The sequence below is a fragment of the Henckelia pumila genome, chromosome 2, assembly GCF_033568475.1.
Source record: "Henckelia pumila isolate YLH828 chromosome 2, ASM3356847v2, whole genome shotgun sequence".
NCBI lineage: Eukaryota > Viridiplantae > Streptophyta > Magnoliopsida > Lamiales > Gesneriaceae > Henckelia > Henckelia pumila.
In genome coordinates this window covers 141,734,272-141,795,219 of record NC_133121.1, presented here as the reverse complement: position 1 = coordinate 141,795,219, position 60,948 = coordinate 141,734,272, and the positions used below count along the sequence as shown (strand labels likewise).

General features: G+C 33.7%; 4 protein-coding genes and 1 long non-coding RNA gene across 12 annotated transcripts; 1 reads left to right on the top strand and 4 right to left on the bottom strand.

The window, feature by feature from the left end:
* The first annotated feature begins 251 nt into the window (after nt 1–251).
* LOC140879483 (V-type proton ATPase subunit E-like) lies at nt 252–3,091 on the top strand. Of its 2 annotated transcripts, XM_073283213.1 has the most exons (6): nt 271–577; nt 675–775; nt 1,202–1,382; nt 1,568–1,764; nt 1,851–1,950; nt 2,677–3,091. In XM_073283213.1, exons 1-6 carry the CDS (start codon nt 476–478, stop codon nt 2,710–2,712), a joined length of 717 nt encoding a protein of 238 aa, XP_073139314.1. In that variant the 5' UTR covers nt 271–475; the 3' UTR covers nt 2,713–3,091. The 2 variants fall into 2 exon arrangements, with proteins under 2 accessions (XP_073139313.1, XP_073139314.1); XM_073283212.1 differs by having other exon boundaries at nt 252–577; nt 1,851–3,091.
* A 4,947-nt stretch (nt 3,092–8,038) lies between these two features.
* On the bottom strand, nt 8,039–12,857 carry LOC140881251 (NAC domain-containing protein 89-like). 6 transcript variants are annotated; one of them, XM_073286412.1, is made up of 6 exons: nt 12,392–12,857; nt 11,998–12,251; nt 11,579–11,866; nt 10,534–11,488; nt 8,739–10,453; nt 8,039–8,529 (listed from the first exon to the last, which is right to left on the bottom strand). In XM_073286412.1, the coding sequence occupies exons 1-4, from the start codon at nt 12,606–12,608 to the stop codon at nt 10,991–10,993; spliced, it is 1,257 nt and encodes a 418-aa protein (XP_073142513.1). In that variant the 5' UTR covers nt 12,609–12,857; the 3' UTR covers nt 8,039–8,529; nt 8,739–10,453; nt 10,534–10,990. The 6 variants fall into 6 exon arrangements, with proteins under 6 accessions (XP_073142513.1, XP_073142514.1, XP_073142515.1 ...); XM_073286413.1 differs by having other exon boundaries at nt 8,039–8,411; XM_073286414.1 differs by having other exon boundaries at nt 8,039–8,900; nt 9,559–10,453.
* A 1,533-nt stretch (nt 12,858–14,390) lies between these two features.
* Nucleotides 14,391–23,589, bottom strand: LOC140881575 (methyl-CpG-binding domain-containing protein 6-like). 2 transcript variants are annotated; one of them, XM_073286996.1, is made up of 3 exons: nt 23,113–23,589; nt 14,958–15,071; nt 14,391–14,817 (listed from the first exon to the last, which is right to left on the bottom strand). In XM_073286996.1, exons 1-3 carry the CDS (start codon nt 23,500–23,502, stop codon nt 14,740–14,742), a joined length of 582 nt encoding a protein of 193 aa, XP_073143097.1. In that variant the 5' UTR covers nt 23,503–23,589; the 3' UTR covers nt 14,391–14,739. The 2 variants fall into 2 exon arrangements, with proteins under 2 accessions (XP_073143097.1, XP_073143098.1); XM_073286997.1 differs by having other exon boundaries at nt 14,391–14,814.
* A 12,939-nt stretch (nt 23,590–36,528) lies between these two features.
* Nucleotides 36,529–39,768, bottom strand: LOC140885392 (uncharacterized). Its single transcript, XR_012150923.1, has 4 exons — nt 39,069–39,768; nt 37,972–38,125; nt 36,946–37,050; nt 36,529–36,704 (listed from the first exon to the last, which is right to left on the bottom strand). It is a non-coding gene; the product is annotated as an uncharacterized lncRNA (long non-coding RNA).
* A 14,253-nt stretch (nt 39,769–54,021) lies between these two features.
* LOC140883050 (F-box protein At2g27310-like) lies at nt 54,022–55,313 on the bottom strand. The gene has a single exon (XM_073289349.1). It carries the CDS (start codon nt 55,247–55,249, stop codon nt 54,221–54,223), a length of 1,029 nt encoding a protein of 342 aa, XP_073145450.1. The 5' UTR covers nt 55,250–55,313; the 3' UTR covers nt 54,022–54,220.
* Between the last annotated feature and the right edge of the window lie 5,635 nt (nt 55,314–60,948).

Here is a 60,948-nt window from a genome sequence, read left to right as displayed (position 1 = left end):
GCTGAAGGGACTATCTAATGACGAATTTAACCTCAAAAATAAAGATATAAGATGTAAAAATTAATGGAAAATTTGGTGAAAATGTAAATTCACAAGTTAGCATTTTATATATATATAGATTTACGTGCATGTCTAAAATATTTTTTCCTTTTTTTGGCCTGTTCACAAATTTTTCATGAAAAAAATCAGAAAACTTGAAATTGATATTTCCGAATTCCGGCTGAGACTTGAGAGGCTAAAGATGCAAAGAGCTAACAAAAATTGGGTTAAGATTGATATTTTGGTTGCGAATTGTGGATAGATATTATGGATGATTTGGAAGGTGACATGGGGGGCGAGAATAGAGAGAGAGTGGCGTGATTCACATGCAATAATAATTGTCATAAAACTGTGAGAGGGTCCAGCTCAGACAAGGGGTGGTGCCACTCTTTTTTGTCTCAGAAGAGGAAGAGGAACAAACAGTACGGATCCGACAATGAACGACGCCGATGTATCCAAGCAGATCCAGCAGATGGTTCGATTCATCCGCCAAGAAGCCCAGGAGAAGGCCAACGAGATCTCTGTTTCCGCCGAAGAAGTAACATACATATATATATATATATATTTTACTTGGGTTTTGTTTTACTTAGCTCATTCTGTATGGTTTAGTGAAATCTTGTTGTTTCTTTGCGCAGGAATTCAACATCGGGAAGTTGCAGCTAGTTGAAGCGGAGAAGAAGAAGATAAGGCAAGAGTATGAGCGTAAAGAGAAACAAATTCAAGTCCGCAGGAAAATGTATTGTACAATATTCTTTTGTTTTTAAAAAGTGTCTTTTTTCAAGTTTCTGCATTACTTGTGAGGGTTGGAAAAATAATTTCCTTTTTCTAACTGATCAATTCCGTAGAGTTTGTTGATTGAGTGTGAATGTAGGATTTTGTTTTTTGTGGGTACTGAGTGCGCATTGTTGATCCCGAATCCTGTTCTTGAATTGATCATGTTGTTTTATTCTACATTGTTGCTTGGAAGATCTGGGACTGGATTGGAACGCTAGCTTGATCTTGAAATTAAGTTACCGATTTCGAAACGTAGAGTGACTTTGATTTGATTGATTTTTTTTAGGCTAATTCTTGTTTACACCTAATGGAGCTTAATTGGTGAATTTTGGTATCATACTGGATGTTTTGTTGTCTCATTTTAGTTCTGCGATGTTACGTGTTGCAGCGAATACTCGATGCAGCTGAATGCTTCCCGAATCAAGGTTCTTCAAGCTCAAGATGATTTGGTTAATGCAATGAAGGAGTCTGCATCAAAGGAATTGTTGCACGTGAGCCATCACCACCACCATCACCTTCTCCATCATCATCATAGCTATGAGCATCTCCTCAAGGATCTAATTGTTCAGGTTTGAAATGAGCCTAATTGTGGCAAAATCAAGGAACCGGATATCATTTCAATTTTTTGTGCATGAATTTCCTCTAAAAAATTTCCCGAGTCCATCCGAGAGGATATTGATATGTAACATTCATGATGTTGTAAGTGTAAGATGTCGATCCTCTAGTAATCCCTCTCTGTGTTTTTGCATTTCAGAGTCTATTGAGGCTGAAAGAGCCATCAGTGTTATTGCGCTGTCGCAAAGATCACGACTTACACTTGGTGGAATCTGTCTTGGATTCGGCGAAGGAGGAGTATGCTCACAAGGCGAAAGTTCATCCACCTGAGATCATAATCGACAGCGTCCACCTTCCACCTGCTCCGGCTCATGACAATGGGCACGGTCTATACTGGTATTAATGCAACTCTATCTACTGTTTAACATCTATTACTTACTGGTGGCTGCTGCTAACTTGTAATATGATGCTGTTCCATCTAGCTCCGGAGGTGTAGTTTTGGCTTCTAGAGATGGGAAAATCGTGTTTGAGAACACTCTCGATGCTAGGCTCGATGTTGTATTTCGTAAAAAACTGCCTGAGGTACTGTTCTGCTTATTCTATTCACTCCTTTTCCTTTCTACATGCTCCTTAAACTACTTGCTGAAGGGCACAAATGCAACCTATGAACTTGATCTTACATCGGGGATCTACTTTTCAATTCTTGTAAAGACATGTATAAATCACTCTTTTCCTTTCCATGGATGCTTGTTTCCTATCCACCGTTTCTTCCATCTCTCTTTTAAAGATCTCTGTTCATTGGAGTAATTCGTGTGAAATTAAAATCTAAAAGGAATGAAAATGTTTTAAAACTAGAAATATGTAAATATGTAATGAAAGAGATCATGAAGGGGTATTGACTGAAATCTTACTTTTATCGACATGATTCTTTCGTGGGATCTTGACATTCTCTTCCACCATGAAAAAGTCACTGCAAAGGTAAGTGTGTGTTCTGGAATTGTGGAAGGATTGAGTTCAAAGGACTTGTTTCTCGAGAATATATATATATATAGGCCTTACATGCAGATTTGTGTTTGAGCACTTCTTATACATGCAAAATTAACCTCTTGAATATACAATACATGCATCTTGGATAGCCAACAGGGATTCGTGGCTTTCCTCTTTGCTTTTGGTAATGTGATTTTGGATGAGGAAAAATAAAGTAAATGGAATGAGCTACTGTTACATGATGAGGAAATTCTTGAATGTGCGGTATTCAAATAACTGATTCGATACCCCTCAAGTAATGTAATTCGCGTATAATTGCAGATACGCAAGAGCCTGTTTGGTCGGATTGCTGCCTGATGATGCAAATCATGTATTTATGAATCGATGTCTGCGTGAATATTTCTTGTGAGATTTTGTAAAATATATCGTCTTTTGATGGCTTTCTTTCTGGATTGTTTCATGCTGTGCTCTTATACTATCGTCCTTTTATTCATTGAGTGCCTGCTGCCTATCATCAGTGAACTCACGACGGTTCTTAGTTGATCTGAGTGAGCAGAAAAAACGTCTCTCCGGTAATTTACCTTTGAATGTTGGTATTAATGTTGAGTTTCCCAGTTGTGCAATTGTTGTGTATGTTAACCTGAGATAATAAATCAGATTCAGTTGTGTTGCTCTTTTAAAAGATGTACGTCTAAATTTCGAAAATAAATGTACTTCTTATATAGTTATGTTACAATGCTTGTTTTTCCCCCATATATAATTTCTTTAGTTTGTTATTCTGTAGAAAATCAGTTATTTTACATTAATTGTAAATTAAATGCACAACAGCTACTGTATTATTTTACATTTTTGTCCTAAATTTTAGTTGTTTCAGAAAAAAAAAAAAAAAAAACATACGCACAAACTTCGGGTTTAACCCTATAAAATCACTCAAAAAATATGCACAACAAACAATATTGCTTAAATATACTGATTCCTTATTAATCATAAAGTTTCATGCTTACTTATCTACTCTTGTCCGAATCATGGCCATGCATCAGTTCTAACACACAAACTTTTTTCTCTTTTTGAGAATAAAAATCACATTCTAACATACAAAACTTGGCAATGCATGCAAAAACTGAAGGAAATTGAGCACATTGAAATATCTAATATTTTGTCAATACATCAGAGTAAACGAAAATAAACAAACCCAAAAGCTTAAAAAAAAAAAAACAAAAACAAAAACACCCTAGATTCACTCCTCTTCCTTCATCCCCTAAAAACAAAAACAAAAAAACCCCAAAAAACAAAAAGAAAAACAAAAACATAGAGATGAAAAATAAAGCCATTTTTTTTCGGGGAAAACGAAGACTAATTTGCAAATTTTGCATCGACACATTAGGAGGGCATATGAGGCATTTCACTTCTTGGATTTCCTGCTTCTATCCTCGTGCAGAAAATCCAGCAAAACAGTGCTCTTGCACTTGGGACACTTGGGATCTTCCTCCATCAGCATCACATACATGAGGCAACGAGGGCATCCCACCAGCATCATCGAGTTCGCCTCCGGGCTGGTCGAGTAACGGTGATTCTCACCCGTGCTGTTCTCCCATGACACACACGAACTTCGTGAGGACACGTCCGTCGAAGATATCGACCCATTAGGCGACACATCTTGTCTTATAAGATGATGATGATCCCTTGGTGGTGACAAGTGCAATTTCAGCTCCAGCTTAGGACTCTCAGCTCTGTAATTCATCCTGCTGATCTGCAAGTGCCCAACATTTAAAATGAAACCATCTTAAATCTATATATATTAAGCATCAAATACAGTAAGTTAAAACAAGAAAATGCAATATAGATTTTCACCTTTTAATAAAGCAACTAGATTTCAAGAAAGAGTTTGAAGCCGAGATATGCAAAATATCAGGCTTAGAATTAATGAATCTTGAAAAGGGTGCTGTTTTCTTTCTTTTCTTTCTGTTTCCTCTGATTTGGGTTCCATGGCTTCAATCAAGGTCAATATATATAGACCAAGAATTAGTGAGAGTCCCTTCATTTAATCCCGGAATTGATTACGGATACAACCAGAGCTGGAATAATTGTATAGTTGAATTGAATTGCAATAAAGAAGAGAAGGTGTGGTAGAAGAAAAGGTGCTGAAAAATTAAATAAACATATGGAATGATCACAAGAAGTTTGCTGGCAGAATCAAAATTTTTATTAGAAAACTTCAATAATATTGTACTAATTAGCTTCCCCATATTCATTGCTGACATATATAGTTGGTTAAGTCATTCATGTATGCAAACTTGCAATGGATCGGAGGAATTCAAATCCCAGTAATGGCCGTAACTGCCATCAGATTGGACATTAAAGCTAAGGCAACTAATGGGTAGTAATGAGGTAATAAAACTTTTGCTATTTTTAGGCTTAGATTACACTGCTATGCCAGACTCCCATTTATTGTATGTTGTTACAAACACATCCATATGTGTTACTACAATACTACGTCGCATATGTCTTAACTTGCAATGTATATATATATATATATATATATATATGGGATTTAAACATGATGATATATATCCAACTTCAGAGATAAGTAAACTGAACTCAATCGACCTGATTTGTTCTAATACCACCAGTGTAAATAGTTGTAACAAGTAACATTTTAAAGAAACATAATTAAAATTTAAACTTGCGATGAGTGTACATAAACATAATAATTATGGTGGAGCAGTACTGATTTTAAAAATAAGTGAAGGTCAATAATGAGTTTCTTGCAAACTCGTGGTCTCGAGGCCTAAAATTAAAATACCACCCCACCCTAGCTAGACAAGTTGCTAATAAAGGAAACTTATTAATTACATAATTAAAATTATTGCTTAGCTTAATTTGTTTCGAATATGAACAGCTTCCATGTAGTTATCAAGAGAGGAGAAAATACACATTTTTCCTGTCTTTTTTCTTTTCAAAATTCTTTATCTTTGCAATAATTAAATAGTGTTTGCAACCTTTAAAAATAAATGATTATGTATTTTTTTCTTAACAAATTTATGAAAATAATACATAATCATTTATTTTTATAGGTTACAATTGATACTATCCCTCCATTTTTCCACAAGACAGTAATTAAAAGTCAGTATAAATAAACCTCTTCATTAATAAAATATATTAATACGGTTGACACGAGAACTCGGTTCAACTAACCTTATTAATGCATTTTTCTAATTTTTTTTTAAAAAAAATCAAATTCCGTTTTTTTCAATAAAATACTGTATGTATGAGTTTTGTCTTTATAAAGTTTATTCATGATTTTACGGGTAATATAATAAGTGGACCACCTAATTGAATTCAGTATATTAAATTTAGTTATGTAAAACTATCTCCTGATGAGTTAATTTTTAGATTTTTGATTTAAAATGGGTACTAAAAAGATTATTTTTTATTTAAAAATATTATTTTTTTAATTTATAAAAAAATATATTATTTTTTATGAAAAATATGAGCACTCATCTCACCATAGACTTCATTACTCGTGAAATTTCATTGTGGGGTAGCTCACTCATTGATTGTTCCATATGTTTGTTTCTTCAGGAGACCACATCAACAACTGCCATGCTGCTCAAATATCCGAGAATCATACATTCATTTTATGAAAAAACATTCCACCAACTTGTGCAAGTTGTGACAATTAAAAAACTATATATGGTATATAAAAAATTAAGCAAAAAAAAAAAAAAAAACAAGTAAAAACTTCGTGAACATATATAATTAAAAAAACAAAAATGCATGTGCTCAATATCTCGATTAACAAGTTTTAATGTACTTCGAACGAAGTGACAAATCTCTTAAGGGATTCTTCGTTACGTTTGATCTTAACATCATAAATCAAAATTTAAATTTTAAACTATTTTCGTCTCATAGATATGGTTGTCTTTACTCGCGAGTATGGCTGTGATACCGAATTAAAATACCGACTTTTCGAGATATCGTACCGAATTTTTTTCGAAATATAAACATTTTTTTTGTATATTGAATTTTTTTTCGGTATCTATACGGTACCAATATGGATTTTTTCCATTACAACATTTCAGAACTTTGATATCGTTAATAGTATGAATTTTTTTTATGCCAATATTTTTTATACGGTATACCGAAAACCCACCCCTGTTCGCGAGCTCTGCTAGCCAGCTTAATCAAGTCCTCCTCAAATTGAGCTTGCCTCCAAGTATTAATTACTAACGCCATTTGGTCACCACTGTCGCAAAAATTAAAGGCACGTTTCCATAATTTCACACCTAGAGATATTTTAGCACAAGAATAGATACTTCACATTATCGATGGTTTAATTTAATTCGACAATACGTGGTCCATGGGCGGACCCATATAGGGTTTTTCATAATTTTTTTTTATTATATATTGTATTATTTATTTAATAAAATAAAATAAAATAAAATATTTATTAATTTTAATTCATATTTGTGTTATACATTGAAAAATAAAATTATTTAGGGACTTATCAAATAACATAATAAATTATTATGTATTGATGACACTATTTTAATTTTTTTGCTTATCATTTAATGATATAAATTATGCATTCGTGATTTTTTTTATGAATTGCAACGTTTAACATAGTTCGATTTTTATTTTTTCTTGAATTGCATTTTTTTGATATCTCACTTTTTTTAATGTATTTAGCTTGTATCTTTTTATTTTTAAAATTGTTAACACGTATATTGACAAAATGTACTAAATTTAATGTATACAAAATAAAGAAAACAAAGTGGTTACCTGACGAGCACCCGATGAAGCAACACGTGGCTCCGCTCTTAATTGCGCCCCACTCTTAATTGCGCCCCTAAAAAAATTTCCTGGATCCGCCCCTGGCGTGGTCCATACACTTTTAATGTATCTCACATATTCAAATCAATTTTTAAAATTTATCCATAAGATATCATCCTTATGTTGCCATTAACTGAAAGTTAGTTCGAGACTCGGTTGATAGCAACTACATGCATAATTAAGAACAATAAATTTCCATCTACTTTGAAATGCAACATTAATTGCATGGATATACGAAGCTGGCCTAATCTGATTTAAGGGCTTGCATTTCCTTTAGCATTATTTAGTGTAAATTTATATAATATCAATATATATATATATATATATATTTTAAGAAAAAGAAAAATCTTTGATTGGTGCACCATTAATACATCGTCCCTCTTCGGCAGTCAATACCCTTTCTTCTCTTTCAACGAAATGAATGCATCATATTCCATATAAAGGCAATATCAAAATCATAAAGAAATACATTTATTACACAATATCCATTTTAATTATTATTATGGAAAATAGCAACACTTTGCATTAAATACATGGGGCATGAATTGGGTGGTACCAAGCTAAAAAATTTCCTAAATTTATGAACAATATAAGTTTGGTTCCCCATAAGCATAAAGACGCACATCAAATATTGCAAAATCTCACCATTTAATCAACCACCATCAGTGGTCCCTAAAATACAACAAAACAATTTTATTTCGTTTCATTTATAATTAAGGCTCTAAGAAAACACAAATGAAGTATTAGTATTTCAAATACATTAATTTTCAGGTTCAGATATTCATTTGAATTTATTTAGATTCATGGAAAGAATTCTAAGAAATCAAATCTATTAAATCCACCAGAAAAAAGTTCACATTCTATATATGCACTATATTATAGACAACAATCAGAAAATGTTGAAGATTCTACTATGGTACTACCCTTTTCTTCCTATTTGCCAAAGCTCCCTTTGGAATACTAAAATTCTCCCAATTTGAGTACGAATTTGATTCGAATCATGTGAAACTAAAACGTAAAGAATTGATATTACTCAAAAACACCAGATATTACCCATCTCTCAAATTTCTAGTTTGCCTTCAGGTCGGCACGAATGTGCTGTTGTAATTCCTGACGGAGTAGGTCGGCGAGAATATAATACTCCGGCATCGTTGCAGCTCTTCTTTAAGATTCTGAATCAGCTCATTCAGCTTATTGATGTGCTTCTCCTGCATCACGATTATCTGCGCAAGTTGATGAATTCACGTAGCAGAAAAGATGTCAAAATTCTGGAATTCGAATCCATAAAACGAAAATGCTGGCCACTTGATGGTAAAGTTCCAACACAGTGATCCAAACAATCTGCATTTAACTGAACCATCTTATAAGACAAACAAAGAATCGAACTAAGCAACAAAAACAGCGTAACATCCCTGGCGAAATAGTACTTAAAGAACACCAGCATATAAATAAATTATAGACAGCGATATAAGTAATGCGATGCAAAGTTTTCCCATGGCCATGATGAGCACATTTTATACTAAAAAAGATCAAGAGGAGGCTATGTTTACCGACTCTTCCAAATCTGCCCCCACATTTGAAATTTGATGCTGCATCTGAAACTCGGTATGTCCGACTAATTTATGCTGCCACTTTATAAATTGTGATGTTACGAAGAGTATCAACAACAGTAAGAACATCATCATTGTCTTTCTCATCATTCTTATCTTCTTCTACAAAAACATAACAAGTAAATTAAGTCAGTGCAGAGCATTCAAATTTCTAAGTAAAAGTTCCCATCAAGCTAATTTCATGGTCTTGCCATTTGGAATGCCGATTGACATATAGTAACATTGAGTATACATGTTTCCCCAGCTAAGCAGAATTCAAGAACACAAAACACCGCGTTTTCTAACATAATCCATTCTCCGGTGCCGGCCCAGTGGGAGGCAAGGGCCCTGAACATAAGATCCTTCACGTGAAATTTTCTCTGTAATTTGTATCAAAATGTAAGTTTCACCTCCCATACCCAAAATCGGCCCGACCGTGTGATTTCTCGATCTGCCCTCTCCACTGTCTCGCAACATCAATGTCATTTCCAAAATGTTGCATTTCTTGACACTCACCACGCACGCAAGTAACTCACTACTTCAAAATTGAAAATGAAATCTGCAAACTAATTTAATATCCAATCCTGTGTTTCTTCTTATGTTCAGATACTTTAAACAAGAAAAGGATTGCTACTATTGAACATATAATTGAACTCAAGATTAGCCAAAAACGGATACTTAGCTGCAATTTAATACAGCCATTCATTTATTCAATATCCCCATATTTAGCAAGCGATAAGAGGGATTTTAGAAATACAAAGAAATAAAATACAAAAAAGACCTTACAAATCAGAGCTCGATTTTGATCAAACAGAAGCAGTGAGTAAACAGACGGATTCAAGAACTTGAAATCGTTTCCCGAATCGAAATGTAATTTGTATGATTGAATAGCCTGCCGATTATGGTGATTCTGAGATAGATTCTGCCACCGTTCTTTTGGAAGTGGAGAAACCAAAAAGAGAACAAGAACTGGAAGATTATCACTGAATCAGCTAAAAAAATTACGGGAAGCAGAATGAAAAAGTTGATCAAATTTCCGTTTTTTGTGTAGATTGTATAAAACCGTTGGTGCAATGCACAACCGTTGCCTTTCAGTTACAAGGAAAAAAAGGGGTTAATCCCAAAAACAAGAAGAATTTAATATATTAATTATTAATTAGTAATAATTTTAACATTTTGTTGTATGTGAGTTCAGATTTTACCAAGTCATATTTCAGTAAAAACTACAAGAAAACGTTAAAGTTGGCGAATGTGTTATAAAACACAAAATAATCAATGTATATATTTTAGAATGGACACAAAAATGTAAATTATGAAAAAAATGAATTTGAGCTAATTTTGTTGAGGATTAATTAAGAAATTAGTTATTCAAATCGGCGTGATTTCGAAAGTAATCACACCTAATAGCATGATCATCGCAAGAAATTACACTTGGATTCGGAGAGTAAGTGAGTAACCTCATTCCAACTCCCTGAGCTTCAAAAAATGGGAATAGCGGATAAGATTATAGAAGCATAACAAAACAAGAATTTGATATACAAAAGGCCAGGTACTTGGATTTGTCTCTCCGGCTGCATCTTCTGCTGTAAACGCCGCTTCAAGTTTGCGACAAAGTTGACCCTGCTCCTTGTCGACTCTCCAATGGCCATACGATTCATGCAATCTTACTTCCCAGCCTAGAGTTAATACATCATATAAGCAAGTCTTCTATAATTGGGAAACAGAATCACACATCGGATCATCGAATTATGCTTACCTTCTGGCAGAAGTTGCGGCCACTGCCCGCACTTGCAGAACATCGGTAGCTGAGTATATTGGATGCACTATACAACCAGTATAGTGCCCTCTAACAAAAGCAGCCACTAGCATTTTCATATGCTTTTCGGGAGAATGAGAATGATGCCACATACTATATACCATATAGCCTCAGGTATTTCAGAAAACTATGCAAGTGATCTTTGCTAATCCAAACAAAAAAGCGTAAACAGTGGTATGATGTACACAAGTTCATTTCATTATCAGCTCCAAAATACATCATACAAGTACACAAGCCCCACATTCAGCACCCTATTCTAATAATATCAGTATACCACATTCAATACATTAAATCATACATACCGAACTAATTTTCCACACCGCAAAACTAGAATCGTCGATTCCAAACTATTTATGAGTGGGATACTAACCATAACAGAAGATATTTACGATTCTTGTTATCTCCACCTGACAATCGGGAGATAACGATTCCAGTTGACATCTTCCCACTTTCGAAACTTGAAGATGTCCCTTACTAGCTTATAAGCTTTCCAAGAATCACCCTTTAAGAAGAAGGTTACCAGTAAGATTAGGATAAGCAGAAGGACAATAATAGGTGAAGTATAATTTGAAGCCGCAAAGTGATCCATTGAGTTCTCCGCTGCCTGCAGAGAACCCAAATTTGGCACACTGTCAATGGAAAGATTTTCTTTATCAGTCTTGTGATCATTATCAGACGGCGCACTCTGGTAAGTTTCCGATGCTTGTTTTCCATGTCTGAGCCGCCAACTCGCGGTGCCCTGAAGATTAGTGTTCTGATCTTGAGCTGGCTGCTTAGACTCCACATTAGACTCATGTTTTCCAGACGCTCGATTCTCGTTTAGTGATGAATAATCCAGTTCAATGATATCGTCTTTCATTATATCGGCATAACAATCCTCCTCCTCCGAGTAACCCTGTGAGCAAACACAGTAAACATAGCAATCACATCTACATTATCTTGACCAAATTTTAATGATACAAATGAATAAATAAGACAGATCAACCTGTTTGAGGCTCGACGAGCCAAATTCATTACTAACTTTCTCATCAGATTCATGACCAGTGTCAACCTGTTCCACAGAATTAGAGTTGTAGCTGTCACTGCACTCCTTCGAACAGCTCTCAGCCGCATCGGCTGCTCCATCGAGGATCGGAGGTCGTTCCTTATCAAGCATCTCATTTGTACTATTAGTAAGTGATGGCGATTCCCCTTGATTATTAAAATTCTTTCTCGAATTGTCGCCCACCTGAAATTCACTATTCTTTCGAAGGCGGCAAACAACCATATCATCCTGAAAAAACCATTACACATGGACACCGCTGATATATATTATGAACATAAAGAACCAACAGTACATTAAAACCAAAAACAGAGTAAAAAGTCGAGTTTTTTTAAGGAAGGTTTCGGCAGCAAACTGCGGACCTGAGATTTTTCAGCAGAACAATACTCGTGCATGATCCACTCTGTTCTCTGCCCTTTTGGTGCCCGGCCCATGTGGAAAACCAGAGTCCTCTTGGTCCCAATCAGATTCGAACCCGATTTCACGCTGCGTTCTCTACCTGTGGCCTTCCAGTATCCATTAGCAGTAGCCCTTTTGCTTTGAGATCCATTCGGATACTTCTTCCCCCGAGGAGAGAAAAAGAACCATTCGCTGTCCGATTGAATCACAGCTTGAGCTGATTTATTTCAATCCACAACTAATTACTCCAAGAAAACGCCCAAGAACAGTTGGAACTCCACAAAAACATAAAGCTTTCAACTTTGCACAGAATAATTATGACAAAAAAAAAAAAAAAAAACAGAAAACACATAAAACCTGGCAAATCCCAAGGCTCGTGTCTGCAAATATCGAGCTCGGGTATGACTTCTATGCCATCTTCAAACCCTTGAAGCTTCTTCTTGAGGTAATACTGTATCAATTCTTCGTCGGTCGGCGAAAACCTGAATCCCGGAAACATTGCAGAGGCCTCTGCTATCGAAATATCCATACCGTTTCTTGATAAAGGTGCTTTTCTTGAATTTTCTTCGCCCATATTTTCACGAAAAATACGTGGAAAGGAAGGACACCCTAGCTTCTCCTGAAAGATCCTGAATATAATTTTGATTTCCCCCAAGCAACTAGGGTTAGTGCTGTGTAAGAAAAGCACAGAATATGGCGTTGAGACACAGGAACAAGTTATCGTAACATCAGAAAAGCACGTGTCCTGAATTTTTTGAATGCTGCCTGTTTCTCCCTGTTTCCCATGCAGGAGATAGAGATATCTAGATAGATTAATAATTGTTCTAATAAGGGTTACCGTTTTGATCTCTTTACAAATAAGTCCTACATTTTTTTTTCTTATTTCTTAGATTTGTCGACTTAACAGGTTGCTCTTAATGATTTTTCTTTTTTTTTAAAAAAAAATTTATTCTTAATTGTAACTGTGAGTTATTACATTATTTATTTATAAGGGTTAATTATACATGACATTATGAAATCATCAAATTGTTAAAAACTTGTTATGACGGTTAATTTCTCATGTTTTCAAATTTCAAGTACATATATTTTTGAACACATGTACGGAGAAGTGTGTATGCTCAAAATTTGAAAACATAAAATATATGTACTCAAAATTTGAAAACACGAGTAATTAATAGATCATTCTCTTTTCATATTGAATTTTTAGCAATTTCGAATAAATTACTCTCACAAAAATATATACCAAAATACCAACCCCTCGAAAGCATGAGACTGAAATAGAGCAGTCAAAACGGGCCGACAGGGCGGGCCAACCCGCAACACACCAAAACCCGCAAGTTGGCGGGGCGGGGCGGGGCAGGACGGCCCATCATTTAGACGGGTTGGAAAATTATCAATCCAACTCATCTATTTGGCGGTGTGGGGCGGGCCGACCCGTCAATTTTTAGTTATATTTGGTGGTTTGGGGCGGGTTGGCCCGCATCCCATCACTTGGCGGTGCAGGACGGGTCGGTCCATCATTTAAGCAGGTGGGTCGGTCCATCATTTAAGCGTGTTGGAAATTTGTCAATCCAACCCGCCTATATAGTGGGTTGGGTTGGACCAATCCAGTGGGTCCAACTCACTTTGATAGCTCTAAGTTGAAGTGATACTATTTATATAGATTTTTAAAATTAGCTTATTATGTATTTATCTAAAATCAAATAAAAATTATGTTTTATCCCGAAAATATTATTATTTTGATATTTCTATTACACGATTCATTTGTTAAACGGGTTTTAATAATAATAAGCTTTTATGTTCAAAAATAATAATAATAATAATGATAAGCTTTTGTTTGATAAATCATTTTTCCGTCACACTTTACTGAAAATTAACTCATTTAGTACAATATTACTCGAATTAAATATCAGCGGACAATGTTGTGTCACATATCTTTAAAACACTTTCTTCCTCCTCCTAAATCCTAATGCAAAAAAGACATCGCATATTTAAATTTAATCTATAAAAAATATTAAATTTATATCTTTCAGTATAACCGACATTTCCGATTCAAATTTTATCATATCCCATAAATACTCTATTCAAACATTATGCTTTAATAATTCAATATTTTGTATTTTGAAATTCTAAAATACCTCATCAAGACATACACAATTTCCTAAATTTTGAAAAATAAATGCAAGCAAAAACCTACCAGGGACCGAAATTCTAGCAGCGTTACAGGTCTCCTTTGCCTTCATTTAGACAAATCGACTGAGAAATCAAATATTGAAAACAATCTATAGTTTTTCCCTGTACCGTGTGTGTTGTTTAGTGTTGTTTATCAAAAAACAATCTATAGCTTTCTGGGAAATATAAATTGTTCCTAAAATAGATCAGATATAATAAAAAAAATAGTTGAAAAAAGTGATGACTCCATATTTGGTCCTCACCACCTTTTTCTTTAACATCACACAAACAAACCAGAATGTCTAAAATATTCCACCACAAATCATCCCAACATACAATTGTATGATGTAACAGAGCTATCAGAAAGAAAGGTGTCCCCGACCAGTTGAAAGAGAGATTCCAAATAACAACAAAATGTAAGTAATAAATCTATCTGAGCTCTATGCAGAACATGCGAAAGCTCTGCCATCCATCGCTACAAGCTACAGGCCTCATCTCAATTTTCTGTTTGTGACTAGTAAGAGGTGAAAACGCTATGCTACTGCCTCAACCTTCTTGCGTTTCGAACTGGATTTGGGCTTTTTCTGACTCCCAGGGCTCTCTGAAGGCTGCTATAGTAATGGGAAAAATCATTTTCCGGAACAAAAAAAGAGGAAACATTACCACTAGTGTCATGGCAAACTGGGTGTTAGAATAGATATAAAGGCTGATTAACAGATACAAATGTACTACGAGAGAATATTTTACTGACCACAGCATCTGTTTCAGAGTTCGACTTTCCCTTTGGTTCACCTTCTGAAGCTAGAAAGCGGAGCACCTCATTCTTTGAACGCATCTTGCGTTTTCCAGATGGAGGAACATAATACTGTACAATTCAGATGTTTAGTATCTCAGGGGTAAGACAGAAGTTTGTTTAAATGCAATTACACAGCAGCACCTATAGAGCCACACAAACGAGAATAAAAACGAGGCAGAACCAATATTTGGATTATAAACAGCGTATTCACACTGAGTAAAAGGAGCACATTACATTTTGATTTCCATGTAACAACCGAAACAAAACATGAAGCCAACACCAATTAAAATCATTGAACCAGGTAGGTACGAACTAATCTCTACTTGTTTATTTCCCCTAGTGACTTGTAATATTACAGTTTCAAAGAAGGAACGGAAGTTCACACAGGCTGATACCATGTTGTTCTCTAATTCTATTTGCTTAGTTTCCTGATGCACTCCTGTATTCTTTAGCAAATCATATAAAGCTTGATTCCTAATTTGGTAGATTATAAATAAATGTATTTGAAATAAAGAACAGAATAACTTCACAAGTTTACTGATGCAAAATGATTCGTAGAACATCATCGATTTCACAATCACATAACTTGAACCATGCGATACCTAGAAAAATGTTGTTAGAAAATAACATACAAGCTATGATAACTGAATGCATGAAATTGCAGGTATACAGGCCACCTTTGTGTGAGTCAGCATGCACACTGAGAAGATGGTCAAAGTACAGTAATTACCAATTACACAATGAAGTTGCGTACTGTTTATTTTTCTCACTCTTTTTCATATATGTTAAGAACCAGCATTTCGGTCCTCCTTTGGCATCACATAGAGGTCAATAAGTGTTATGCGCTTCAAAAGTGGCACCATCAGGTAACTGTAGATACTAGGCGGCCAAGCAAAATGTTGCATCAGAATAACAGAATTTTTAGAGGTTGATGGGTAAGCTAACCAAAGCTAGAACAGAAGGAAAGTAAAGTTGTAAATTTACCCTTTCAATTTTTCATGGCCGTCCACGCCTATATGGAAGTTGAGGAAGCAGCAAACACAGGATAGGGTTAAGGTTAAGAGCAACAAAAGGTGTAGGGGGGAATCTTAATAGGATATGCGGTCTCAACTTCTGTTCCAGAAAAATAATACCTCAGGCTAGGGGCAAGTGAGCAATCACTTGGATCAATTGTTTTCCCAAAGATTGCATCACTTTTCGACTTTCTATTCTCTCTTTTTAGTAATATTAAGTGCAATATATATTTCTTTATCTATTCTGTTGATTTCTGCAATTAAAATAGGTAAAAGTCTGGAATTCGTGCTCGAGTTAATTTTGGGTCATAATAATGAGTCTAGGCACAAACACATTTAGCTTATTCTATCAAACTCACGAGCTTTTCAATCCAGCTCCAATTTTATTTCATTAGTATTTGAAATAATCGAACTTGAGCTCAACTCCAACATATCCAAATATATTTTCGAACCAAATTCAAACTCAGCAGTTTTGTTTCACAGATTGTGAGTTTATCATATTTATTTATTTTATGAATATACAACCAAACGAACTTGAGAAGTAGATCTAACGTTTGCTTAATATAGCTATTAGATCAATGAATAAGTTTGAATCAAGCAAAATGGAAATCAAATTCAAACTCTAAATCAAGCCAAACTCAAGCCCAAATAACTTGTTTCTCAAGCTTCAAGCTAGCCAAAAACAATTGAGATCGAGCTTGAAAAAAAAATCACAATATTTAGCTTTGATTCAAGTTGTTTGCACCCGTAGTCAGATATGCTGAATTCGACTAAAGGAAAAGCACAACCGACTGCCATTGAGAGTAATCTGAGACGCAAGCATCAATCCTAAATAGTTGTTATTGAGCCAGAGGGGAACCTCAAATCAACCAATCATACACAATAAAAAACTCAAGTGAGGGGAATATGCGACCCACCCTGTGAGGAACCTAATTACCAAGCTTTGAGGGGGCTGACCCAATTGGTTGGTTATCAAAGGCTGTATTTTGAGGTCAATGATACACCGACTCAAAGGTGAGAGCAAATACGCTCATCTACATCGAAAGAGCAACAATCTACTGGTGGGTTAAAAAACGAAAACCTAATTTTATTTAGGAAGGATTCATAGGAAGGCGTGGGAAATAAATTTAATTTAAGCAAGCATTTACACGCCAAAGAACCAAATGCATGTCCATGTCACTCGAGTGGGTGCTATACCACCATTGAAGCATTACGCATTGCCAATACGAGCATGTTTATGCACGATTCATAATCTTACACAACAATAAAAAATCACATTGGGAAAATAATAGTATTTATGAGGCACGGTATGACAGGTAAATGATAGACAATCTAAGGAAAACTAAATTTGGAAATTTTATACAAGCAATCCATAACTTTAGGCTTATATACTAATAAAAAATCACATTTATGGAAATAATTGTGTTTACGAGACGAGTTAAACGAACAACTAGTTGTGGTAAATTAAAATTTGCAAATTTGGAGACATGCAATGAAATCATAATATTGGACTCATACCATGAATTTAGCACAAAAGGTTCCCAAAATGTTCAACTCCTACACACTACTCGTGCTTAAAAGGGACATCTTGAATCGCATGTAATTTTATGTGAAAAATTAGGTGCAAATGTCTCTAATTTCTACCAGAAACTGGTGATAGGGGATAAAAGAAGAGAGAAAATATAAGAATTTGAAGTTAAAATTTTAGAAATCAAAGAAATACATTCTGAAATTAGATTTAATGATATTAAAAATGTGACGTATTTTTAATATGATTTCCATGTGATCGAATTGTTGAAAGATTTTACTACATATTTATCCTGATAAAGTTTGGCCATTATAAAAAGGTGATTGTGATCTGAATTCAGAGAGATTGATAGGGCTTAGCCCCTTTTGTATCATGCAGGTAATCACTATGGCCACACCACATAAATTATGTGTTGTGTGTTTCCTATCTATTATATCCTTCTACTACTTTCATTTCAACAAAAAATAGTCAACTTCGAATCCAGTACCATAACTTGTGCCTTACAGTTATGAAAATAACAAAATTCAAGATCGATAGCAATTTGGTCCACGTAGAAGGTTATTGATGCACGACTCCGTGATACCATCATATACCTTGCCATATTGATGCACGTATTTTAATTTGCTTCCGAGGATGTGGATGTAATTCATGTCGGATCCCATTTTAATGTATTACATCGCACGTAGTTTATGCACACACACATGCATAAAACCATATTTCTAGATGAATTTAATGATGTAAAACAACTTGTATTCAAGTCAAGGCCCTTTTAAGCATGTATAATATTTTTAAAACAAAGGAAGTGTAACACACCAGATTTGACGAATGTCTCCGCTGTACCACAACGGGCCTTTCTAGCGTACCAACACAGGCCAATGAGTCACTCATCCCAAAATTGCTCTAGGTCAAACAAGCTTAACTTCGCAGTTTCTAAATGATGGACTTCCGAAAAGAAGGTGCATTTTGTTGATATAAGTAGTACATATCAAATCTTCTAAGTTTTCCACAAATGTACAGTCTCAGACCAGAAAAGTTTTGAAATACCTCTCGTTCCGGTATGAGATTGGTTTATTCATGTTTTCTTCTTCTAGAAGCCTATTAGGAGTCGTTCTTTGTCCGTGTAACCTTTTGGCAACGGTGATTATTGTCCGCCTTCTTCAGACCGAGCGTCACATGTCCACCCGCTTCCACTAGGTTCGTCGCCAAATCACAACGTACTAGAAGAGGTAGGCTCCATACCATTTTCTAACGCCTCATGTTACACAACTGTCATCATCGTACCAACACGGGTCTTTTCAGCGTACTTGTATTCTCACTCATATGCTCACTCATATGCTCATTCGAAAACTTCCTAAGCAGTCACTCATCCTAGAATTACTCCAAATCAAGCATGCTTAACTCTTAAGTTTTTAAGGTAAGAGCTCTCGAAAATAAGTTACAACTCGTTGAGGTCTTGTGTTCCTCTTCTTATTGGGCCTTGGTTGATCCCCATACTGCATAGCCTGTCGTTTCACCCTCAAGGCTTTATCAATAGCCGCCGCAAAGATGGTTGGCTCAAATATGCTGATATAACGCATAACCAAAGGGCATAACCCATGCATAAAGTGGTGTATTTTCTATACTAGGTTTTTCGCAATCATGGGCACAAAGTAACACCCACACTCAAACCCGCGGACATACTCTGCCACCATCACACGCTTCTACTTCAAACCCAAGAACTCCTGAATCATCTTAGTTCTGACATCAGCAGTGAAGCACCTCGAGTAGAATACTCCCTTGAATCCAGTCCAAATGAGAGTAGTCAGTATCACATACGAGCGTCATCTTTTTAAGTGGTAAATGGTGCATCTATATCTGCATTTTCTAGCTACATAAATTCATATGTGTCATTTAGAGATTTGATCCACCCTTCAGCCAGCAGTGGATATGTGATGCCGGAAAAGTCCTTAGGTAGGTTCCATCATCATGAAGTGCTCATAAACCTCCTTAGGTCCGCCGCCGTATGAGCTCCAAATTTGTGTCCATCGTCTGGACTGCCTTATTAGTTGTTGCAACAACTAAGCCGTTCCAGCCAAAACCTTGACCTCTGCAATTTGGACATCATTTGTTTCATGGTTCTCATGGCTCGGATTTCCATTAGCATTCTTGTTGTCCTTGTTGTTTCCGGCATTTTTACGGGGTCGTGTAAGCCTCACATCCACCGCATAACCAGCATGTGATATATTTAACATTGTAAATAAAAATACTTTTAGTGCATGTCGCTCTTTGTCCATGCAACCTACTAGCACCGGCGACTCTCCGCCCTCTTCAGCCCAGGCATCACAGGAAAATTCTTGCACAAAGTTCGTTTAGTTTCGAGGGAACTACAAAATGGCAACCTTGGTGCACAATTAAACTTTAGAGACGATTCAAAACACAAAACCATCATTCGTAAAGAATCTTATTATTTTCAATTGTTTTCATATTTAGTATCGTGTTCACAACTTTTAACCGTTTTTTTTCTTTTGCATTTATGAAACAATTTATTTGAGTTGTCGCGTTGGGGCCAAAACTACATAGGTGTTAGTTTACTCTCTTTATTAATTAATAAATCTTTTTTGAAATATCTTTTACATCGTTTTCATTCAGTACCATGTATGAAAGTTTTGTTTGGTCATTTGTATGTTTACGTGCTTGATAAAGAGACCGAGAGAATTAAATCTAGGTAAAACTGAAATTTATAGAATTTCAATGAGTTTTTGTTTCACAAAGATGTAAACATTTATAAGCCAAGATGGACTTGTAAGACATAAAGTCAGCTATAATTGTTAAAGTCAACACAACATGGTGTTTTCCCAAAGCAAGGTCCGGAGAAAGGCTCGTTAATTTTTCCATTCACATGGCCGACTTGATTTTTCTTGGTTGTAACAATTAAACATTGCATGAAGAGAGGTGTGTTACAAAAGCGAAAGGTTGACTAAAGCAGGTAGGTGTAAAAGGACAATGCGTTGGCCAGGCTTATTTTAACACATAACTCCAAATCTATGATAGGGCTTGGGCATATTCACGGAAATTGCAACCGTGGATGAAAGGAGAAGCTGGCTCAATTTGAGCTCAACCGAACTTAATATTTTTTGAGCTAGAGGTCCCTAACCCGACATACATCTGATTGGGATTTTAAGCAAGGAACTGAAACACTAGATCATAGTCAATCATAAGTTTTTTACCAAAACAATCCTCTAGGCCAACTAGAGAAAATGCATTTACTTATCTTTAATTTAATATTTGTTGAACCATATGTTCAGAACATAGTCATGCACTGACACATCTCTATGTAAGAAATCCTTCAATTATTACATGCAATCCAACCATGCCCTAATTGGACAACTCCGTAACTAAACCACAAATACAAGGAATGTGTATTACATCCAATAACAAGCATTAAGTGTGAAGTACTTGCAAGAGAGAAAGAACGAAAAAACTACATATTTCTTGCCGCGACTCCTGATTATCAAACTCTTGGTTCTATCTCCAGTCATCCAGCAACCAGTTCAACCTCTTCACCGTCTAACCTTCAGTGCCCAAAGTACAGCTTTGGCACATTTTTGTCCTAGGGCAAACATCGCTATTGGCTTTGCGTCAACCGTTAAATCTGATCAAAATCCAAATCCCCATTAGTTTCATGAAAATTGAGTGCGGGTTCTCATGGGGCAAGCATCGATATTGGTTTTGCATCAATCACCGAATCTGACCCAAGCTCCGGATCCCCATTAATTTAAAAGCACTTGCGTGCACAAGTGTCCATTTTGGCGTCGTTCCGGATAGGGTCAATGAAGGAACTTGATCCGGACAATTGGTCACTTTAGGAATATTTGATTTGCACAGTTTTTTCCCGCATAACTTTTTTTAAAGCGGCAAACGCTTGTTGATGCAATTGGTATCAAAACCAACCTCATCTGCTCGATTTCTATGAGTTGCAAGCTGGTGCAATTATTGAAAGGGGAATCATAAGAGAGCAATAATTGGCCCATGTTCGGAGAACAATAGAAACGTGACACTTGGATTGTTATAAATTTTAAAATATTTGAGTTGCACATTTACATCTGCATATGTGCTTGATTTTTACGAACTTGTTGATTTTGTCATTTGCATCATTGCTTACAAAGCAAGAAAGAGAATCCAAGTTCAAAAGAAAGTTAAAAAAATTATGGTTTGGAGAGATTCAAATGATATTTGGCTTTGCATAAATATTCCAGTCCTCTGACAACCAGCTTAGCCTCTTCGCTATCTCCTCAGGGTCCCTAACCTTGGCCGCCCTGGGTACCACCTCGCTCCAGTCTTCTCATGGGGTAAGCATAGACATTGGTTTTGCGTCGGTAACTGAATCTGACCCAAACTCCGGATCCCCATTTGTGTCATGATACTCTAATGCCGAAGTTCCATGGTGGAATCGTTCCGGTCCGGGTCAATGAAGGAACTGGATCCTAATAGCAAGTCACTTTTAGAATATTTGACTTGCACATTTATCTCCAGTCATAACTATTAATCACGCAGCAGGCGCTTGTACTCGAATTGGTATCAAAACCAATCTCATGTGTTCTATCTCCATAAGTTGTAAGTTGGCGCAATTATTGGAATGGAAATCATGAAAGGAATAACTAATCCAAAGGAGAATGCTGGCGAAATATAGCACTTGAGCTGCTATAAATTTTTAAAAGATTTGAGATGCACAGTTATGTCAATTATAGCTTCTGATAAATCTGCATACACTGAAACCTACAAGTTCATTGATTTTGTCATCGGCATACTTTCCAGCAGCGCAAAAAGAGTATCTAAGTCTAATAGGAAAGTGAAAAATATTCGACAAAAGACAGGCTTCTTCCAACCTTGTTTCTGCAAAGCAAGAATATCTAATCACTTTGGGTCAGCAACAAAAGATCCACTCAAGTACATTTGTGATTAGATGTGTCCACGGTTCGGTTAACCGCCCGAACCGAACCAGAACCGAAACCGAAAACCGAAAACTGAACCAATATTTTGGTTCAGCTTTTAGTTCGATTGAAAAAATTAATAAACTAGATGTTATATCTGAACATCTTAGTTGAATATAGTTGATTTCTTGCTAGATTTAGTTGGATATATTTTTCTTTTTATTTCAAATACTTGGTCACTTTTCAAGAAAAAATTTGGAAGAGTCATGAGCTGACCCAAAAAGAGGCAAATAAGTAAACACATTCAATTAAACAGAAAATTCAGTTCGGTTTGGACAGAATGAAAACCTCTATTTGTAATCACGAGAGAAATGCAGTGCTAACACACCAAAGAATTATTAAAGCCGTGAGGCTTATTCAAAAATTGAAAGCTGAAAAGCCTATTGAATCTATAGATCTTCTATATAGATTCTTTAGCGTTGGTCATCTATTAGATATTTTGACAAGTGTGGTGTATTTCCAAAGCAAGTGCAGAACAAAGCCGCATTAATTTTTCGACTCGTGATTTTTTGAGTTTTTCTCGGTTGTTACTCTTAAACAAGCATTCAATAAGAGGTACGCGTAAGGGAGAGAGCGAGAGAACAAAAAAAAAAACCTACACGGTCGATGCTACCGGCGGTGGCTCCCGACGACCGGACTTTCGTTTCTACACTCCAATCGTCCGGTAACCAGTTCGGCCGCTTCGCCATCTCTTCCGGGTCCCTGACCTTTGGCACCTTGGGTGTAGCCTCGCTCCAGACTTCACCTGGGGCCAGCATAGAAATAGGCTTAGCGTCGATAACAGAATCCAACGGAAACTCGGGATCCCCATTAATTTCGTTCCGCTCGAGCGCCGGAGATTCCATGGTGGCATCGTTTCGGTCCGGGTCGATGAAGGACCCGGATCCTAACAATGGGTCTTCCTGAATTGAGTCATCCAGAAGCTCCCCGGGGATTGACACCGGTGATTTGGGCTGAGGAATTGGGTTAGGAGTTTCGGGTTCGGCCATTCCGGCGGAGGGAGAGAGATGGTTCAGAGGAAGGGGGCTGAGACTGTGTTGTGTAGGACCGTTTGAATGAACAATATTTGCAATTCTAAGACTGATTTTTTCAAATTTTGGCAGGTGAATTTATTTTTGGATGCTTTTCTTGGATTTTCAAATTATGCCACCATTTAATGCAAATATTCCCTCCTTCGATAATCTCCCATTTTTTGTTTTTCGGATCTACTCAAATATATATTCTAATTTTTATATTAAATAAAATTTATTTTGTGCTTTTACCACAATATATATATATATATATATATATATATATATATATATATATATATATTCATTTAAATTAAACCTCGGAAAGCATTCAATATTTCAAATTAATTAAAGAAAAATAAAATATGGAGTTTGCTTGTAAACTTAATGGTTTTCCTAATTTGTGTTAAATATATTTGAAATGAAGAGTATATTATATTATTTATATTGTACTTACTTTTTTTCTTGAATGGTATTATACTTACTATGTTTTTTTTAACCTACTTACTATCTTTCCTTTTGCTTTTTCTTTTTCTTTTTTTTTTAATTAAAGGAAGAGGATTGTCACAATTTGAAAAGTTACACGTTATGGCTACTTGCTTGCTATCTTATATTGTTGTATTATTAAGCATGAGTGTACATTAATCTAAAATCTAGTGTAATAGTGTGCATTTTGTAATAGGAAAAAAATTGATGCATTTTAACATATTAATTTGAAATAATTTCTTGAGTTAAATGTGAAATTAAATCAATCTTATCCATCAAATTCCAACTTAGTATCAGTTGTTCAGAAATCTGCTAAATCCTCATATAATCTGGTCAACAAAATTGTGTCAATTCATAAAAATATTACATTAAAAAAATTTGAAATTTTATTGGCAATAATATTTATATATAGAGCGTGTTTAGATTAAAAAACTAAAAAAAATTCTTAAATGTTTTTTTTGTTTTGCATGTGTGTGAAAGATTTGTAGTGCTTTTAAAAACACTAGAAAGAAAAGTTCAAAAATGCTTCCTAAATACATTTTTTTAATTACCTAAATAATTTTTAATACCCATATTATAGCTTTTCAAAGTGTTTTTTCTAATGACTGAACTTAAAAATTTGCTTTCAATTTCTTTACCCAAGTACAAAATTATTACATATTTTAATTTAAAAAAATATTTACAAAGCCAATTTAAAAAAAATTAAAAGCAAAATGCTTCATATCCAAACTGTCTCATAATGTACTTCATCTTTATTTTAATGCCGCATTTGTTGTACTATACTACTATGTGGGAAAAAAAAACATTTTCATTTTTAAACAAAGTTTTAATAAAAACATAATTTTATAATCTCATTATATATGATTTGTGATTTTATATTTTGAATTTATACTATATATTAAAGTTGATTCTAATATAAACAAAATAGTGAACATATATAGTCTGCTTTTTAAAAAAAATATCCGTAAATAACCTTATTTTCTTATAGCAATACACTCAAACATTCAATTTGTTATCCAATAAAATCACCACATTTTTTTTATAAAAAAATACCTTTAAAAAAATTTGAATTAAATGAACATCACCTTTTTTTAAAAAAATTGAATTAAATGAACATCAAAGCTCGACCATCCGTCACCGGAATTTGGTGCCAGCTTTAAGAAACAATTCTTTGTACTCTTTCAACAAACTCTGCCACTTCCCGGAAATTGAGGTCTATGTAACAAACAATTCATTGTTTTGTGCTTTACAGAATTTGAGAACTATGTTGCCAAATGTCATTTTTCAGGGTGCAAAGAGATGGAGTAATGTAAATATGACGTAACATTCATTGTTAGTAATTTTAAAATTATATATAATTTTTTTATTACAAGATATGTTAACTAATGGACAAAAGTTTCGTTTGTACACATATTTTAAAAATATTTTTATTATTTTATAAGTGAAGAAAGAGTTTAAAATTTGTGTTTAAATAAGATTTTTGTAAAATATTTTTAAAAAAATTGTTTTACATGTATAAGTTTTGAAAAACAATTGATATGCGTTTTTATGTTTTAAGAATGGAAAGCAACGATAGAAATCAAAACATTTGGGATAATGTTATGTATACAAAGAGAGTTATACGATCTATTAAATTAAAAAAGTATCCCAAAATTCATTTAAAAAATATATTTTTCCTCTAAAAAAAATATTTTATTTTCAACTTAAAATTGTTTGTCTTGATTAAAAAAACTTTAATGAAATATATTTTTTATTTTATTATTTATTATGCATTTTTAGGATGTCAAATTGAACCTCATTCGAGTCGACAAAAAAATATAGGATTAAAGTTGAGGTTTTTGGGTTCGGGTCAGATGTGGTAAGATCTGAAATTTGACCTGAAAAAATTAATCAGATTTCGGTCAACCCGAAATGACTTTTTTTGTTTTTTTTTTACTTATTTATAGAATTAAGAAATATTGACTATATTTTTATATACTTTATATTTGAGAGAAAAATTATTGTATATTGTATCATAAATTTTCATCATGTAATAATTATTTTGTAAGATTTTATTTTTAAAAATAATTGTTTATTTTCTGTAGTAATTATATTTTAAATTATGTACAATTAAAGTTTCAAATTTAAATTATATATACATGATATTTTGTTATTATTTATTTAAATCAAAATATATTGATTATTATTATGTGTGAAAATAGCCTCTTGACTTCTTTGTTTTCGTTCGTGGGTTAAAAGCTTCTCACTTCTATATATAAGGAATAATAAATTAAGAAATTATCTCAAAACTCTTCAAAAAATTGTTTTTTTTCAAAGTACAATTGTTTAAATTGTTTTTTCGGGTCAAATTTTGGGTCTAAATCTGATTAATTTTTTCAAGTCAAATTTCGGTTCCAACTCGATCTGACCCGAACCCAAAAACCTCAACCCTAATCTTATATTTTCTGATCGGATCGGGTTCAATTTTGACACCCCTAAAACTGCACAATAAATAATTTAAAAAATAATATATTTCATAAAAAGTTTTTTTTAAGCAAGACAAACAATTGTAAGTTGAAAAAAAAATTAACATAGTTTTGGGATACATTCCTAATTAAATGAAATGTGTAACCCTATATGTAACACTCTATGTACACATAGAATTATCCAAATATTTGCTTTCAAATGTAAAATATATATATATATATATATATATATATATAGAGTAATTGTCCAAACATATATTTATTCTTAAAAAACTTTTAAAATATTCTATAAAAAATTGAAAAAAAAAATAAATTTATAAAAACGTTTTCAAAGTATTTGTCCAACATAATCAAAGTGGTGGTTTTTTACTTCAATGAATAAATTTATAATTTAAACACCAACTCAATTTTTTTTTTGAGAACTTTAATAAAATTATATTTGTCCGATCATGAATTTGAAATATGACGTTCTTACCATAAAAAAAAAAAAAGAAAAATAAATATATGACGTTCTTGATTTTTAATATAGAGTTTTTTTGCACCAAACCTCATGTGAAATATTGAAAATACATATTTTTTCCCTGAAAATTTATAGGCATCACAACCCTCATCTGATATAAATAATTTTGGCTCGAGCTCGGCTCAAAAAAAGTTCGAACATGTTCGAATACGGCTCGAGTTCGATAAATTCGAATACGAATCAAATATTTATCGAGCCGGCTCGAAAAGCTCGTGAACCGGCTCGTTTCTTTTATACCCCTAACTGAGCCGATCTGACATTGATGGCAAGGGATCTCTGCCGACCTATCAGGGGCGGTCCTAAGAAAAACGAGGCCCTGAGCAATGTTTAAACTATGGGCTCTTTGGTATTAATTTGAAAATTTATATATATATATATATATATATATATATATATATATATATATATATATATGTATATTCGAATAACAAAATTAAAACAAACCAATATATATTTGAATAACAAAATCAAAATAAACCAAAATACATAAATCAATAAAGTACACAAATGAAAGAAGGTTTAAATAATTTTTCAAAATATTTTAATCAACAAAAAATATTATTTAAAATTGGTTCTTCTTATGTTTTTTGAAGCAAAATCATCAATTATGTCGTCATAAGATATATCTTCCAATATGTTTTTTTTTTATGCAGATGATCGTCAAATCATTCGGTTTTTCTTGACTCATTGTGGTTCTCAAATAAAATTTCAATAATTTTAACTTGAAAAAAATTTTCTCAACTGATAATACAGTCACAGGAATAGTCAATAAAATTTGATACGCAACCACGATCATAGAAAAAATATTCATTTTCAGACCTGCAATCCTCGAATTTTCAGAATCTATGTGAAATTACAAAAAATATTAACATCTTACCTTAAACCAAAATAATGTGAACAAAAACATTAAATCAAAATAAGATTAAACAATATATCAAAATTCGAAAATAAAATAAATTTGAACAAGAGTCTTCTAATTCATACCTTGGATCGTTTTGTTGAATGCGTTTGTGTATTTTCGTAAATTTTGTATTTCTCTATTTTCTGAATTCTTAAACTATTGATAGTCAATACACGTAATCGCACGCAACCACAAACTAACAAAAGGGCAAAGTATTATCGAAACTCTCAAAATTAAAAATTCAAACCTTTCTTTTATGTGGATGAATTTTGTGTGAGAGCATAATATATAAATTTATAAATAAATAAATATATATATATAATAATTTTTTTAAAAAAAATTTTGGGGCCCCACCCTTGGCGCGGGCCCTGGCTGCCCAGGGCCAGGGCCGCCCCTGCGACCTGCTGACCTAACTTTGTGGCCGGCCTTCCGAGCTAACCAGTCTCATGGCTGACCTCGGATCTTGGGTTAGGGTCATCGATGGGCTGAGCCGATCTTCTCCCGGAGTATCAAGTTGCTAGTAAATACATGACTTAATTTTCTTGTATTTTTGATCACATATAGCCCGATATTAAACAACGGGTGGATATGAGCTGATTCGCCTATTTGGGTGCCAATGCGTCAGATTGTTAGGTCTTGAGTCCATGGAGATATATGTTTTTTGCTGGTCTCATATTATGATCACTTTTCGATATTAGTCTCTCTCTTTTATTGTCAGTGGTGATCTTGTCCCTTGGAGAGACGGGTTTATCCATTAAAATTGAGTTTCTATTTTACATCTCATCTGACCAACTAAATCGAATGACATAAAATAACAGTTTGACACTAAAGCTTCTGAAGAGTTCAACCATATCCATGGACGAATCTATGTATGGGTTGTGCTAGGCTATAGCACATCCCTTTTTTTTTTTGGTTATATATATTATATATATATATATATATATATATATATATATATAATTACAAAAATAATTAATAGTATAGTAAATTTTAAATCTTGTGTGCTTATTGTTTAAAATTTTTCTATAAAATTCAGCTTATGACTTCGGCTTCTCAAGTCTTAAATAAAGATACCAATGAAATATTTTTTTTGTTTTAGATTAATTTTTAAAATTATAATAGTTGTGTGATATGAATGTATTAAAAAGTGATATTTTTTTATGATTTGAGAAAAAAAAAAATATTACTTGCATAATGAAATTATCTGTTGTTGCATTAAAATAAATTGTAGTGGTTGAAAAAAATAAAAATTTTGAGTCTTATTTATTGTTGTATTACTCTAAATTCATGAAATTTTCAAATGAGTTTCAAAATATATTATAAATAAAATATATTATGTTTTTTTTATAATAATATATAATTTATTAAATTAAATTCAAGTTCACCCTAATTCTAATTCCTGGATTCGTACTCTGGCCCATATCAAACTACTCTCACTTACGAACTAGAAAAACACAGTTTTCCCGCGATGAAAATGTTAGGCAGGTAGGTATATTAAATAAATGCGGTGGGGCCCACATTTATTTAATAAATCATCCCATCCCACATCGGAAAACTGGAAAATGAAACGGAGGAACCTATTATAAATAGACCTTAATTCCTTTGATTTAATTATCCCATTCTTCTCTTCTTTTGTATTAACAAAGAGAGAAGAAAAAAATAAAAAGAGAAAAAAAAAGTGAGTTTTTTTTTTCGGAGATCTCTTGTGAGTTAGAGAATTTTCTCGGTAATACTCGGGGTTTGGGTTGGTGAGAGATATAGTGTTTTGTATACGTACACTTGTAATATTTCTCCGGTTATAAATATTGCAGCAGCTCCGTGGACGTAGCTTATATTGGGTGAACCACGTAAATCTTGGTGTTCTTGTTGATTGTTTTATTCCGCAATTATTATTATCGTCATGTTCGCTCCGGCATAATCCATAACAACTGGTATCAAAGCTGTTACGGTGTCCGGGAGCCTTGGTGAAATTTTTTTTAAAATTCTGAGTATGCTCTGTGGTTGCAGCTTTGTCTGATCTTCCACATCAAAAAAGATTTTTTGAAATTTTATTAAGGCAGTAGAAGCGATGACCGGAAATAACGGATCGGGACCAGGAATCAATAAGTTCGACGGTATAGATTTCACGTTCTGGCGGTTACAGATTAAAGATTAATAGTACAGCAAGCAGCTACATCAACCTCTATCCGGGGTGAAGCCAGAAAAGATGGAGGATGATGAGTGGGAGCTTCTTGACCGACAAGTGTTAGGGGTAATACGATTGACCCTAACAAAGAACGTAGCGCACAACGTGGCGGAGGCAAAAACCACGGAAAAGATGATGTCCATTTTGTCGGACATGTACGAGAAGCCATCAGCAAATAATAAAGTGTTTCTCATGAAAAAGTTATTCAACTTGAAGATGGAGGAAGGTGCTTCGGTGGCAGCACACATCAATGAATTCAACACGATTGTTTCCCAGCTAACATCGGTTGAAATCAAATTTGATGATGAGATTCGTGCACTTATTCTTTTGGCATCTTTACCAAATGTTTGGGAGCCGATGCGGGCAGCGGTTAGCAATTCTGCTGGAAAGGGAAAGTTACAATTCAATGATGTCAGAGATCGAATCCTTGGTGAAGAAGTTCGGAGGAGGGATTCGGGAGAAGCAACATCATCGAGATCTGCCCTAAATCTCGAAAACAAAAGTAGGGGCAGGAGTAGCGAAAAAGGTTCTAACTGATGGCGTGGCAGATCCAAATCAAAGAGTGGAAAAGACAAAAATACCTTCGAAAAGAAATTAAAGTGCTGGAGCTGTGGTGAAACTGGTCACATGAAAAAGGACTGCATATCACCCAAGAATAATGCAAATGCCGTTACTGAGGATGTACATGATGCCTTAGTATACGTACTATCCATGGAAAGCCCAGTTGATTCATGGGTTATGAATTCGGGAGCTTCATTTCATACCACCGGTGATCGTGAGGTATTCAGTAATTACATTGCTGGTAATTACGGAAAAGTTTTCTTGGCAGATGGAAAACCTCTGGAAATAGCTGGTATGGGTGATGTCCAATTGAAAATGTCAAACGGATCTATCTGGAAACTCAACAAAGTGAGGCATGTACCAAAGTTGACCCGAAATCTGATCTCAGTGGGACAACTCGATGACGAAGGCCATAAAGTGACTTTTGGTGATGGCTCTTGGAAAGTGAGCAAAGGAGCCTTGATTGTTGCTCGAGGACAGAAAACTGGAACCCTCTACATGACTTCCAGTTGCAGAAAATGTTAGCAGCTGTGGATCCTGGAGCTAACTCAAGTCTATGGCACTGTAGACTTGGACATATGAGTGAGAAAGGAATGAAGATGCTGATATCAAAAGGGAAGCTACCGGAGTTAAAAATTGTCGAACACAAACTGTGTGAAAGTTGTGTTCTTGGAAAACAGAAAAAGGGTGAGCTTTTCGAAAGGCGGTAGAGAACCGAAAGCAGCAAAGTTGGAGCTGGTTCATACTGACATGTGGGGGCCATCTCCTGTGACATCCCTTGGAGGCTCACGATATTATGTCACATTCATCGACGATTCAAGCAGAAAGGTTTGGGTTTATTTTCTGAAAAATAAATCTGATGTTTATGAAACCTTTAAAAGATGGAAAGTCATGGTTGAAAATGAGATCAACTTGAAAGTAAAGTGCTTACGGTCTGACAATGGTGGAGAATATGAAGATATTGAGTTCAAGAAGTATTGTGCACAGAACGGGATCAAGATGGAGAAAACCATTCCTGGTACACCTCAACAGAATGGTGTGGCTGAAAGAATGAACAGAACCCTAAATGAACGTGCCAGGAGCATGAGATTGCACGCTGGACTGCCAAAATCATTCTGGGCTGATGCAGTTAACACTGCAGCGTATCTGATCAACAGAGGACCTTCGGTACCACTTGATTGTAGAATACCAGAGGAGGTCTGGAGCGGCAAAGGAGTAAACCTTTCTTTCTTGAAAGTGTTTGGTTGTCTCTCATATGTTCACATCGATTCAACCAACAGAACGAAACTTGATCCAAAATCAAAGAAGTGTTTTTTTATTGGTTATGGAGATAATGAGTTTGGTTATCGGTTTTGGGATGACCAAAATCGAAAGATTATTCGGAGCAGAGATGTCATTTTCAATGAGCAAGTTTTGTACAAGGACAAGTCAGACATTGCAGCAGGAGATAAATGTCCCGAAGTCCTGAAGTCAAATGAAGTGTCATTGATAGATATTCCTGTGAATGAGTCGAAGGATAGTAACCAGGAAGAAGAAACTGCACAAGATGATGACCCACAAACTCCGGAAATTGAACTCAGGAGATCTTCTAGAACAATTAGACCACCTCAGAAATACTCCCCTGCACTTCACTATATTTTGCTGACTGATAAAGGTGAACCGGAGACCTTTGAAGAAGCAATGCAAAATGATGATTCAATCAAGTGGGAGTTAGCCATGGAATATGAGATGGATTCACTGTCATCCAATCAGACGTGGAAGTTGAAGGAACTTTCGGAATGCAAGAAGGCATTACACAACAAGTGGGTGTACCGGATCAAAGAAGAAGTTGATGGTAGCAAGCGGTACAAGGCGAGACTTGTTGTGAAAGGTTTTCAACAGCGGGAAGGCGTTGATTACGTCGAGATTTTCTCTCCAGTGGTGAAGCTGACCACTATCAGAACTGTACTTGGACTAGTGGCGAAGAAAGACTTATATTTGAAGCAGTTGGATGTAAAGACGACGTTTCTTCATGGTGAATTGGATGAAGAAATTTATATGAAGCAGCCACAGGGATTTGAAGTACGAGGGAAAGAGAAAATGGTGTGCAAACTTCAGAAGAGCTTGTACGCTCTCAAACAAGCTCCAAGACAGTGGTACAAGAAGTTTGATGGATTCATGAATAACAACGGTTTCCTGAGGTGCCAGGCGGATCACTGTTGTTATGTGAAGAAGATTGATGGTTCCTATATCATTCTACTGCTATATGTGGATGACATGTTGATAGCAGGAGCGTGTCTGGAAGAGATTGATAAGATCAAGAGAGAGTTATCAAAAGAATTTGATATGAAGGATTTGGGAGCTGCAAAACAAATTCTTGGTATAAGGATCTTGAGAGATAGGGTGAACGGAGTCTTGAAGTTATCTCAAGCAGAGTACGTGAAAAAAGTGCTTAGCAGATTCAACATGGATGAAGCTAAATCGGTGAGTACTCCTTTGGCTAGTCATTTCAAACTAACCAAAACCCAATCACCATCGACGGAGCAGGAGCATGCTTATATGAATAAGGTTCCTTATGCATCTGCTGTCGGAAGCCTCATGTATGCAATAGTGTGCACCAGACCAGACATAGAACATGTAGTGGGAGTTGTGAGCAGGTTTATGAGCAATCCAGGGAAACAACACTGGGAAGCAGTGAAGTGGATTCTCAGATATTTGAAAGGTACTATCAGTTCATCTCTGTACTTCAGAAAGTCAAATTCAGGCTTACAAGGTTTTGTAGATGCCGACATGGGTGGTGACCTAGATGGCAGGAAGAGTACTACTGGATATGTGTTTACATTGGGTGGTACGACAGTAAGTTGGGTATCCAAGTTGCAAAAGATTGTTGCACTTTTGACTACTAAAGCTGAGTACGTTGTTGTGACAGAAGCTAGCAAAGAGATGATTTGGTTGAGATCATTCCTTGAGGAGTTGGGTCAGAAGCTTGAGGATAGCACATTACACTGTGATAGTCTGAGTGCTATTCATTTGGCAAAGAATCCTGTTTATCATGCTAGGACGAAGCATATACAGGTTCGGTACCATTTCATCAGATCGGTTTTGGAAGATGGAATCTTGATGCTTGAGAAGATTCCTGGAAGTAGAAATCCAGCTGATATGTTCACGAAGGCAGTGACCACTGACAAACTGAAGTTATGTTCAACTTCAGTTGAACTGCAAGTATAAGAGAGGAGGCATGAGCCGTTACTTTGACTGTGTGAAGTCATGATTGAAATCAAGTCTTCAAGTGGGAGAATTGTTAGGCAGGTAGGTATATTAAATAAATGCGGTGGGGCCCACATTTATTTAATAAATCATCCCACCCACATCGAAAAACTGGAAAATGAAACGGAGGAACCTATTATAAATAGACCTTAATTCCTTCGATTTAAGTATCTCATTCTTCTCTTCTTTTGTATTAACAAAGAGAGAAGAAGAAAATAAAAAGTGGGTTTTTTTTTTCGGAGATCTCTTGTGAGTTAGAGAATTTTCTCGGTAATACTCGGGATTTGGGTTGGTGAGAGATATAGTGTTTTGTATACACTTGTAATATTTCTTCGGTTATAAATATTGGCTCCGTGGACGTAGCCTATATTGGATGAACCACATAAATCTTGGTGTTCTTGTTGATTGTTTTATTTCGCAATTATTATTATCGTCATGTTCGCTCCGGCATAATCTATAACAAAAAAAATATCCCTTATTGCAATGGATACGTCCTTTGGAAGATTATAAAAATGTCGAAATCGATCATATTTATATTCAGATGTACACTTGAGATTTGGTGCCTGTTGGAGAAGGAAACTTAACACTTGAGATTTGGTGCCTGTTGGAGAAGGAAACTTAACACTAATTAAGGTGGCATCAACAATGACAACCATAATTTTATTCACAACAAAGGCAAAATCGTATATATGATATATCCAACAATTATTGAGCTCTCACCATTAGCATCGAATATTTTTATAGCAAGTTTTATGCATGCGGTTTATATTTATGAAATGGATCGATTCAATTCAAACATACAATTAATAGTTTTGATCTAAAAAGTAATATTTTTAATGAGGCTGGTCAAATCAAAAAAACATATCACAAAACTGATCGTGAGATGTTATCAAATGAATATTTGTATTTCTTTCTTTCTAGTTCTTTATTTTTCCGTTCCTTGTTATTTAAAGAAAAAATATAAATGAAAATATATATGGAAATTCACATCGTGTAAGTTATTGGACTTTAAATTTTATCCTATAATTAAACTGATATTATCTACATTTTTAGGTTTCGAATTTATTAGTCCTATAATTGTACGCATAAGAACAAATTTGGTCGTAGATTCAAATTAGCCCTACATTTATGCTTCCACTGAAACTCAATAATTTTGGATATGTTATAAATCATAATAAAAACTCAATAATTTTGGATATGTTATAAATCATAATAAAAATAGAGAGATGAGTAGAGAGAATTCATGAGAGAAGAAATAAGTCAATACTCAGGTGCAATTATTATTGAACTCAATCACCCTATTTATAGAGAAAGATTACAAGATATAAATCTTTACAAATATTATCTTGACATATTTATAAAGATCACGAATCTTCCAAATCTAACTAAATAAGATAATCATCTATAAGAATATATTTATAACACTCCCTCTTATATGATTATTTGCACAAGCAATCAATTCTTTAAAATCTCCATTTGGCAAGATTGATGTTCGGGAACTTCATCGGGACTCAAGTGCTGCCTTGTTAAAACCTTGACAGTAAAACCCCGTGGGAAAAATCTGAACGAAGAAAAAAGAGTACAACACCATATACTTTCTATGGATGTCTTCCCGAAGATAGATGCGCCTCGTTAAAACCTTATTAGGAAAAACCCAGTGGGACAAAATTCTAATGAAGGAAAAAGAGTACATCTCTCGAGATACTTTTTAATTGCCTTATTAAAAACCTTGTTATGAAAAACCACGCGGGAAAAATCATAGACAAGGGAAAAAGAGTACAACTTTGATTGTTCCCCCTCTTGCAAGCATCACTTGAAATTATTAACTCGTCTTATTCCAATATTGTGCACTTATTTGCCAAAAATTGATTCAGATGTTGATTTTGCCATATATATGGTACTTCAAGACCAAATATCTTTTCTTTTTCTTCAAGTTGGCAAAAACAATATTTTGAGCATCGAATCCTTCGAGGATGTTTCTATATGTATCACCATCAAATCAGTGCATCCACGATAAGTGCAAATATTTTCTCATAATCCGCTTGAAATACTTTGAGAAACTTTGCTAATATTTGCTTATATTGCCACATATCATTGTTATTTAAAATTCAACAAGTTGTAGTTCAAAATAATCATCATTTTGCGTAATAGCAAAACACACGAATGATTATATCATTTCGATCCCAAATAATTTGTGAAATCTCATATTTTGATATACTTGTTATTCTTAATGAATAACATAATCCAAATTGGCATTACAAGAAAAACTCCTAAGGACAACATTTTTTTTTAGTTGTCATAGGGGATTTAAAACTGTTGTAAAAGCTCGTGTTGTTAAAAATCACGCTCAAAGACAACATTTTTAAACTGTTGTCTTTGAAAAAAAAAGACAACAATTTTAAAATGTTGTAAAACTGTTGTCTTCTCTCTCAACGACAACAGCTAAAAACTGTTGTCTTTGAGCGTTATTTTTAATAACATAGGCTTTTACAACAGTTTAAAAATCCCTAAAACAACTGAAAAAAAATGTTGTCTTTTTTTCAAATAAAAAACAAAAAAAAAATTTAATATTATAAATCATTTAAAAAAAATTGAAATAAAATTATTATACAATTTTCCAACATTACAAAATAATATTTTCAACATTCTAAAAATTTCATACGCAACCAATCAAATGACATAAACATAAAATTTTAAAGTATACATGATAAATTAAATACAACAAAAACCATAAACATAAATATGAAATTAACTAAAAATTCATTTGTAGCTTCTCTGATCTAATTTCCTTGTCATTGAAATTGCCTGCAAAATTGCCTGCAAAAAACAAAGACCAGCCATTATTATTGAAGTGTAGTTAGCGTGTTAATCAAAAGCATAAGATTTGAGGAAAGCATTTGTATATTCTGATCATATTCTGCACTTCAAAGCTTCTTCTCTCTTTTCTTTCTTTCTTGTTGGCTTGGCAGGGTTATAAGGTTACATCATTATATATAAACTAAAAATAGAAACATGTGCGGAATTAGAATGACGTTGAAAATCACGGTAGAGTACTCACTGTTAGTGGGCTCGTTAGTCAATAAGCTTGCAACGTATGACGCAGAAGCATCCAAACCCTCTAAATCATCACTAGCATTTTCTGAAAGGTCATTTACGCCAAACCCTGTAAGCGAAACCAACAACCGTAATTGTCAGACCAATTTTAGAAAAAATATCATATGCCCATGAATACCCATTCACCTATCTATCATACAAGAGCCATCAGTGACAAGCAATGAAAGAAACATATCGAAACCATCAGACAAGCAAAGGTTTAAATTCAGTTTTATCCATGTTTGAACATCCACCCTTTCCTGTAAGGCATAGCCACCATTAAGCTTCTCATATGCTCTCAATAAGATGATCCACCATAGTCCAACACAAACTTAAAATTTTAATTATAAATAACTAGCGTGTCGTGTACAAAAAAAATGGGCCGGAAATGACTGTTCTAATTCATATGCAGTTGAATTAAACAAATCTACTTTTCATCAGAAAAGGAACATTAAAATGAAATAAAAAAAAGAGATCAAACAAGGTCGCATATTTACACAAACTCAAATACACAACTACTAATCACTAGCATTAAGTAGAAACATGTACTAGAGTCGTCCACAGGTGCTACACGGCAAATAACTAACATTTAAATCTTAATTTTTACAAGACTAAATAAATTATAGATGTGAAGGTGGTTCTCCGCATAATTTTCAAGTTTCTAAAGGCAAATAAGTTGGATAGAGAAAGCAAAGTAAAAAAACATTGTGAATCAACATTAACAATCAGCAGCACCTTTCCCTTGTAAATACCCAAATTCACATTGTCCCTTTTACTATCCTGAAACCATCAATTTTCAATCAATAGGAAAAAAACCACCAGTATGCCAATATAAAAAAGATGTCTGAACAAATTCAAAACTCAATTAAGGGACTGTTTCACTCATATGAAAGAAACATAACACAATTTCAACTGGTGAACAAAGGACAACATAATTTCAAAACTCATTTTTCGTTCAGCGTGACAAAATCTTGGATCCAAGCATTCATACCGGCAACGAATTTTCCCATCCCGGCGCCAATCCTCCATTTAGAAGAACCTGGAACTCTGTTGCTTCTTCTGGGTACTTTCTTTTGTAACAACTCAATTTAGAATGCCACTCCTTTTCCAATGCTTTTCCATAATCGCCTTGGGCCTGCATTTCCCTTCAAAGGCATACACAAAGTCTCAAACAACAGATACTATTACATTAATTTGCTTATTGCATATAAATATTCAATTTCAAGTATTTAGGCACTTAAAATTCCTAAAATCTCATTACTTAATTAAAATGCCTAACATTAATCATCTCTAGATTAAATAATAGCATAATATATATTCTTTTTGCTTTGAACTAACTTTAATATAATATTACAGCGACTAATACTCATAAATTTCATACCGAAATCATTTCTCCAACACAATATCTGAAAATCCTTAATTAAACAAGCTGGAATATTTGAAAATCCCAAACCAAATCTGAAAACTCAAATCAATACAAATTCGTGCTGACAGTCTACTCTTTGAAAAATCAAGGCTATAAAACTCGAAGCCTATTAAAATCTAGCTATAACAATGTATTGAAATTTATTAATTTATTCCACTAACCAATCTTTCCAATTCACGTCAATTTCATTAGTCAAACTCAATTAATTAACTCAACCTTGATTACCAAGTTAGTTATAATATTCAATCGTTATGGTACTTAGCTCGAATGAAAATTAATCTTTAATTTAAGTTGCAATGCATTAGTCATGTATTCCTTATACTTAAGTTAGAATCATAATTTCCATAGTGTTAAACCACTTTAGGATGACACAGGTTAACATCACAAGTCCGCAAAATTGACTATTGTTCTATTTTTGTCATTTAAGTCACAAATGAATGTATGTCATTAAAGATGGCAGCTCTCGAAAATCAATTTCGATTTTGTTTTAATTATCAGCACAAGTTTAATCCAACCATTATATACCGATATTCACATTATCTTGATTCAGTGTGTAATCCTTTTGAAAATTGTAAAGAAATCCACAACAATATAAATAGAGCTAGAGAGGAGCTCAAATCCCAAACTCCTCCACATTCATCACAAACAGCTAATAAGTTTACCTCTTTCTCATAAATATTTTTTTCTTTGCATAGCCACATCGAGGGAAAGTCCAGAGTGAATCGGGTCGGGGCCAGAGATTTGATTCCAGGAGAGGAAGCCTGGGTGCAGGAGGAGATCAACAAACAAGATCATCATGATCAGCACCATGGGGATGTCGAGTCCTACGTGTTTTTACGCTGATGGTCGAAAACAGGCAAGAGAAAAGAGAAGTGCACTAGAGCTCGAGTAAATTCAAGGTTGATGACATTTTCTCCTTCGAAGTACACGTCAGCTTCCCTGGATAAACACGTCTGATTGATACTTAGGTAGTGTTTGAGAGAGCTTTTAGACCAAACAGAAAACCGAATAGCACCTATTTCACGGTGGTTGATTGGCTGCATCTCGCCAGAGAAACTGAAATCGCGACTGGAAGGAGAAGAAATCAATGGACTTGACTCAAATACAAACTTAAGCTTTGAACCGAACCTAGAAAGCTAATAATCGTCTACAAATCGACGCTGAAAAATTTCGGGGAAGATGCGCACAGCAGCAGGTCTGGACAGGGATCGGTTCTGGAAAAAATGAGCATAAAAAATGGTGACTCATGGTTCAAATCGAAGCTACTGATCTCAGGAACAAAACCCCTCGAACCATTTGAAATTCCTGTGGTGGACTGAGGAGACATGAACATTCAAAGGTGGAGGGTTTGAGAGGCGAGAATGAAAGTTGGGGGTTGGGGCAAGTGTTTTTCCTCTTTTCTTTTTCTTTCACAAACGTTTATATATTATTTTTTTAAAAAAAACAATAAATATCAAAAAATAATTTGGCTTATTCATCAATATCTTTGTGCACTATAGATTTTTTAACTATTTATATAATTTGAATGCTCAATTCAATCCATTATGCCAAACTCTGAAAATGATACTTTTGGAGCTCTTTAGCTTTTCTAAAAATATTGATTTATAATATACTATTTAAACCAAATCAATATCTACTAGATTCAAAAATCCATGTACGTCAATATTTATCACTATTTTTGTGCACTATCTATAGTTTTTCAACTATTTATATAATTTGAATGCTCAATTCAATCCATTATGCCAAACTCTGAAAGTATTTGTATCAATGATATTTTTGGAGCTCTTTAGCTCTTTTAGAAATATTGATTTATAATATACTATTTAAACCAAATCAATATCTACTAGATTCAAAAATCCATGTACGTCAATGTTTATCACTATTTTATAATATCAAGCACGTCATTATTTTCATCGTCACTCAAACGATCTTCTAGATCTTTCAAACATCCAATCAATATCCGATGAAACATATGATTTGGGTAGACATCAACGTTCTCCACAAACTTTTATATCTTGCTTGATAGATATCAATAAATCCTTTACATACTTCAGGTACGATAGTGATACGAGATACCGATGTACGTTTAGTACAACACTTGATTATGACGTATATCTCAATATTTTGTGTCGAATTTTTAATTTATATCTCGCTTCATACGATATGACATATTCTTCCTTGAAGAATTAAACTACAGTGTATCAACTATGTTAATTGGTACTGTCACATTTACTTAAAAGAATGAACCACATTAATCAGACAACTTTCATAATTGTCTTTCTTTGAACAAAATACTATAAATAAGATAATATAATAAAATAATTAAAATTGAAATTGAAAAATCGGACGTACCTTTTCAAATTCTTGTATGCATCAAGTAGATCTTTTACCTTCAACGGTAACATTTGATCTATCACGAATATCATTTCACATTAAATTCATGTTCCTTCATGTAAGATAATAACATGTGATAAAAATACTCTATCATTTATTTAAAAATGATAGATTAATCAAATAATTTTGAAAAAATCCAAAATTTATATCCACAATCAAAATTGATGAATTTAAAATCCATAATCAAATTTTATTAAATAAAGATTTAACAGCCCAATATATCCTTAAAATATAAAAATTCTTAAATCAAAAAATTTATCACCAAATTGCATAATCAATATCTCATGCAATATATTGACTAATAGAATAGATTCACAAAATTTGTAGTTCTTATTTTATATCATCAAAATAATTTATGTGAATCAAAACAAAACACATTCTAGAGTTTTCCACAATTTAGTTTAAACAAATACAAAATTAATTTACCAAAACTAAATTGGTTCAATAAATAAATAAAATGACTTGAAGTTAGTCATAAATCAACTCATTGACATCATCATGCATAGGCTACCATCAATCCATCATCGTCGTTGCCCAATATAGATGATGGTCTAATTCATTGGGTTTAACATTAATTATTTTTTCCGGTTGATAGTGTTGCGATCTTACTACCGCACATTTATAATTTCAATCAATAGTCTATGCAGTTGATCATTGAACATCAAGTCGCTATTCATAAAAATAGTGACAAATAATAGATCATGCTTCTTCTAAAGCATAAAAAACAAATATATGATTTGAATCGATATCAAGTCAATATCTTTTGATATATATCTCAAATATATCTTTAATAATATTTTCTTATGGATATTGACAATTTTAGATTATATATCGATATTCTTTGAGAAATTGTACTAAATTTCTCAATTCATAAGATCCTCAATAACCAAAAGAACATTAAATTATATTCTTCGAGAATATTTCAAAATCTTGGATCTTATATTAATATTCTTCATGAATATTATCAAATCTTGCATATTTTTATCAATATTTCAATATTGATACAATATTGCATCCTTTTATCAATATGTCAATATTGATATATTTTGACATGAGATCAATTTTTTCAATGATATTTGTAGATATTTGATATCATATCAGATATCAATCATGATTTCTTCACTTTCTCAATATACAAAATCATATATCACATTTATCGTGAATCTATTAAGATTCTCAATATATTATATTCAATATATTATATCATGAATTCATCAATATCTTTCAATATATCAAAATTGAAATCATGAATCTCACAAAATTCTCAGTATATTGTATCATGATAATGAATTTCTTCAAATTCTCAATATAAAATCATGTTGTGCTACTTTATAGCCATCAACATATTCATGATATTTCATGGGCACCAATATATCAATTATTTTCATTGTGTTACTTCTAGAGAACCAATGAATATCTCTTTGTTCTACTTCTAGAGCACCAATGAATATCTCTCATAAATTTGAGTATTGAAAACACGTTGTGCTATTCCAATAACATCAATAAAACGAGAATTATTTTCATTCTCAATTGGTTACAACATCGTGCTGATAACGTGTTATAAATCATAATAAAAATAGAGAGATGAGTAGAGAGAATTCATGAGAGAAGAAAGAATTCATATGAGTCAATACTCAGGTGTAATTATTATTGAACTCAATCACCATATTTATAGGGAAAGATTACAAGATATAAATCTTTACAGATATTATCTTGACATATTTATAAAGATCACGAATCTTCCAAATCTAACTAAATAAGATAATCATATATAATAATAATATATTTATAACAGGACAAGAAATAAGAATTTCTATTTATAGTTTAACATTATGTTTGATTAGCTTTATATCATATATTTTATTTCCACCGAATTTGATTTTGTAAACGCAATTGAATTTATTTAATTAGTATTAAATCTAGATAATTAAAATTAATTTCAAATATTAGTTTCTACATAATTTCTGACTTATCAATCTTCTTTTTATGAATGTGCGTTTACTTAAATTATATAGATAGTTAATTGATGCCCCGTAAAAATATTAAGGTCTGATCCAATCCGAATCCGTCAGCCCATACCCAAAAAAATTGTTTCAAGTTCACTAAGCCCTATTATATTTAAAGTCTAATGCCTAATGAAGGCCCAAAATAGGTAAGTTTATGTTTGAGCCCATGTTGCTGAGCCCAAGTGGCCGACCTGAGTCCTGACCCCTGTTTGGGTAGAAAAAGAGTCCGACCTGACCCCTGTCTGGGTAGGAAAAGAGTCCGACCCGGGACCAGGACAAAAAATTTCTATTTAAACAGTCTTAAATATCGGAAACACTTGAGAATCTCTAACAGATAAAGAGAATCCCAAAAAAATCGGGATCACGACGAGACTATTAAGTTGACTCAGAGTCCTAGCCACCATGATAATTGAGTCCTACTCGCACTGATTTTCTACCTTGGGTAGAGTCCTGCCCCAACAAGAACTTTACTCTAACAAGATAACTCACCTCTCCTGCCCCTATAAATACCAGATATTTCTTATGGTTTTACATACTCACTTTATCACGCATTCACTCACTCATATTTTCTTGTTCTCTCTATTTTATTATTTTGTTCATCTTCGCACTGACTTAGGCATCGGAGGCGTCACATCGAACACACCTTCGGCGCTCTACCAGACCGAAATCGATTTAAAAAAAATTGATTACATCAATTGACGTCGTCTATGGGAATTTAAAAATAAATGGTTAATATGGTGAATAAAAAAAAGAGAAGAATTTTCGGATTTTAACATGGTCTGCACATCAGCTAACGTGCGAAAGCAATTGGGACAATTTAAATAGTTGGATCGAGTTCAAATTTGGACTTTTATAACTATGAAATCTAAATTCTGAACGGTGAAGATCATGATTGGTTGCTTATAGTACCTGATTCTCACCGTCGAACACAAGCTGCACATCTCGCATGGTTTCTGTGCGTTCTACCTGCACAACACTTTTCGTAAAATTTAACCGTTGGATTTCTTTGAAATTTTTACCACATGTTCTTCACATTTGGTGCAAATTTGGAACGGTGAAGATCTTTATTGGAGGCATGTAGGCTCAGATATTCATGGCCGAACAAAATCTTCTACTCTTCTCACATAGTTTCTGTGTGGGGTTTTTGAAAAAACGATTGCAAAAAATCTAACCGTTGGATTTCTTCGAAATTTATACCATGTGTTCATAACATCTTACGCTCATTCTGGACGGTAAAGATTGTTATTGGTGAATGCATCAAGTCGGATCTTTGATCAAAGTATAGAAGATGTTGTCTTGCTAATCCAAAGTCATGTCATCGACAATGCATGAATGAGAGATAAGTATTTCAATTATATTTATGTTGGCATTAAATTATCAAAGTTTTGATTTTTTTAAATTTATTATTATTTAAAAATAATATTCTAAGACATCTTCTACTATCAAAATTCTATATTTGTTTTCTTGAACTTAAAAATTGTTGGGACTATTATGTGCACAATACAACTGGTTTCGATCAGTCCATTAACTTGAAAAAAATCAAAAGCCCGACCAGCTCGACGCTATAAGTCCATTAACTTGGCAAAAATCATAAGCCGAACCAGCTCGACGCTATAAGCATGTTAACTTGGCAACGAAGACAAGTCCATTAACGTGGCAAAAATCATAAGCCCGACCAGCTCGGCACTATAAGTCCATTAATTTGGAAAAAAATCATAAGCGCGACCAACTCTGCACTTTAAGATCATTAACTTGGCACATTGTAAGTCTATAACTTGGCAAAGCACGACCAGCTCGGCACCAGGACCTAGTGTTGGGAAACATCCAAACTTTATTTTTCTGACAAAGGCATAATACTGGCTCAGGTATATGTGTTTGGACTTTTATCAATGTGCTCGGATTTTTACATCTATTCAGACTTTTTCCAACATAGCTCAGATTTTTTTACATGTATTCGAATTTTTTCACATGAGCTCGGACTTTCCTCGCACTACATACATGTGCTCGGATTTTTAACATGTGCTTGAATTTTTCACATAAGCTTGATTTTTTATCCACACACGTATGTGCTTGGACGCACCAGTTCAAACTTCTCAAATTTATTTGGTCATTCCATGATAACAAGTCATGTATATTCCCAAACAACCGGCTCGGGATTTTTTCAAAATTTACTCGGCCACTTAATGGTTTCAAAATCATATATGTAGTTCGGATGCCCCAGTTCGGACTCTTCAAGTTTTACTTGGTCATTCTATAGTTGCTAGCTATTAAAATTCCCGGATGACAAATGAAAATGGTACGCTAGCTAAGGCCCAGGATCCGACCAGACCCCTTGGTATAACTTCATACTTCCTTTAGACTAAAAGGGGGAGGTACTATTGATGCCCCATAAAAATATTAGGGACTGGTCCGATCCGAACCCTTCAGCCCATACCCGTAGAGATATCAAAACGGGTCAGCGAAGCGGGCCAGCCCACAACCATCGCAACCCACCATTAGGCGGGGGCTGGGCAGGCCGGCCTCCCTTTTAGGCGGGTTGGAAAAATATCAACCCAACCCGCCTATTTTAAGTGGCGGTACGGGCCAATCTAGCGGGCCTAAGTGTAATTTGACGGGTTTTGGCGGGCCAACCCGCAAACCACCCCAACCCACCACTAAGCGGGCCGGGCCGGCCCACCTTTAGGCGAGTTGATTAAATGTCAACCCAACCCACCTATTTTGTATGACGGGGCGGGTCAACCCGACGGACCTAGCTCATTTTGATACCTCTACATACCCGGAAAAATTGTTCCAGATTCACTAGGCCCTATTATATTTAAAGTCTAAGTCTGATGAAGGCCCAAAACAATACACGAACCCATTCAAAGGTAAGTTTATGGTTGAGCCCATGCTGCTGAGCCCAAGTGGCCGACCTGACCCTTGTTTGGGTAGAGAAAGAGTCCGACCTGACCCCTGTCTGGGTAGGAAAAGAGTTCGACCTGGGTCCAAGACAGAAAATATCTATTTAAACAGGCTTAAATATCGAAAACACTTGAGAATCTCTAAAGGATAAAGAGAATCCCAATAAAATCGGGATCACGAAGAGACTATTAAGTTGGCTCAAAGTCCTATCCGCCATGGTAATTGAGTCCTACTCACACTGGTCTTCTACATTGGGTAGAGTCATGTCCCAACAAGAACTCTACCCTAACAACATAACTCACCCCACCTGCCCCTATAAATACCAGATATTTATTATGGTTTTACATACTCACTTTACTCACGCATTCACTCACACATATTCTCTTGCTCTCTCTATTTTATTACGCTCTTCATCTTTGTACTGACTTAGGCATCGGAGGAGTCATGCCGAACACACCTTCGATGCCCCTAAACTTGTTTCTGTCTGTGGAGAACTACATCACGCCCGACCCGACCCGTTTTGTGAAAGATTTGAAGATCCGCTCTACTAGACCAAACCCGAAGTAAAAAATTGGTTACATCATTAATGAATATATATCTTACATATATATGTCATTAAAATATTTTTAATTCTTTGATGTAATAGTTTTTTTTATTAGGACATATACAAATCATACTATCTTCCATTAAAATTCTTGGAAACGATCATCCGTCTTCCTCGAAACATCTAGGATCCGTTAAGTACTTTAAGAACATTTTAATATTTTATAAGTGAAAACATAATGTATTTTGGTTAAGATATTTGCAAAACACTATTTTTTTAAAAAAATTTTATCCAAATATAATTTTTAAAAATGATTGAGATGCGTTTTTTTTATTATATATTTTTAGAAGTGAATTTTGTTTTATTATTTTAATTTTTAGTCTATAAAATAATTTAACTGTAGTCAATATTCCATCAAGTTAAATATTATAGATGTCTCATATTTTTCAACAAAAACAAATAAAAAATATTGTCAGGTATAGATATCATCAATATAACATGGATAATAATCGTAACTCAACAATCTCCCTCTTAATAATTGCACCTCTTGCAATAAATGAGAATCGAACTCATGACCTCAGCTCTGATACCAATTATAGGACCGAGCTCTTACCGCTTTACCAACAGCTATAGCTGGTAATAATGGTGCAACTCAAATCTTTTAATCCACACAACAGTTCAAGCTAGCGTTATGATTCGATCACTCTACCAACATAGATAATTATTATAATTTATACCCCAACATAGTAACATACATGAACTCTAAATATGTGTTATTATTCAAATAATATTTCATTTATAAATTGCACAAAAAGATTTAGAAGTTCTCTGTTTTTTTTCGTGTTCGTGATATCTCATTGGTTACAGTCTCATATTCAATATCAATGGTAAGATGTTATAACTTGTTCATGTCTTTAAGTTTTCCACATATCGATCTTTATTTGTTATGATTGTGCGTAGATCGATCGATTTTAGTCGAGTAAAATGTTAATTTTTTAATGAATATAATAATTAAAACATATTTCCTTTGAATTTAAAAACGATTTTATAGAATATTTTATCCAAACGCATATTAACTTTTAAAACAAGTTTTAAATATAAAAATTTTTTTTGAAAAAGCTTTTATATAATATTTTATAAATATTTGTTCAAACGAAGCCTTACGCTATAATACGGCTCAAATAATCATTAAGCTGAAAAAAATGCAATTGTCATTCTAACCCTTCTTGGGTACTAGACTACCAATCCACATCTATTCTCTGAGCTTAAAGAAATTAGATATTGTTTGTACAACCGAATCTTTAATATAATACATTTAAATTTTATAGATAATTATGTTAGTATATGAGATTTAATTACTAAAATACACATTCGTCTAAGTTTTTGGATCAATCCATATTAATTTGACACCTCTCTCTTCCCCACTTTCGAAAAGATACATAGTAGTTGCCACGTTCGGCGTACTCCTTCATTAAATTGTTGTTGATTTGCTTTAATTTGGTAGTTTGATGGCCTTTTTAAAGAAACTACGAGGCTCGTGCACATCTCTCAATTTAATCTCTGCATGAGTTAATGACTCTCTGTTTCATTTGGAATGAGGTCCCTTTCGGGGTTAACCCTTTGCGTAAAAGTCGAAAAAAAATTAATGTCTATATATCTGAATCTTTGATAATAAGATTTTAGGGTTGAGATTATTCACACTCATCATATCATCCACTATTATGAAGATAACGTTTTTTCAGACCATCTCTATGATAAATTGAACTAGACTTTTAAATGTTTATCTTTTTATTATTATTGCAGGTTCATTTCAACCTATCTTTACAGACATTACTCTCATGATAGATTTAAGAGTCCTCATTTATCAATACATGTGGGGTCCACTAAAAAATAATTAACCTCACATCTATTGGTAAATATACACTGTTAGATCTATGTCAAGACAGTGTCTGTATAAGTAGGATCTAACTTACCGTTATTGCAAAAATAAACCTTTAATATTATTATCAATGTCCTAATAGTGTAATTGCATAAACCTCTTCTAATAAAAGAGAGATGTAGATTTGAATCGATGTAAAGACAAACTTCCTCCCGATGATAAGAATAATAATTTAAAAATCCCTTAATTTCCACGACAAACAAAGTCTATGTTTAAAAAGTTAGTGTTCCAGGTTTCCTAATCCGAGGCCTAGTTACTTGACCAGCAACACTGGGCAAGCCTAACGCTAGCCCGAATTACATATTTTCTCTACAATGAAAACAGGGTACGTTTCATTTTCAAAAAAGAAAAAAGAAAAAGAAAAAGGTACGTTTGGGCTTAAAATAAGTGGCCCATACAATACGGCCCAACCAGATATACTTTTCTCTCTCTCTCTTTTCTTTCTCTCTCTCTCTCTTTCTTTCTTTCCTTTATTCTTTCTTATTTTTTCAAAAGCAAGTATGAAATCAATTCAAATAAGTTTTTCATATTAAAAAAAGACCAGAGAAATAAGTATGAGATTCATACTCTACTAAATTATATTTGATTTCCCAAATCCAAATGTTATCAATATGTTTATTAAAAAAATCAAATTTTAATAAAGCAAAAACCCAAAAATAAACATCGTATGTAAAAAATTTAATATACATGCACGTACATATTGCAAGACAAAATTAACTAATACATATAAAATTTTGTCAATCCATAAATATATTGCGAAAAATTAAGTCACGAGAAATAGAGAAAAATATTATCTACTGTGGAAAGAGAAATAACATAGGATTATGTGCATTAAAATAAACATATTTCAATATTATATGTGTGTAATTAATTAAATAATTAATTATTTAATCATGTGATATAAATTATACAAAAGATTATTAAATACACAGTATCCTATGTTGTTTTTTTTTCCACAACAAAAGATCCGATCCGAGAAATAGCCGCTAGTGATTGTCGCAACGTGTCTAGAGCCACCATCACCACAGCCGCCCACAGGCCACACCCCATAGAGATGTTTTGTATATGACTTACACTGTATGAATATAATGACTTGAATAGATTGGGTTGGTACCAAAAAGTCATATAATCAAATACACTTATCATTCTTGGTTGGAATCGCCCCCAAATTCAAAGGTCGGCTGTGAGTTTTGACATGGAAATCGAATAATATATATATCGATTGCCTTTTACTTGGTTTCTTTTGACTAATAATCACCTGGTTTTCTATCGCTGCTTTTATTAATTGTATTTCATCGTTTCCCTTGTTTTTTTTTTTGTGATATATATATATATATATATATATATATATATATATATATATATATATCAAATTAGCGCTTTTGATTGCATAATTTAATTATCCAATAGATGATGTTTAGTCAAAGTACATGGCTTAGTTCACATTACCTTAACGTTGCGTGCAAAAACTTTTACAAGACAGTCTCATAAGTTAATTTTGTAAAATTGATCTCTGACCCGACTCATGAAAAATTATTACTTTTATGTAAAACATTTTACTTTTAATCAAAATATGAATCGAATCAATCCGTAAAATCATCTTATAATAGACATATTAAAGATTGCGTTCGAATGCCGTAAGATTTGATATATGGATAGAATCAAATTTAATTACTACGCTTACCATTAATGTAATCTACTTGGATTAACAAGAAATCCACTCAATAAAAATTGAGCAATGCTATATGTACAATCAAATTTGTACAACAATTTTTACACCACAAAAAAATTAATACAAAATTTAATTTATCAAATCTCACGATACATTGAATGCAAAATCTCACGATATCATATCAAAATCTCACGAGATAATAGCAAAATATCACGACATAATTGTTGTATATATCGTTGTACGATATATTGGTTGTACCTTTAGCATTATTCATAAAAATTCATTCAAGCAAACAAATAGATTTGAAATCAAAATCATGATTTTAAATCTTTCCATTCAAGTACAACATAAAAATATTATCCTAAAAATTGATCTAACGACTCATATTTTGTCATATTAGCAACATCAACATTAATAATATATATGTTGAGTTTTTTTTTTTTTTTTTGAAATCATATGTTGAGATATAAATCCTTAAATACAAAATCAGGATAAATCATTTATTCAACTAAATCCAAATGTAGGTATTATTATATTTCAAATTTGTATATACAAGTGGAGACGTGTCTTTAACCACTTAGATCCTCGGTGCTTGTTTTTTTCCACTATAGAGAATAGCCATTATCTGCCTGCCCATGCTTGCGTTGCTGCCGACTTGCCCCATTAAAGAGATAACCAATAGTGTGCGCCAGTGTGGATGTTTGAAATTTAAATCTTAATATATAACCAAATTACATGTACAATTTTATCATTTTTTAAATAAAAAATTTAATCATTTTAATTGAGTTATTTATGAAATCTCTCAAATATATGGTGTTGTCTCTGTTCTGCTAGCTGTGTTAAATGTACAGCCAAATTAAAACATTTTGTTGACTTCTTGTGAATCTCGACCTTTTTGGATTATATTTTGTAACCGTGAATTATCATCAACACCAGAGTACAAAATCCCGGTTCAGTCCTAAATGTTTGGACACATTTTCGGTTCAGTCTTAAATGTTTGGATGTTACTGGTTTGGTCCTAAATCTTTCCCAAAAGTTTCCGGTTCAGTGCTAAATGTTTATACGTTCCCGGTTTGGTCATAAATGTTTCCCAAAAGTTTTCGGTTCAGTCCTAAATATTTTTACATTGCCGATTTCGTGCCAAATATTTCTCAAAAGTTTCGGTTTGATCCTTTCATCTACTCGTGTGTTAAAACTAACATCGTTTATAATTGAGTTTTATATTATTTATTATATATTTAACATTAAACAAGTTGTAAATAAAACACAAATTTATTAGAGTTTTTATCCAAATTTAAATCAATTTTACACAATTTTCAAAATAAAAATATTAAATTCTTGATGCTACAAAATAAAAACTTAAATAAAATAAACGAAATTTGAGGAATTAAAATTTAATGATGTTATTTCACATTTCTATTAATTTTGTTATATTCTCATTCATAATCCTTGCACATTTAAGAAAAAAAATTGAAGGTTGGAAAAAGATATATATCTTTTTAAAACTCTTTTTATAATTTAAAAAATACTATTTGAAAAAAATTACTATTAAATAAAACTTAATTTCATATCACTACTTCAACGGTGGTCAAATACTTCATTATATTTTCTCAATTGTAACCATAAGTATTCTTCTCTTGAAAAATTTGATGAAAATTTCAAATATTTTGTGAAATAAGTAATACTAGTTATTTGCTAAAATATTTGTTTATTTGTTTGTGATTGATAATGTTTTTAACTATAAAATTGCACGGTACAATTATTTTTTATTCTATAATTTTATTTTGCATAATTTATATTATATTTTTATTTAAAAGAAATTCTTGTTAATTTATTATTATTATTATTATTATTAGCTTTTATTTTATTTAACTTTGTCTTTTGTTTGTAAGTTTTTTTTATCATGCTTTGTTTGTAGATGGAAGTACCAAACCGAGAACTTTGGAAAATATTTAGGACGAAATCTGGAACGTAAAACATTTAGGACTGAACTGGAAACTTTTTAAAACATTTGGGACCAAACCGGGAGCATAAAAACATTTAGGACTGAACCGAGAATTTTTGAAAAACATTTAGGACTGAACCGGGAACATTCAAACATTTAGGACTGAATCGAAAATATGTCCAAATATTTAGGACTGAATCGGGATTTTCCCCAACACCAGATGTTAGAAGAAGTATTTTTTTCCCTTATTATTACGAAGTATCATTTATACTGTAAAATAAAATATTACAATATATATGTCGTCAAAATCCAGACATATATATATACTAGAAAATAAGCACACGCAAAAGATATTAAAAAAACAATGGAAAAAAGATATTTGTTCTAAATTTGCCAGAAATTCAAAAAAAATGAGTATAATTTTTGTATTGGGTAGAAAAAGAGATCTCACCTAGATATGAAAAATAAGAAAGACGTTTCAAAAAAAAAAACAAAAAGAGGAATGAATATATTTGGGATTTGAGAGAAAAATAAGGAATGTGAATTAGTTGGAAGTTGGAACCTGGAACCGTGAAAAATGAAAATATGTAGAGTGAGGTGAGGGTAGTTTAAATTGTTTAAAAAACAGACTGCAACACACCATTTAGTTACTCTATACCATGACCAACTTTAATATAGTAAAATAGTAAAAATTATTTTAGTACATGAATTATTGATAAAATGTCAAATTGGTACATGAACTATTGAAAATGGTTTAATTGGTATATGATCAAACTCAAAAGTCAATTTTGCCATTTACTTAAATTGTTTTAAGTTAAATATTGTTATTAAATTGATTAATTGAACTACATAAATATTTTAGTATTTTAAATTATTGTATTAATTATAATTGTAAACATTAATTCATATTTACTAATTATTTTATAAAAAGAAGATTATATATATTATGTATACGAAAAAAAATATTCAACGTAAAATTTATAGATCATAAATGAATAGACACACACACACATATATATCATTTTTATTTTGATTAATATAAATAATAATATTATAACATAGATAAACAAAAAAATATACTTTATTATATATTTGTAATATGTATTATTTTTGAGTATATAATTTATCAATTGCTATATATATGTGTGTGTATGTGCATGTTTGTATTAATTAATATTTACAATTTTTTGTACAATAAGTATGAGCCCTTGTTTATAATATAAAATTTAAATAAATATAAAGTTATGCTTATAATTGTATTAATAAAATAATTTTGAAAAATAAAATGTTTATCTATTTTAATTTAACAAAAATATTAAACTTTAAAATAATGTAGGTAAAGGGTAAAATTGACTTTATAAGTTGATTATGTACCAATTAAACCATTTTCAATAGTTCACATGTACCAATTTGACATTTTATCAATAGTTCGTGTATCAAAATAAATTTTACTCTATAGTAAAATAAAAAATATATATACCTATAAGTAAGCGGTACGCTCCTAAAAAAAAAGTGAGTACGTACGAAATTAAATATTTCGAATGTTTATTAATTAGCGAGATATTGCACGTCAATTAATGTTATTTCAGAGCAAATTAATAAATTTCCATTCTAAAATGATAAATTTTAAAATATATACGAAGTTAATCCTGTATTTTAAAATGTTTTGGAAGACGAGAGGTTGATTATAACCTTCTAAATGATTCAGCTAGTTAACAAATGAACATTTGTTTAATTACCCAACCAGTGTAATTTTATTACTCATGTAATGAAGAAGAACGATTGCAAGTTCCATCGTGCATGGTAGTATATGTGTATATGAAAATTTGACTCCAACCTAGTCGAAATTATAAATTAACGTTAGATTTGGATTAATAGAAAATCTAAAATAACTAAAATATATTTAAAACAATAAATTAAAAAATACCTAATTTCAAATAGTTCATATAAATCAAACCAAAGGTCAAAGAACGTGGGTTTGAAAACTTTCTTTACCTCGCCCATATTTATTTTTTAACTAAAAATTCATAAGTACGTTGAATTAATTAATCATGTTAATTATGATAGTATACAACGAGAAGATGAATAATTGCACATATTAATTACATTTTCTTTTACTAAATAAGTATAACTCCCACAAAATCTAAACAATTACACCAACTTTATGTGAAAAAGTATTTATGTTATCTTGAAAGGAAGGAATAGAATCATAGATAACGGTTTTTGTTTCTTTAACCCTTTCCAAGCTTTTTACATGGACTATGATTCGTCACAACAAATAAAATCTGAAAAAAAAAATAATAACAAATATTTCAAAGTTGTAAGTTTTTGGAAAAAAAAAATATAAATATAAATGTAATAGTAAATATAAAAATTGGCTAAGCTCAAATTTAATCTATCTATCTATATCTATCTATCTATACAGAAAATGTATGAAAACAGCCAAGAAAATGGAGACTCCGGTGGCTACGAACGCCATATCCAAGCTCCTCTCCCTCTTCTTCTTTCTCTCCATACAATCTATCTTCATCTTCACCAGCATTTCATAGTTCTCTTTCTCTGTTCTTCGGCTACTTCTGCATCTCTGCCCTTCCATGGCTTCCCGTAAAATTCCCAGACTCTCCATCCCGCACACGATCTTACCTTCCATGTCCTCCACCTGCATGTATACCTCCCTCGCGTGCATCTCCTCCCCTTCTCTTCCGCCGCAAGTGACAATCACGGCACACTGAACAAGCTCGCCGTCGCCTCCGGCCGCCACGGTGGCGAACCGAAGCTGTACTTCCTCGGTCAGCCAGTGCCGCCGCACCTCCACGGCGTTTAGGCTGGCCACGTTCACCGCCCGATTCTTGGCGGGGTCGATGAGAACCCAGCTGACTCTCAGGCGATCGGATGCGATTTCCATGCAGTCACCGTCTTCTCCGTCGAATTTCAGCGTCGTTGGAACTGTTTCTTTAGGGTCTAAGAGATCTATTCTGAAAGGGGAACAGATGAACCAGCCTGAATGAGTCTCCGAAACCATGACTTTGGAGTATACTAGCTTGTCGCCACAGAAAATATCCACGGCTGAGATCAATTCAGAAGGGCCCGATCTTCCCGCCGGAGAAGCCCGTTTCTTGTTTCTCTTGGCGGAGCGTTGGTGGCCGACTGCGGGGAAGGCGTCGGAGTAGAAGGAACGATAGCCGGAAGGGAAGGCGGAGATGGCATCCCGTAGACGGGGGTCGGTGGTGGATGGCCAAGTGGAGTTGCAAATCTCCCGCCAGAGATGATCGTCGTTGCACAGAGAAAGCAAGTGAGTGGAAGCGCAGCTGGTGGAGGTGAGGGTGGGGCCATCGAGCCTGTTCAATATGTGGGATCGAACGATATCTGAATGGATGGCGGTGATCGGAGTTCCTACGCCGTGATCGGCGGATGTGGCGGTGGATGATGTGGGGGATGACATGGTTGTTGTATTGATGGCTAATTGGTGGGCACTGGAACAAAGAGTTTGAAGTTTGAATGAATGTCAGAGGATATTGGGTGGTTTTATAAGGAGAGGGGCATTTGGTCCAAGTATGGAGGCATTGGGGTCAATAATCCGTTGGAATTTTTGACTGATACGGCGATTGCTTGGAATCTTCGTCCCACTTTATTACTATATATATTAATCATTTCTTTTTTTGTTTGTATTTCTCAATTTAATCCACACATTAATGAACCTTTGAATTGGGATCCTTTTCGGGTCAATATTTTAAAATTGTTATATATAAATGATATTTAGGTGATTGATTTGATTGTATAATTTCTTTTGTGTAATATTCTCTTTAACCTATAAATTTTACTTTTATGTGTATACTTGTAGTTAATCATTGATGTTCCTGAAGAAGTACAACGTTTGACTTTGTGTTGATGTTCTTGATGAAACACAACATGTTTTTATATTGATGTTTGATAGATCTACGGATACAATATTTATCAATATTCCCGAAAAATATTGATACAAGATATAAAAATTATCAATATTGATAGATAATTTAAGATCTGACAATATTTTTGAAGAATATTGATTTGATAGAATGATATATTAATATTCAACAATATTTCGGAAGAATATTGATTTGATTTTAACAAAATAGCAAAACTTATGATTTAATATTTAAATAAGAGATTGTTTATATTCCTGAAGAATATTGATTCAAAATTTAAGATTTATCCATATTTTGGTAGAACTATCAATATTTCTTATGAAATATTGATCCAAGATATAAAATTTGTCAATATTTATGAAGAATCAAATCTTCCGAAATTCGCCAAAATTCTAGAAGAATTTTGATATCAGATTGCCAACGATAGTGATATAAGATATATATAATATTTATCAATATTAACAAATAATATTGATTCGAGATCTAACATATAACAATATTCCTGCAGAATTTTGATTAAAAATTCAATATTTGTCAATATTCTTGAATAATATTAATTGAATATGAATTATAAATATATTCTTGTTTGATTTAAATTTCCTCATCATATCTTGACATGTTTGCTTATTATTTGCATTCTTAATTTTTTTGATTTAACAAGTTGCTAATTATATTTGATTGATTAATAACTATAGCAACATGACAAGTTTATATATATTTCCATATTCTACATGATACTATGTTTATTTATATTTTATTTGCACAAATCATGATATATACTTTAGATAAATTTAACTTATTATTTTTTTGGGTAGATCATTATTTAATCTTTTAGATATTCACATCCTTCATAAAAATAATGATATAAGTTATATTATTTTGTTGCATAAATTATATATGTCTTGAATTAATTATCTTTAAGCTATAACTTATCTAAATTATGCATTTATTTTTAGATTACTGAAAAAATATCACGATGAATGTCTAGCTGATAATGGTAAAACACACACCATCCTTCAAAACAAAAGGTATTTTTTGGAATTAACATTAGCTGAAAATAATGTTATAACAATCTCGGGTGCATCAAAAATTATTGAAGGTCATGGGAAGGCAAAAGTCATTTTACCAAATGAGACAAGTCTGTATATTGAAAATGCACTCTATGCAAGAAAATCAGATAGAAATTTGCTTAGCTTTAAAGATATCCGCCAAAATGGATATCATATTGAAACATTAAATGCAAATAATATTGAATATCTTTGCATTACATCCATTATATCTGGCCAAAAACAGATAAAAAAAAAGATTACGTGCATTTTTCTCTGGGATGTATTACACAATAATAAAATCAATTGAAGCAAATACGGTCACAAACAAGAAGTTTGTTGACAAGAAAGGTTTTGTATTATGACACAACCGACTTGGTCACCCTGGGAGTTCAATGATGCGAAGAATAATAAATAATTCTCGTGGACATCCCTTAAAGAACCAGAAGATTCTCTTACATGATGATTTTTCATGTGTGGCTTGTTCACAAGGAAAATTAATTATAAGACATTCCCCAACAAAGGTTGATATTGAAATTCCAACCTTCTTGGAAAGAATTCATGGGGATATTTGTGTAGTGACTCTACATGAAATCACCTACTAACTGGCAACTAATAACATGCATTAAACTTAATACAGCAAAATACTTAACAGAGTAAAACGTGTGGAAACATAATCCATAATTTACATATCAGCTTAAAATATATCCAGGCTTAATACTGTAGTGATACAACCATACCGAAAACTTAAAAGTAAACATTATACAGCTATATCGAATCCTGCTGTATAATTATCTTCTCAAGGCTCCTGCTCCCTAGTATTGCCTTGAACTACCAGCTCCGTCCATCCTGCGACCTGCTCCGTAGAATAGGGTGTTCAAGATAACAACTAGAACGTGAGCGCTAACGCCCAGTACATAAACATGAATAACATATGTATAAAATGCATGCAACATGATGACTGGTAAAAGGTCATCTGAAAAATCATGCTCAGTACCAGCGCCACATGAGTGCTGCCACCGCACGGATCAACCTCTGGGTGCAACCACACTCGTCAAGTACACTAGAGTAGTCACACATAAATGTCTCCGCCGTCGCGGTACTCTCAGTGACAGACTATCGAGTATAGAGCTGAGCGGCTCTATAATCAGGTATATCAAGGTATAGGCTCAACGTGTATATGCACATGACATATGATAGAAAGCGGTAAATCATATATCATGCCATATAATAATGCCAAATAAATGCAACATATAAACATGTATACTCGCTGGCAATCTCAGTCAATGTGTACGTACCTCTAGGCTAGTTCAAGTATAGTAGATCCTAGGTTCCAAGCCTATATTCAAAAGTTCACCGTATCACTACATAAGTTCTATAAGTCTTAACTAAGCTAATAAGTACTCCCAAAACTTAAATAGATTCCCGGACCATACCTTCGTCCGTAGATAGCCCTTTGAAGTTGCTGGTCCTGGATGACTATAACCACACCTTGGTTATTCCAGAACCTCGATTATAAGGCCCTCAAGTGTATAACTCACACTATAAAACTGGAGAAGGAAACTCGGACGCCACTCAGCAGGGCAGGCGCTCCTCGCTCTCGAATTTCTCCTTTTCTTCAATTCCTTAAGCCTTCAATTCTTGATCTTTTCTTCCTCCTTTTGCACTTATATCCATCAACTCGATTCCCACGCCTTGTTTCCTTCATATAACAAAAACAACAGAAAAGCGCATAAAATCGACCAATAAAACACAAAAGTCAAGCACAATACTAACAATATAAGCGCATAAAATGCACTTATCAAATTCCCCCAAACTTGAACTCTTGTTCGTCCCGAACAAAACCAAATGTCTAAAAAGAAACTTACACAACACCCCAGAATCATCAAGAATTATCGTGTATCAATAACCTCAGCAGTGAAATCTAAAATTTTTAAATCCAATCACATCACATCCTCCTAACATTGAAAAATTGTTTAAGCAAGAAACATAGCTCAACCTTATAGGCTTTTAGACTCCGCAACTCACGTTCACAACATTTTCCCCCAAACTTAACGCAAACATCTATAGATCATGAGGACTTTCAAGGAAACTCGGGATCAACACAAAAGACATTCAATCAAAAATGCTCACAATCAAATTAACTCAAGAAAGAATAAAGTGTGTGCGTGTTTTGATCAAAATGCATATTCATCAAAAATGTCAATCGACAATCCATAGGCTAAACTCTCACAACCCCTCTCCACTAGTATATTAGGCGACTGTGACTTGGTCCATAGGTCTTATTCGGCTTACAATGTACAGCTGGGCTTATGGCTACAAACGAAGGAAAGAATTCAAAAAGGGAGTAAAGTATGATTTTATCTCTTAAATCCACTCCTCTTCATTCACACGGCAAACTTTTTCATTCTTTTCAACTCCTTTTTTTTTTTTTTTTTTTCAGATTTCTCCTCTACTACTACACTTCTGTCGATTTTTCATTGCAATTCTCAACACACTATCCATTTAAGTATTCAAATCAAGAGTATAAAAATCAAACATGCAATTACTCCCTAAAGGTAGGAAATAGTGTTTAAGCTGCAGGTAGTAATTATAGGACCTTGAAATAATGCCGAATGAGATTTTATCACACGTTTTCACGCATGCCATTCGTTTTCAATTAGCTCAAAAGGGATACTAGGGACATAATGTATTCAGGGTGGCTTGAAAGGCTCAATCAAATTAGAAAAATTGCCTATCTCATTCCTAAGTCACAGTATACCCGTATTGCGCCTCGAGGGATGTTCAAGCTAATTCTAAATTAATCTCTCTCCACAATTAACTCATATGAATTCAACCAGTGCGGAAAAATAAGAAATCACCAACAGTAAACGGTGATTTCGCACAACAACAACACAGCAAATGCACCTCTTGTGCTCATGTATATGTGATAGCTCAAAGGGTAACTATGGATAATGCATGAATAAATAAGTAAAGGCCCAATTGATCCAAACGACGCCTCAATCCTTTCTATTTCTGTCCGTTTCAAATTCAGGGTCAAAAAAAATTCACAGAGTATATAAGAGTGTTTCAAGTCCACTTGGTCGAAGTTTAAAAAAAATTTGTTTGTCAGGAGGCAGACATTCAATGATTCAATTTTCCAATTAAAACAACTAAACATTGGTTATCTTGCCATTGTTCTCAAAAGTGCTGCAACTCATACAACTCACACAAAAACCACTAATCAATAAATTAACAAACTAGACATGGACACACAAACACAACTAACGCTCAATTAAACAAAGCAAAACAAAGCAATACCTAGCATCCTACGGAACTCCCCCCAAACTTAGGTACATACATTGTCCTCAATGATATGACAGGATAAAATAACAGAACCAGGACATGTACCTCGGGTGATGACCGTCAGTGGTCACCACCACCACCGTCAGGATGTGGATCAGCAGGAGGGTCAGTCGGGCCAAACATCGGAGGCCACTGTGGTCGCGGGGGCAGGAAGCTGGCACCATCAGGAAAGTAGTATGGGAGAACAGCTGCAGAGAGGTCCATCATGTAGTTCATAAAGATTCCAGACGTCTGCTGCATAGTGCGAATCTCCTCTCTCTGCTGCTGCTGCTCCTGTCGTGATAGGCGCACCTCCTCCTCGAGTCTAGCCAATCGATCAGTCATAGAAGGATCCGACTGCTGTTGGGGTGCCTGTGCTCGACGTCATGCAGCTCTCTCGTCTCTCACTCGCTGCACCGCTGGAGGTAGCGGGTGTTACAGTCAAATGCAATGGCGGTGATGGGCTTCAAAATCTCCTCCGTGGGTCTCCATTCCACCCCGACCACCTCACAAAGATCAGAAATAATGACATGCAATGCAAGACCACCACTCGTCTTGCCACCTACTACGTGCAGAATAGTCTCTTGACAAATGAGTCCCAAATCAATGGACTTCCCCTCCACAATTCAATAGAGCAATAAAGCGCGATCCCGTGTAACCTCGTGCTCATGGTCGGTTGGCTTCAGACGAGCACAAATAAAATTATACCACAGATTGACCTCATATTGCAGCTCAGTCTTCTTTAACTTGGATGGCATACCATCTCGCCCATAGCGCCACTCAGCCCCCGGTCGACAGATGCGACGAATAACAGCGTCGTAATCAATGTCACTGTTTTTGAATTCTTGATATTCGTCGTGATACAC

What these genes read in the sequence shown, in the direction of transcription:
- LOC140881575 (XM_073286996.1), bottom strand. Translation starts at nt 23,502, where the DNA reads ATGGCCGAACCCGAAACTCCTAACCCAATTCCTCAGCCCAAATCACCG. An exon ending in CCGCCGGTAGCATCGACCGT is followed by an intron (nt 15,072 to 23,112) that starts GTAGGTTTTTTT and finishes TGAATTGTACAG; the next exon opens with TATTATGTTCCTCCATCTGG. An exon ending in ACTCTGAAACAGATGCTGTG is followed by an intron (nt 14,818 to 14,957) that starts GTCAGTAAAATA and finishes CCATTACTATAG; the next exon opens with CAGCCTTCAGAGAGCCCTGG.
- LOC140881251 (XM_073286410.1), bottom strand. Translation starts at nt 12,608, where the DNA reads ATGGGCGAAGAAAATTCAAGAAAAGCACCTTTATCAAGAAACGGTATG. An exon ending in CGAGCCTTGGGATTTGCCAG is followed by an intron (nt 12,252 to 12,391) that starts GTTTTATGTGTT and finishes GAAATAAATCAG; the next exon opens with CTCAAGCTGTGATTCAATCG. An exon ending in GCTCGTCGAGCCTCAAACAG is followed by an intron (nt 11,489 to 11,578) that starts GTTGATCTGTCT and finishes GTTTGCTCACAG; the next exon opens with GGTTACTCGGAGGAGGAGGA.
- LOC140879483 (XM_073283212.1), top strand. Translation starts at nt 476, where the DNA reads ATGAACGACGCCGATGTATCCAAGCAGATCCAGCAGATGGTTCGATTC. An exon ending in TCAAGGATCTAATTGTTCAG is followed by an intron (nt 1,383 to 1,567) that starts GTTTGAAATGAG and finishes TTTGCATTTCAG; the next exon opens with AGTCTATTGAGGCTGAAAGA. An exon ending in AATGGGCACGGTCTATACTG is followed by an intron (nt 1,765 to 1,850) that starts GTATTAATGCAA and finishes TGTTCCATCTAG; the next exon opens with CTCCGGAGGTGTAGTTTTGG.
- LOC140883050 (XM_073289349.1), bottom strand. Translation starts at nt 55,249, where the DNA reads ATGTCATCCCCCACATCATCCACCGCCACATCCGCCGATCACGGCGTA.